At 37.4% G+C, this 59,337-nt stretch overlaps 1 protein-coding gene across 2 annotated transcripts; it reads left to right on the forward strand.

The window, feature by feature from the left end:
* The first annotated feature begins 9,870 nt into the window (after positions 1 to 9,870).
* Positions 9,871 to 57,227, forward strand: LOC140768665 (protein arginine methyltransferase NDUFAF7 homolog, mitochondrial). 2 transcript variants are annotated; one of them, XM_073109021.1, is made up of 15 exons: positions 9,871 to 10,009; positions 10,092 to 10,168; positions 10,253 to 10,364; positions 24,285 to 24,367; positions 25,962 to 26,027; positions 27,246 to 27,346; positions 29,640 to 29,758; positions 41,351 to 41,391; positions 42,042 to 42,130; positions 50,158 to 50,335; positions 50,449 to 50,565; positions 55,092 to 55,136; positions 56,053 to 56,184; positions 56,535 to 56,699; positions 56,807 to 57,227. In XM_073109021.1, the coding sequence occupies exons 1-14, from the start codon at positions 9,982 to 9,984 to the stop codon at positions 56,667 to 56,669; spliced, it is 1,323 nt and encodes a 440-aa protein (XP_072965122.1). In that variant the 5' UTR covers positions 9,871 to 9,981; the 3' UTR covers positions 56,670 to 56,699; positions 56,807 to 57,227. The 2 variants fall into 2 exon arrangements, with proteins under 2 accessions (XP_072965122.1, XP_072965123.1); XM_073109022.1 differs by lacking the exons at positions 9,871 to 10,009; positions 10,092 to 10,168; positions 10,253 to 10,364 and adding an exon at positions 24,087 to 24,157.
* Positions 57,228 to 59,337: the final 2,110 nt, after the last annotated feature.

The raw sequence follows: 59,337 nt of genomic DNA on the forward strand, positions 1-59,337 counted from the left end.
GTGCGCGGAATATGTTATTCATCAACCCATGAAAGGTTGCTGATGCATTCGTCAACCCAAATAGCATTATCTACAACTCGTAGTGTCCGTCGTGAATTCGAAATGTCATTTTGTGAACATCCTCCGCTTGCACACGAATTTGATGATAGTTGATGCAGAGGTCGAGCTTGCTGAAATATGACGCTCCTGTCAACTCATTCAGCAACTCCTCTATGATGAGTATCGGGTACTAGTCCTTGATGGTGATAGCATTCAACACGCAATAGTCTACACAAAAATGCCAACTCCCGTCCTTCTTCCGCACCAGCAGCACCGGTGATGAATAAGAACTCCAACTAGGCTAGGTAATAACCTACTCCAGCATCTCAGCAACCAATCTCGATATGTCCTCTTTCTAGATGTGAGGATAACGGTAGAGCTGAACGTCGGTCGATTCTGCCCCTGTAATGATCTCAATCCTATGCTCAATGTGTCTCACGGGTGGTAGTCCCCATGGAACCTCAAATAAGGTAGCAAAATTAGTCAACACAAGCTCTAAATCATCACTTGTACCTAAGCTAGGAAGGGCCTTAGGTTTGGTTGGTGCAATCTGGAGGTAGTACAATGGCTTGTTAGCTCGGGGAGCTCCAATCAATGGCTAAAGAGTGGGGCTTAGTTGCATCTGAACCCCGTCAAGCCATATGATGCGTTCGTCTTGCCGAAAAGTGAGCCGCATTTGTGAAAAATCAAAGGTCACTAGGCCAAGGCTCTACAGCCATTGGGTACCCAAGACCACATCCGTTCCTCGAAGAGCCAATGGATGCAAGTCCACAATAAAGTTGTGGCTTTGCATCCAGATGGAGACACTCCTGCATATATTGTCAGCCCGGAATTTGGTGTCATCGCCGATAGTCACCTCGAAGCTGACGGTGGGTTCCACCTCAAGTCTAATTCTCCGCAGAAGTTGCTCATCTAAAAAATTATGCATGCTTCCCACGTCAATGAGGAGAGACACGCACTATTTCTTGACTAGCCTATCCACCCATATGGTCTTCAAGGCTCTCGTGCCAGAATATGTGTGCATGGATATTTCGGCTAGTACCTCTTCCTCTAGCTTCTTGTATACCTCCTCCCTAGTCTCTTTAGTCACCAAGGCATCACCATCAACCACCACCGTGTCCTCCTCAAGCCCATCGATCAACATAACGCTGCCCGTTGCCTTTAGCGCAATGATGGCCCTGAGTGAACCTCTCGTTGCATTTGAAACATAATTCCTTGGCTTGTTGCTCTTCCACCTATGCAGGTGTAAAAGTACAGCCCCCGATGGGTGCTCCACCTCCTCATACTCCTGGTACAATCCTTAGAGCGGCCCTCAACCCTATTGTGGTCGTTGGTGCTCTCGTAGCCGTACTCGGCACGCCAATCGCCCCGATTGCCCATGGCATAAATTTGTTGTTCCAGCTAAGCTTGGTAGCATTCCTCAAGGCTTGATGCTTCTGGTCCATCCTAGTTGTGTCTTCAAAAGCCTCGCTCAAGGTCCTAGGTTGTAGAGAAAGTACAGCTCGGATCTCCTTGAGCAACTCATAAATAAAAGTGCTTATTAGAATTTCTTGTGGCCATTGTGGTCGGCACCGACTACTAATTCACTCAAATTCCTTCTAGTAGGCAGCAATCGACATCTTTTGGACAAGCTTTGATGAGGTGACGTTATAATCCTCAAAGCCTGTAGTTCCAAAGTCCTAAATAGGGCGTTTACGAATGCCAGTCATCCATCGAACACCTAATGGGCGCTCATAGATTGATACTAATATAATGTCGCACTCTCCAAATGGAAGCTCGCCAATAACACTTTGGTGTCTTTCATTGTTCCTTGATACATAAAAAATTGTTCAGCACAAAAAATCCAATCCAAAGGATTACCTCCTTGGAACCTAGAGTGTAATAATCCAAAAAAATAAAATAAATAATAATAATTATTATTATTATAATTATAATTATAATAATAACCTAGAATAATAATAATAATAATAATGTATAAATTTTAAAAAAAAATTTCTTTGCATGGGCACAACGTAGCTAGCCAAAGTGTGGCCAGCCTCATGCCCATGCAACGCGGCAGCGTGAGGGAGGTGCCACGCACCCCCCTCGCGTCGCCGCAGCCAACCGGCTGCGGCCAGCTGGCTTCGGCGGGCCCCAGCGCCGCCGCAGCCACCGCCAACCCCCCCACCACCTTCCCTCTCTCTCTTTAAATCTCTCTCTCTCTTTCTCGTTCGGTCTCTCGCTCTCCCTCACTCTCTCTTTCTCTCACTGTCGAACCGCCGCCGCTATCGTCGTGCTGCCGCAGGTGAGCCTCCTTCTCCTTCTCTCTCTTTATCACTATCTCTCTCTCTCTCTTTCTCTTTTTCTTTCTTTAGGCTCGGGCTCGACGGAGCCGAGCCACCGGCGAGAGGCCGGCAGCTGGCTGGCCACCAGCTGCCGGTGCCCTCCTCACCGGCCGGGCCCGCACCTCCCTTCCCTCCTCCCTTCTTCTTCTTTTTTACTATAGCAGGCAGTGCTAGGCCGAGCCCAGCACTGATGGCAGTGTTTTAATTAATTAATTAATTATTTGATGTTATTTATTTGGGTTTACTTCTTAATTAATGTAAATAGATTATTTAGACATTAATTATTTTAATAATAATATATATTCTTCAATATGATTAGTATTAATTGTAATTTGTATAATCAATGATTAATTAGGTATAAATATAAGTAATACCCATATTTATATATTTATATCTCTATTAGATTAATATATAGATTAATATTATCAAATTTATATACTAATATTTTTACCAGATACATTTTAAATAATTCTAATAATTTATTATACATTATTATTTTGTAATAAGTAAGATAATGACTACATAGTCCCTAATTAATCAAGATATAATTTAATTATAATTAGGTTTTTATCTATATTTATATTTTATTTATAATTAAGAATCTAGTCAATTATAAAAAATAAGTAGAAATTCTAAAATCTAATAAATCCTCATATTTTACTCGAACGGATTATAATGGGATAAACAACTAACTTTATGTTACTTAAACATTTTCGGATCCCAAACCCCTTACTTGAGACCCCGTAGACCTTGCTAGCGATAAGTGTCACTCGGTTAATTGATGGACGTGAGAGATGCGTGGTTTGTATCTTCTGATCAGACGGTGAGTAGTCTTACCCCTTAAACGTCTTTATCAAATTAGGATATATTATATATTATGTAAATGCATGTTTTGGCCTCCGACATGATTATATGACTTTATCTAGAGATGATTTCAGTCAAACATATTTTATCATGCATTTGATTAGGCTGATCTGAGATATGAATACATTGGTGATATATAAAGATGATGAGAGATAATTGTACTATTGTAAGGTTATGTCCAGTTGATCTATAGCATGGGTATACATATAATAGATTAGCATGAGTATGCATGTGTTGACTATATAGTTGGAGACTGCATTGCATCATTTTTCTCTTAATTCCTATTCTACTTAAATTCCTGTTATGCATTGACTTGTTATCGTACTGGATATATGCATATGATCTATCATTTAGAAGGAAAGCATAAAATGTGATTGATAGGATAGTTGATAGAAAGCGTAAGGATACCCGAGTTGGTGCGAGGGTTAGGGCGTGCTTGGAGATGATTGATCGCTCGACATAGTCACGATCATGTTGGCCTTATGTCTGAGGTCGTTAGTCTGTGTGCGCAACAGATATTTGGACGCATGCCGTTCGCTAGGGCATATGTGGCGAGTTATCCTCACGAGGTTTCTATAAACTATGTGGGTGCCTAGTCTGGATGCATGTTGATACCCTAGCGGGTGGTAGGGTATAATTGTATTAGAGATACTCTTGCGGGTGGCGGAGTATGCTTTAAGCCTTCGGACATGATGTTGAGACTAGGTACCGGATGTTGACTGTGCATAGTGGTCTAGTATGATGATGACATATAGAGTTGACATTGATGACTGAGATGTTGAGAAATGCATATGATTTCATTATCATCTGATTGCCTGATTATTGAATAGTTAATATACATCATATTTGGTTGCATTTGATATCATAGCATGATCATGGTCGGCATGCATCATGTGTCATATTTGAGAGAGAGTTATGATGATCATATGACATGGAGATTTGTTTATTTATTGTCGATGATTATATACTTTTATCAGTTATGACATATTATTTATCTTTCATTTATGTATTATTGAGGACACATTCATATAGTTATTCATGACATGATGCTCTTTCTGATTCATATTATCGAGTACATGATTTACTCTCTGTTTGGCATCATTGATTCGAGATAAGGTCTATTCACTGAGTCTTTTGCTCATGACTCTTTTTATTTCTTTTCTAACCCTTTCAGATATGTGATACGTGATAGAGACTTGAGATATCTTAAGGAGATATTATAGAGCGAGGATGAGGTGAGCTATAGATGAGATATGGTATAGAAGATAGTTTAATCAGATATTGAGTTGTACTATTATTTGATATTTATACTTTATTGTATCATATGATAATTTGTATAGTCCATGTCAGATTATAGTGCACTCGTGTAACAGTTATTTAATTATATCTTGATGGTTTGTTGTAGCCTGTGTGGGTCTTGTCAGATTAGGTAATGGTCTAATATATATCATTGTGGACTTGGATATTCATATTTTAACAGATTTGTTTGGTTGATAATATGATATATTTGGTATTGGATTATGTGAGTATGAATGTGTCAGTAGATATTATTTGATGATGTCATGATTGTATGTGCACAGAATTGTATCTGTGCGTGACGGGCCCCGCCCGTCCTGTCGCGTGCGCCGCGTGTGCTATATGGGCGCGTGGGCGTGCACATGCCTATGCCGGGCGGGGGCGTTACATAGGGAACTCAAGTCTCGTCATTCTTCCACGCATAGGATTATCATTCCCCATATCACACATGAGTTCAAGTCCAATGGTATGATGATGTAGGATCAATACATCGTGTTCTCAGTGCCTCTAGTCATCTCTCTCGTGGTGTAAACTGGGGTCATTATGATTTGGCCAACTCACGGCTACCTTAGTGCGGTTGGGATCTAGATCTAGATGCGCCCCTTACGCACCTCTTGGTAGATCTTAGAGGGCTTGGTAAGGTCCTCTAGGACCGATAGGTGGTGGTAGCAAAGGTTCGTTTTGGACAAGGGTTGCCCTAGCTCTCGGTTAAGGCAACACTGTCATAGTTCGATTTTCTAGCGCTGGAATTTCTGGCATGCGCATGATGGCTGCGAGGTTCCACAACTCTTTCCTCATGCCTCTTTATCTCCTCCTACTGTATTCGTTGTTGATCCATCATTTTTTGGAAGAGGTAGCCCAAGGTTGGATCCACATTAGGCATTGAACTAGTCGAAGTTGTGCTCGTGCTCGCATCCATTCTACTCGCCAATGTCAAGGGCATATTAGGCTCGGTTTCCATGGTACCTCCATGGCTATGCATCGATTGGTCATTGCTCTTGTGCTAGTCATGGGTCTGAAAACCGGTGGCTCTGATACTACTAATGTGATCTTGGTTTCAGCGGAGAATATTTGGATGTAAGGGAGAGTAAAAGAAGAGGAAGAAGAGGGCCTTCCCTAAGGGTCTAGGGATATAAGTCAATCAAGAAGATTAGAGGCAGCGTAACCATGGTAGGAGAGAACGAGAGAGAAGAGAAGAAGATTTGGGGAAGAAACTCAATTCATTTAATAATAATTATAATGTTACCTTTCACATATTTAGAGGCTAACCTAACGAGAAAAATAGTCAAAAGATAGCCCTAGAAATAGTACAGATTCGCCGATCGCGTTCGAACACACTAAATACATTCTCCGTATTTGCGAATGTATGCATGCATTCGAACGAGGGCGTTCGAACATGACATTGAACACGCTAAACATGTTCTCTGTATTTGCGAACGTATGCAAGTGTTCGAACAGGGCGTTCAAATGTGACTTCCCTACATTCGAACGCAATAGTAAAAAAAATTATTCCATAAAGAACAAAAGAAACTCAATTAGAGATAACTAGGCCTAATCCTAGTTATATCAATTCACCATGCTTTCACCACCTTGTCCTCAAAGTGTGAAATTAGGAAAATGATCAATTTTGTCCAACTCAAGCTCCCATGTAGACTTGTCAGACGGTCTGCCAAGCCACTCTATCAGGATCTCTGTCTCTAGTCATCCTGCTCGCCGTCTTCTATGCCTGGCCAGCACACAAACTGGCTTTAGAACTCTCATCTCTTCAATTGGCTCTAGTGTATCCAACCCCACAATCTGTTTGACGCTTACTCAACCTTCGACATAATGGCCATAGGATCGTGAATATATCAAGCGATCAATCATCCACCAAATGCATCCTAAGTCTCGCACCCACTCGTGTATCATCACGCTTTATTCTATCAATTAGATTTCATGCTTTTTATCTAAATGACAGATCATATATGTTTATCTAGTACTATAATAGATTGCACAACTTAGAAATTTATGTGATAAGAAAGTCAAAATAAATATGATGTGATGTAGTCTCTAATCATATATCTTTCACATGCATAATCACGCTAGTCTATTACATGCATACTCATGTTAGAGATCATCTCCATGTAAAATCATAATAGTATAGTCATCTATAATCATCTCCATATATCAACAACATATTCATATCCAAGATCAGTCTAATTAGATTAATGATAAAATATGCTCAACTGTAATTATCTTTATATAGGATCATATAATCATGATAAAGGAGAAAATATGCATTTTGATATATTAATACTATAATTGATATTTATTTCATAAGAATCTTAGTTTGCTAATTATAGAGTAAGTATATAATAATTTATCTGGTTTTGTATACAACAAACAACTATATATATATATGATTTAGAAAAATATAATTATAAGCATAGTCTTATTAGTAATTAATTTGTGATTCTTACTCTTGTTTAATTAATTGTTAAGTGTATGTAAAATAGTCATTTTCTAATTATATAATAATAATATGTAAACTTAATACTTCATAAAAAAAGTAAACAATAATAAGATGCTAAAAATAATTATAATTAATAAATTATTATGTTAAATGTACTTAGCTAATAATTATACTAGTATGTGTAAATTATCAAAATAATTAACTATTGAAATAAACTAATTTACCTTAACATTAGAAAATAAATTATATAATGAAAAAAAAAGCAATCCCCTTTGCTATAGTGTTAGGCCAAGTCCAACACTGTTGTAGAAAGAGGAGCAGGAAGAAGTGAGGAAGAAGAAGAAGAAGAAGAAAGAAAGAAATGAGAATAAGAAGAGAAGAGAAGAAGGAAAGGGAAGGAGGGGGTCGGTCCAGCGAGGAGGGGCTTACTAAGCCGAGAGGAGGAGGAAGAAAGAGAGAAGAGAAGGCGGGAGCCACTTTGGTCGCCATGGCGGCGCCAAGAGTGAGAGAGAAAGATAGAGATCGAGAGAGAGAGGGGGAGGAGAGTGGAAGAGAAAGAGAGAGAGACTGAGAGGGAGGGACTTAGGGAGAGAGGGAGAGATGGTGGGAAGCATGTGGTGTGGTGCCCTCATGTAGCACCAAGCTGCATGGGTATGAGGCAGACCACATTATATTTTTAGGGTTGTTTCTCTTTTTTTATATATATTTAATTAATTTTTAATTTATAAATTAAGAGATTAATTAGAGATAGTGGTAAGATAATTTTGATTAGTTAAATAACAAAAAGCATGACTGTATATAAATATTATTTGTTTCTATATAAATTTTAATGGTGAAGTATCTAAATTTCTCTCTATAGAAAAAGCAATGAAAATTGTTAAAAATCCATAAAAATTGTTATTATATTTGCAAAAGTGTTAATATATTTGTTTCTTCTTCTCTTTTCTATTATGTCTTCTTCTTCTTGTATCCCTTAATCCTGTTATCTTTTTTCATATACAAATTTATCTGATCGCTCTTTAATTAATTAAGTAAAAGATTAATTAGAAATAGTGATGAGATAATTATGATTAGTTAAATAATCAAAAGAACAAATTTGAATGATTATTATTTATTTCGATATAAATTGTAATAGTGAAGTATCTAAATATTTTACAATTTATAAAATAAAAACAAAACTATAAAAAAAATCTATGAATTTTGTTATATATTTATGAAAGTTGTTAATACATATTTTCTTATTCTACTTCTTTTGTATTATTGCTTTTTTATTCTTCTTCTTCTATCTCTTAATCATTCTCTTTTTTATTCTATACAAGTCTATAATCACTATTTAATTAATAAAGTATGAGCTTATTAGAGATAATGGTGAGATAATTAGGATTAGTTAAATAGCCAAAAATATAACTTTGCATTACTATTATTTGTTTCTATGTAAATTAATTGTAATGATGAAATATGTAAACTCTGCGGTGTATAGGAAAAATAACAAGAGTTATTAAAAGACAACGAAAGTTATTAATATTCGCAAACATTGTTAATTCATTTTTTTCTTCTTATTTCATTACTTAATCATTCTTCCTTTTCCTATACATGTTGTTAACAATTATTTCATCACTATCTTTGATAGATCTTTTACTTTATTAATTAAAAGGTATTAGATAGACTTGTATAGAAAAAAAAAGAAAACGCTTAAGGGATAGAACAAGAATAAGAAGAAAAAGAAAAAACAACAACAGAAAAGAATAAGAAGAAACAAAAGAAAATAAAGAAGAAAAAAATATATTAACAGCTTTTGTAAATATAATAATAACTTTCATTATTTGTTAACAAATTTCATTATTTTTTTCATATATACTTTCTTTGCACTGTAGAATTTACATATTTTATTATTATCATTTACATTGAAATAAATAATAATGATGCAAAGTCATATTTTTGCTTATTTAACGAATTATAATTATCTCATCACTATTTCTAGTTAATTTCTCTTGTACATAAAAAGAAGAAAAATTTAGAGATAGAAAATAACATAGCAAGAACAACAACAGAAGAAGAACATAGAAGAAGAAGAAGAAGAAGAAGAAGAAGAAGAAGAAGAAGAAGAAGAAGAAGAATTAGCAGCAGCATATAAAGTAAAAAATAAAGAAGATGAAGCAGAAGAAGACAGAGCCATTTTTTTTTTAATATATATATATATATATATGTATATGCTAAATCACTTAATAAGACCTCTTAATATTATTATTTTTTAATAAAAAATATATGTTTATAAAACTCTCATCGATATCTTTATAATAAGACTAATATTTAATAGTTTCACACATAATTTTAAATTACTATTTTTTTAATTAAAAACATCAAAATTATATTACATAAATAAAAATAAAATATTTAAAACAACTTAAATAATTTAATATTAGACTCATTTTAAAGATCTCGATGAGATCATTCTAATGGTACTATTTTTGTTAAAAATTGATTAGCAAAATTAATTATTAATTATATATTCAGTTTAATTAATTAGATTATTTAATAAAGGATACGGACGGAATTTAAACTTTTAAATAAAACTTTTATAGGGCAAAATTGGTATTTCTAAAAGTTGAATAGTATTGGAGTTGAGCTTCAAATTTTTAGATGGAGCTCCAAATTTGGAGCCCCATTTGGAGCCAGTTTGGAGCCCGGTTGGAAATGTTCCTAGGCATCCTACTCAACCAAACTATCCTATTTGGTGATACTTTAAAACCATTATTTATAAAAATAATATTAAATTAAGAAATATCATAATAAATCGTAGGAGAATGGAGGTGTGTCATGAGTCATGGCTCATATGAAGGATAGATAGTTTGGCATGGGCCTCTGTTATTACTTGGGCCTGACCTAGGCGAACTCGGGCCCGTTAGATTGCGATAAACCGACCTAATATGATCCCGACCTCTCGCCGACCTCTCGCCGGTAGCCTTCTGCGCACCGCACCCTCACAGAGCTAAACACTTCGTACGAATGGCGTTACGCTTCCGAGCAGTCAAACGTACAGACCTCAATCTTCTCTCGCTACCTCTCCACATCTCTTTATCTCTAGTTTATTTTCTATAACATTTTTCTTTGCATAGTACTCCATTGGGAGCACTCGAGGTGGATTCCTCTAAGCTTCTTCTCCACGGACATTGTGGGCGATAAGCCAATTCTTGTGAGTTTTTAACTCTAGCACTCGTCGTGTATACCTGGCTGTGAGCGCAATCTTTGCTTATATCGAATCTTTGATCTATTGCAGGTTCGTGACTTTATTCGTTCTGCATTATACGATCCAAATCATGGTTACTTCTCGAAGTTGTCAGGACCCGTAGGGATGCTTGAGAGAAGCATCCGGTTCAATCAGCTCGAAGGTGCAAACCTTTTTCTTGATCCTTGTAGCTTTTGTGCTCATATAGTTAGATCTTCAAAAGTATGAGTCTAGACTACCATTAGGTTTACCTGGTTTTCATAACATGCATTATTCATTATATTTGTTTCCTCACCTTTACTAATCCTTGCAAGAATAGACACTTGCTGCATTTTCTGCCCTCAATTTGCTTAATGTTCATGCAAAGGACTTCGGATTTCTTGTTTTGAAAGCTTAGGCCAGCAGAGGACGGTCTGTTATATATCTTATATGCTAACACTCTGGTTCATTGCTTATAACATTTTGAACATTTTGATAAGCCGAAGAAATAGACTTAAATAGGTAGTTTTTAAAATATTGCTACAGTAAAAAATATTTCCTAAAGTACGTCACTGTTTAAACTATTTTCCAAATTGGTACAACAGTGAAATTGCTGTCTTAGACAGTGATTTTAGTGGATTAATTAAGTTTTTAATATACTGAAAAATTGTTAGAAAAATTATTGCCTCAGACAACGAATTTTTTTTTACTATTGTTTCTATATAAACCACTTTTAGGCGATTTATAAATTATTATATAACAAATTTGAAATTGAAACTTGGAAGAGTAATGATCTTTTATTTTGTGATTTTGAGCACAGCTGGTTGACAAGAATCACTATGTCATTCTATGTTTTATATGTATATTTTTAAATGACAAAAGGGCTAGTAGGATTCGAATTTATGAATTTTGCTCTAATACTATGTTAACTCACCAATAAATTTAGATACTTAAGCTGTTATAGAACAGTGATTTTTATATTTTATATTCTAACACATATCAACTTGTCTTTATATGAAAATATAGAATAGCATGTTCCCCGTGATTGTATAGTTTTTTCAAGTTTGGAGATAAGAACATTATATATATGTACAATAATATAATTTAAATTTTGTCATTAGTTTAGTGATTAGTACTGATTGGCTCAATATGTTGCAGTAGGATATGTGCAAAAGAACACCACATGGTTGATGATTGAATCACATAGATTCATACAACACAAAAAGAAACTATAGGAACAATATAGTGTTAGAAGGAGCATGTTTTTGAGTTTTGGCCAAAACCGAATGGATTGGTTTTTGTCATGAAAAGTCAAAAACCAACCTGAAAATCGCAAGCTGCCAATCAGCCAATTTCAGTGGGTTCAATCATGGTTTCAGCAGCTTCACTTTCTGATTTTAGTGGTTTTGGTGGCCAATTTTATGCTGAAACTGTTAAAAGTAGCAAAATACAGTAATTCCAGATCCAATTTATGTTATAAGGTTGGATTTTTAATTTTGAGGTATCTATTTCATAATCAAATTAGATATAGATGAAAAATTATTTATATATGACTAGAATTTGGCTAAAAAAGGTAACGTCAAGTGGACAGTGAACTACAATGTATCAAATTATTCTTGCAATTTCTTTTTGGCATCAACCTCTAGTTTTGGCTAAAAAGGTAAAGTCAAGTGGGTTGTGAGCTACAATTTATTTAATTATTCTTGCAATTTCTTTTTGGTATCAACCTCTAGTTTTGCATGATATGCTGAAAGTTTTATTTAATTTGAGTGGTACTTCATTATTCTAAATGATAATATCTATACTGATAACTTTTGTTAATCTTTCAAAATTACTTTCTACTTTCTACCTTTTCCTTTTTTTTTAATTTTTTATTTATTTTCATATCTTAAAAAGAGGCTGAAGCTGAAACTGTCAAAATTAGAGCCAAACCTGCCAAAACACCGAGTTTCATTTTTTTCAACAACTGAAACAAAAACCAAAACTGAAACTTCAAACCTTTAGAAGGAGAAAAGAAAATGTAGAAATATATGATATGCCTCATCTATTAGCTTCAATAAGTATATAAATTATCATAGCTTTCAAGGAAAAAGAGAAAGGGGTTTGTAGAAGCATCATATTTGTATGGTATTTTGTTTGTAGTATGGAGAATATGTTGATATAATTATGGATGGCCGTACCGACTAGCACGGTGTCGGTCAGCACTTGCTGTGCCGGCAGCGTATCGACAAGTGGCATGAGGGGTACCGCATGACACCCCTCCTAATAGTTTCGCTTTTTACCATCGATCTTGTCGTTGAGCTACCCTTTGTCGATCGCCGCTTGCCGTTGCCGTCACTTCATCGAATGCCCTAGCCTGAGAGAGAAGAGAAACCAGATCCGAATCTGAATCCGCAACTTAAGTTTTAACCCCTTCCTCTCTCTCTCTCTCTATATCTCTTCTCTCTCGTGCTAGGGCAATCGACGAAGCGACGGTGAGCGGTGATCGGCGAGCAATGACGACGGCGACTGCAAAGGTGAAGGTGAGTATCTCTTATCTTTTTCTTTCCTTATCTTACGGCACGATCGGTGGTTGGCACGGTCTGTGCTTATGGCACGACTATCGTTAGATATAATCAAGTTTCTCTAGAACCAAATGTTCTTTCGTCTTAAATTGTGGATTCTAATTTACAACTATAGCAAGAATAATAAAAAGCATGTTGAAACTTAACTTCAAAACACTTGTGAATATTATGAAATTGTTTCTATAAAACTCGTGTTTTTTCTATTTTATTTGTTGAAGTGAATTTTTTGGGATAGCCAACTCACAGAAAAGCTTAAGCTTAAGTAATGGACCAAAAATGCATAGCTAATCTTAACATGCCTCTTGGTTTTGCCCCTTTTATTCTACAATTGGATAGATGATAGATAACATAATGTGCAACCCTTAGATGTTAAGTCCAATGTGTTAAATAGTGTTTGCTATATGATGGCTAGTGTGGTTTACCTTTGTGCTCGGCAGATGATGCCCAGCATAGCAGATGACTTGGGCATAAAGCGTGCTTTTAAAATCTACAGTATTCATATTATAGGCACTATATTTTCGAAAGATATGAAAGAATATAGTACAAGCAGGAAAATACCAATAGTTTAAGAAAGAATAATCTTTCACAAAAATAATATCCATCGTAGGCTTTAAGAGAAGCAAAAATAATCTATAAATATAAGATGTACCAACCCTCTAAATACCGTAAGATACATACCATAGTTTAAACTTTAAAGAACTACTAGTAGTTGATTTGGCTTGGTACGACACCCATGAACTTGGACAAAGTAGATGTACCAACCCTCTAGATGCCATATAGGGTACATGCCATAGTTTAAAGAACTATAATAGTAGTTAATTTTGGCTTAGTATGACACCCAAAATGAACTTGGACAAAGTAGATGTACCAACCCTCTAAATACCATATAAGGTACATGGCGTTTAAAGAACTATAATACTAGTTGATTTTGGCTTAGTATGCCATCCAAAATGAACTTGTACATCTTCCAAAGGTGGCCATAATACATAGCATAGTGGAGAGGACCTAAATCACTAGAGACAAACTACCAACTTAGGGAGTTGGGGGCCATGATCCCTTTTCGTAATAGTTGTCAAGCACCATATTAGGTAACGGTTCAAACAAATGTTCAGAAATCTATGTTGGGAAGCTTATTGCTTTGTGGTCGCATCAAAGGCTGAGCATTAATGAGTGGATTATGAGTGTAGGTTATCAAAAATCAAAATTATGCATAATGTTATATGGTTTTGGTGTAATGGTCTTCGAAGTTTATGATGGATTGTGTTTGATACGATTCGGACTTCACCGATGTCGTCTCGAACACGGATACACTTTAGGGGTGTTTTTGTTTCTTGTTTTAATGTTTAATTTCTAAGAAAAAAAGTTTTTTGTAAGTCGCGTTCGAATGCGGGTGGAGTGCGTTCGAATGCGGGTGGAGTGCGTTTGAATGCGGTTGTGAACGCCTGCATTACGTTCGCATATCTAGAGAATATGAATTGTGCGTTCGAATGCGCTGTGAACGCTTGCATCGCGTTCGCAAATCCAGAGAAGTGGAAAACAGGTGCGTTTGGATGCGCGTTCGAACGCTTGCATCTCGTTCACAAATCCAGAGAGGAGAGAAATAGGTGCGTTCGAACGCGGTCCGCGAAAATATACTGTTTAGGGTTATTTTTGAATTGTTTGGTTAGCCTCTAAAGGATGTGGATGGCAACTATAGAGTCATTATTAATAAATTGAGTTTTTTCCTTGCCTCCTTCGTCTTCTTCGCTCTCGTTCTCTCGATCCCCGGTGACGCCGCTTCTAACCTCCCTCGACCGACTAATCACCCTAGTCTCTTAGGGGTGGCCCTCTCCTCTCCCTTTTTCCAATCTATCTAACACTTGTCCTAACTCTTCCATCAATCATAACCCTTCCACCACCAATTTTCATCGGTGCCACTCCATTAACGCTGGTCCACTTCCAACCATCATCATCTAGGATTTCGTGCCTCTATCCACGGATCCTGATCAGACCTCCTGACGTTCGTCTACTAATCGGATGATATCTGGAGATCCCCACATCCGATTAGCCTAAAACTTGATTTGTTGGAAAGCTCTTTTCTGGGGCTACAATATATCCAAATTTCACGTTGATCCGACGGCGGCATCTTTCGGGATCTATTCACAAAGTTCCGTGCCAGATTAAGTCCAGATCAGAGAATCGGAAGAGATCGAATTTTAGCCTAAAGGGAGATCGTATCAAGCTGGTATTAGAGCCTTCGTTCCTCAGACACGCGCTTCCTATGACGACAACCAGAGCTATGACTGCACGACGAGATGATGAAGAAGAGATTCTCCCAATAGAGGAGGGAAAAACGGTTGTTGGGACTTCCACCCGCGGAATCGCCCGATCTAATCGGAATACGGAAGAACCTAGTGTTCAAGCCGTGTTGGGGTCTCTTTTCGAACAAATGGCCATCAACAACTAGATGATGATGGAGATGATGCGAGAATTACGGGCGACGAGGGAAGCCATGGCAAACGGGAACGCACCATCGACCCCACGACGTGAGTCCACTCCCATGAACCCACTGCCACCGGTTCAGAATTTGCAACCACAAGAGTCGCTGCTGCCACCACCCTATGGGTAGAGGCAAGCAAGGATGGTTCCACCAGGCCCAGTTGCAGGTGAACCCATCCGACGAGCGAACCACTATGGAGATCAAGATCCGTGGGCGGGGCAATACAACTTGGAACCACGATGAGTTATTCAAAACCGAAGGAGGGATTATCAACCATTCATGGTGCATCCTTCTCCGGTTAGACAAGGACTTGGATATGATCTGGAACGAGATAACGGCATTCGTGGACAAATTGTGCGTCTCGAATTTCCCAAATTCAAAGGTGGCGATCCGATCGATTGGTTGTATAGGGCGGAGCAATTCTTCACATACCAAGGTACGACGGAAGAATACAAGGTGACGCTTGTGAGCTTCCACCTTAAGGATGCGGCGCTTCATTGGTTTCGAGCCGCCAATGCCAATGAGGCTATTAAAACTTGGATTGAATTTTGTATTGATATCACGCGATGATTTGGAGCGTCGGAGTGTGAAGACTGATGCTCTCCTCTCAAAGACGGTGCAAAAGACCACGGTTGGGACATACCAAGAAGAATTTGAGAGGATAAGTAGCAGATGTCATCCCTCATGGACGGATTAGCAACTTCGCAGCACCTTCATCTCCGGGTTATGGGGAGACATACAAGCCGACATGAGGACTTTAAGGCTTAGAACCTTAAAGAAGGCCTTCGAAGATGCGGTGCTCATGGAAGATAAACATAGGTCCATGAAGTTATACTTGAAACAGAATTGGAGGAGCCAAGGAAGCCGCAATCAAACTCAACCAACCATAGCGGCGGGAAATATTACTGGAGTACCAAGAATCATTGCTGTAATGGTGCCTCCTCGAGCACCCTTGAAACCATCCCAAGATGTGAAGTACGCACCTAGATGTTCGGGACGAGTACTCACACTTACTCAAGTGGAGGAACGAAGAGCCAAAGGCCTATGCTTTCGTTGTGATGAGAAGTTTGTACCCGGGCATCGCTGCGCTAAACCAATGGGATCGGTGATGCTAATAGATGGAATGAAGGATGTGGAGGATGAGTTTACAGCTGAAAATGAAGGTGTGGCTGGACATCAAGGAGGAGTAGTTAAGGAACAACCCGTGGAGGATATGATAGCTGAAATCTCCCTCCACACCTATTTAGGGACAGCCGCGCCAAAGACTTTGCGGGTGAACGGCGTAGTCAAGAAAACCACAGTGAGAATCTTGATCGACACCGGGTATACCCACAACTTCATTGACAAGAGGCTCCTTAGGAAGATCGGGCTCGAGTCGGAACCCATAGAAGAGTTTGATGTGACGATTGAAGATGGCACCACATTGCGAGCGGATTTTATTTGTGGAGGTGTGGAATTGAAGATGTAAGGCCAAACTTTTACATTGGATCTTTATCCGTTAGCCTTGCGAGGTGCCGACATTGTCTTGGAGACCCAATGGCTTCAAAGCTTGGGGCTCGTAACATATGATTTCTCAAACCTCACACTAACATTTCAGAGGAATGGTTGAAGGGTGTTGCTGGAAATCAACCGCAGCAAGGGCCGACATTGCAACCACTTGCGGGCTTTCCTTGTGCAGGGGACCGAGCTCTACTATTGCAAATGGCTGTTGCTGAACCAGAACAACCGCCACCAAGGAAAATAGCTGCTGACATGCAAGAGCTGCTGCAGGAGTTCAAGGATCTCTTCGAGGAACCCCAAGGACTGCTGTCGACCTATCAGCACGACCATCGCATCCAGATCATTCCAGGAGCTGAATCAGCAAATGTCCGCCCCTATCGGTATCCGCATATCCAAAAGGAAGAGATCAGTAAATTGGTGGTGGAAATGCTCGAGTAAGGGATTATTCAACCGCCTACTCATCGCCGGTGTTGCTGGTTCGGAAGAAAGACGGGAGTTGGCGATTTTGCGTCGACTATTGAGCCTTGAATGCGATTACCGTTAAAGACCGGTATCCAATACCGGTGATCGAGGAGTTGTTGGATGAACTCATAGGGTCGGTTTACTTCAGCAAACTTGACTTAAAAGTGGGGTACCATTTAATCCGCGTCGACCCGAAAGATGTGCACAAAACGGCGTTCCAAACTCACGATGGCCACTATGAGTTCCGAGTCATGTTATTTGGGCTCACCAATGCACTGGCCACCTTCCAAAGGCTGATGAATGACCTTTGCCGCCCGCTCTTGCGTCGGTACGTGCTCGTCTTCTTTGACGATATTCTAGTATATCGCAGGAATTGGGGCGAGCACTTGCGGCATGTGCGTGAGGTGTTAAATATCTTGTGACAAAATCAATTAAAAGTCAAGATGAGCAAGTGTTTTTGGGGAGAGCCACGAGTGGAGTACTTGGGACATATAATCTCAGCAAGAGGAGTGAAAGCCGATCCAAGCAAGATCAAGAATATGGTGGACTGGCCAATTCCTACTAATCAGCGGGAATTGAGGGGATTCCTTAGGTTGACGGGGTATTACCGGCGATTCGTTGCCAACTACGGCAAAATTGTTGCCCCGCTGACCTCCTTACTCAGAAAAGATGGGTTTCAATGGACAGGTAAGGCGACGAAGGCCTTCGAAGCCTTGAAGACAGCTATGTCTAACGCTCGGTTCTAGCACTACCGGATTTCAGCAAGCCCTTTGTGGTGGAATGCGACGCTTCGGGTGAGGGCATTGGAGCAGTTTTGATGCAAGAGGGCAGACCCGTGGTATATATGAGCAAGGCATTGTCAAACCAGTTGCGACAACTATCCACCTACGAGCGTAAAATGCTAGCGATTCTACACGCCATCACCAAATGACGACCCTACTTGATTGGCCAACGGTTTACTATCCGCACGGACCAGCGTAGCTTACCCTACTTCATGGAGCAACGTGTGCACACCTTAGCCCAGCAACGGTGGGTCACGAAATTCCTTGGGTATGATTAAGAATTAGTCTACAAAAAAGGGGTCGAGAATCGAGCGGCCGATGCCCTTTTGCGCCAACCGGACACAAGTGAGCTTGCCTCTTTTTTAGCATCAACCTTTCCTCTATTTTCAGATATGTGGGGAACTAATGCAGAAGATCAAATCATGGAGGAGCTTGAGTTAGAGTTCAAAGATCGCTTCCTAAATTTCAAACCTTGAGGACAAGGTTGCGGAAACGTGGTGGATTGATACGATTCGGATTTCACCGATGTCGTCTCGAACATGGATACACTTTAGGGGTGTCTTTGTTTCTTGTTTTAATGTTTAATTTCTAAGAAAAAAGTTTTCTGTAAGTCGCGTTCGAACGTGGATGGAGTGCGTTCGAACGCGGTTGTGAACGCTTGCATCACGTTCGCATATCCAGAGAGTATGAATTATGCGTTCGAACATCGCGTTCGAACGCACTGTGAACGTTTGCATCGCGTTCGCAAATCCAGAGAAGTGGAAAACAGGTGCGTTCGGACGCGCGTTCGAACGCTTGCATCTCGTTCGCAAATCCAGAGAGGAGAGAAATAGGTGCGTTCGAACGCGATCGGGTGCGTTCGAACGCGGTCGGCAAAAATGTACTGTTTATGGTTATTTTTGAATTGTTTGGTTAGCCTCTAAAGGATGTGGATGGCAACTATAGAGTCATTATTGATAAATTGAGTTTTTTCCTTGTCTCCTTTGTCTTCTTCGCTCTCGTTCTCTCGATCCCCGGTGACGCCGCTTCTAACCTCCCTCGACCGACTAATCACCCTAGTCTCTTAGGGGTGGCCCTCTCCTCTCCCTTTTTTCAACCTATCCAACACTTGTCCTAACTCTTCCATCAATCATAACCCTTCCATCACCACTTTTCACCGGTGCCACACCATTAACGTCGGTCCACCTCCAACTACCATCATCTAGGATCTCGTGCCTTGTTAAGGGCTTAACTTGTAAATATCTGTGGATGGCTTGTGGATTGTCCAAGAAACTATGTAGTATCTTGGTTTAGTTTTAGGGATGAGACTCATCTTCTTATGGCTTGATACTTTTGTGGTGCAAAGATAGCAAAGTTCTTGATTGCAAAGTACTTTTGGGTAGATCTTTTCTAACAAGATGAATCCTCTAGTTTTCTGGCTGACTATGTTATAGGATTTGATAGTGGACATTGGGCGGGGTGACTAAGAGGATTTCATGGAAGTGTTGAGAGACAAACAACAACATATGGCTATTTATGTTATTCAGTTGTATCATTGAGGCTTGTCTTAGGTCTGATAGCTTCCCTTGAGACATTGCATGAGATTTTGTTAGAAATATTCCCCAAGGCATTGAAGCAAGATATTTATAAGATCTTGAGTTTGAACCTATCCAATCTCTTTACTAAGATAGTAAGACCTATTTACTTTGTTTGTTCTAGTTTGACGTACAAGGGCCATATAGTTTGTTGTTTCTCAGTTGTTTATACATAGTCCTGGAGGGCCACATAGAGAACATTTCTTATGAACATCTAGCCATTTTATTACTATTCTATTGGTTCGCCTAATTTGGAAACTAAACACAGATAAAGGTCCCTTAATACTTACTATCAAAGTGGTAAGGAGTAGTGCTGCAAATAAGAAGTTACTACTAAAACTTTTTTTATCCCAATAATTACCATTAAACTCTATATAGGGTCTTCCTCATGGTTTGAAGTTTCACCCGAGATGGAATAGTAATGGTCGAAATTTAATGAAAACTAAAGTTGAAATTCATTGGTTAAGGCTGAAACTATCAAAATTTCTACTTTTAACATTTATTTTGGATCACAATAGGCTAAAACCACTCCGTTTTGACCCATGCCAAATTGTATTGATTCGTGTCGATCCAGTGTTCACCTGTATAGACCTATTTTGACAATATGCCTAAGAAAGTATTTGGCATAGGGTGTGCCTCCCCGTGCCTCCCCGTGCCTCCCCGTGCCTCCCATATTGTCATGTATTGTGTCGATGGCTAACAATTGCTGTACCATCAACACAACATTCTCTAGAATCAAGTACATATCCCTTATAAAAGCTGAGAAGGGCACTGTCACGATCCGTAATAGGAATCATGACCGGCCATGCATCTTAATATACTTGAGATACACGAAGCCTTATCAATACTTTCTACGTGTACGATAGCAAAATAAATAAATAAATAAATAAATAAAATGAAAATCTGCTTTATTTTTATTTAAAACTAATTGCAATAAACGTAAAACAATGTTAATGTTTTATTGTCTCTAAACTAAATAAATAAAACTTCTATTCTATAGCATAAAATCTAATAGAGTGGAAAAGTAAATAGGTGAATCCTAAGTAGAGGTGGAGTCCGGATACATCTCGCTTAGTCGTTCCGAAGACTATTACCTGAAATAGATAAACAAATACAAAAAAAAATAGAATCCATAAGCCAACAACTATAGCTTAGTGAGTGGAATTCACTTGAAAACCAAATAAATTTTAAATCATATTAATGCTGAATAAATTAAACTAAGAGCAATAATATCCATAACAATATGCAATAGGCATGCTCTCTAAATAATAACAATGATAACAATAGAGAGATGTCACAACTTATAACCTTGCACGTTTTCAACATATTAACATTTTTTTAATATTTATACTGTCATATGTCTCAATGGGTCTAAACCCTGTGGATCCACATCAACTAGAAGTCACCTCGAGATGACGTTCGGGATTTTTCTTCATAGCTGATCCGGTTAGGGTCATCAGATGGTATCACTATGTGATCAACACACTCTGTCTTTTTCTCTAACCGTTGAGAGAAGTTAGAGTCACCTAGGAAATTTCTCATTCATCCTAGGATTATTTCCTAACCCCACCAGAGTCACCTAAGAAAGTCACCGCAGTGATTTAATTTAGGATTTTCTCTTGGACTTCTAGATAGACTTGAGTCACTACGGAAAATCGCAAGCGATTTATACCGGGACTGTTCTCTAAGTCGTACCAATATTAGTCTCGTTTTTCTTTTCACAAATTTCAATATTTGCACGAAGTATGGTGATGCACTGAGTATAATGATTAAATGCACACAGAAAATATAAAAATTAAATTTTTGCACATACGGATAAAATAAATAGATTTGTACACAGGAATTGTAACAATTAAATTTTTGCACGTAAGGGTGAAATAAATAATTTGCACACAGAAAATTTACATGGTCTGACAAAGGTACGAAATATAATAAATTAAATATGTGAGTGAATCCACTCACCTGAGTCTAGGCAAGACAACCGAAATCTCAATCTCTAGTTCACGTACTAAAAATCACCACCTTAAATAATAAATAACAACAACATTTTTAATTAAAAAAAGGGATTTTTACAAATCACACCCTACATTTTGCCTATTTTATAATTCGCACCCGTCTTTGGGGATTTTATAACGCGATCTCTCATTTTTCCTATAATATTCATTTAACACCCTAACGTTACTTTAGCTAACTAACATTAACCATGTTATATGGTCTATGTGACTCTAGTTCAAAAATTACTAAAATACCCTTAAGAAATCATCTTTAAACCCTAAAATCCCAAAATGGGGTTGAGTTGTCTTTAAACCCTAAAACCCCAAAATGGTATTCAACCAAAAATGATTACAGAAACTAACTCCAAAATCCCAACTTAGGAGGAGTGATGTAGGTTTGGAGAAGCTCTTGTCGTTTGGGCAACTTCGGAAGGCAACCTCCTTCAACCTTCGACTGCTTGGTGTTTTGGTGATGTAGGCTTTGGGAAACTCTAATTCCAAGCTGCAACCTTCCGACTACAAGCTCCTTCAACTCCGATGGCTTGGTGTTTGGGGAGCTACTGCTTGGGGTTTGGAAGCTTTGAGGTCAGCTTGGCATTTAGGGATGTTCTTCATAGTTTGGGGAGCTATGAGATAATAAATTATAGAGGTTTAAGTTATGAATAAAATTAGAGATGAGTACAAGGATAATTTAGGAATATTATAAATTATATAATAGATTATAACAGAATATTCTCTTTCTGGTATCGTTCTGTTTGATTATAGTTAGGTTAAGTTAACTCAGGGTGTTAAAAGAACATTACTATAAAAAGGAAGGGTCGCGTTATAAAATCCCCAAAGACGGGGTGCGAATCACAAAATAGGCAAAATGTAGGGTGTGATTTATAAAAATCCTTTAAAAAAATATATTAAAACTTTTCTATAATTTAATTCAAAAATTACGAATTTTGGGCCAAAATAAGCCCAAATCAGTTGGGTTGGGCTGCAGTTGGCCCGCAGCCCACCCAACTAACACCTAAATGGGTTGGGCCCAATCCAATTAACCAATGGAATCGGGTCGGGTTCCTTGGATTCAGATCCAACCCGACCCGAATCCAAAAAAATAAAGGGAGAAGACCAGACTCGGTTGCCTGAGTCTATCTTCCCCAAAACGAAGAGAGAGAGAGAGAGAGAGAAACGCCGGCGGCCACTGCGGCGACGGTTCGTCGGTCGTGGCACCCTCAACTCCCCAACACCCACATGGTGCCGCCGTCCTCGTAAGGTGGAGAACCCTCGAACGATGACCGACGGCGACCGGAGCCACGAGGGCTCCAACGGTGAATGCCCACGGCACGAGGCCAACAGCAAGATGCTTCTAGACGGAGCGGCTGTGACCCAAAGCCGCCGGCCGGCCAGATTTGCCGATGAAGCCGAAGAACCCCCAAATTAGGTATTTTCGCTAAACCCTATTAATCTTTAATTAAACTTGAAGGGTGGGAGAAGGCTTACTAAGAAGTCACGTGGTGATCTCTGATGGCTCTGGCGGCGCTCTGGCAGGCCGATTCCACGGCGTGACTCCGACGGTAAGGAAGAAGAAAGCAAAAGAGGGGAGGAAGAAGATAAAGAAGGGAGGGGGGGGGGGGGGGGGGGCTGGGATGGTTTAGTAAAGGAAATAATTTTTAGGGTTTTAATTTATAGATTATAAGAAGATCAACTCTAATCCGATTTGGATTAGAGAAAATCTTCTCTGCGCCTCGTCGCGTGTCAGAGAGGGAGAGGGGAGGGGCTACACGTGTAGAGCACGTGCACCCTCCTCCCTCAACCCCTAATTTATTTTATTTTATTTTTATTATTATTATTTTTTTCTGGTTCTTATAGGCACCAACTGCTAGTGCCTGGATCTATGATAGTAGAAGATTAAATGAAGATTCTGTTCAAGAAATAGAGAAGATGGAAGTTGAAGCAATCAAAGTGGGTGGTGTTTGCTGGATCTACAAATAGGAAAAGTATTTATATTTCATATATTGCTATCTTGGTACCATGAGAACTAGGAGAATTATTTGCCTTGCATGAAGCCTTCACATACTATGTCGCACATGGTAAATAGTGCTTGTTCCCCCAATAGTTTCCTGTTGGACAAATCGCTAGCTTAATTGGACATGTCAAAATTTTGGTCTTCTCATTTAGATAAATGTTGATTGCTATGTTGTGTTGTGTACTATCAGGCCTTGCGCTCTGTTGGTTCATTTATTTCTGGTTTATACTTACAATATTATTAACTTATAATCATGAAGTTGTAATCTCCCTTAGCTGTTGATAAATATCATGAGAGAGTCTAGAAGTTCCTAGTTAGGTTTACAATATTTGGCTATATAGTATAAAGACTGATATATTTTCCGTTTGAGTGAATTTCAGTTCTTCTAGATACTTAATTGGCGGAACTAAGTTAGACCCTTATTTTCAGATTGTTTTACCTTTACTCTTAAGATAAATGATTCTTTTTCATCATAACTCAATCTTTTTCCTCTTTGCTGTTTGTATGGACTTTTGATATGTTCTCTTCGTTTTACACAGAAAGATCTTTTTGACTGTACAGAAATTATGTCTCTTTCATGTGCAACAAGCTTAAGTTGCAAGGAAAATGTAATATATCTTGTCTTTTGTAAATATTTTTGGAAGCTACAAGCTTAAATTTATCAGACACTAAGACCTTTCACATTATGAGTCTGATGACTTCCCTTTTACTTATGTGGACATTCTCGTCATACAGGGAGGAATGCCTACATGCAATATCTTGATAAGCTGTACAAGAAGCATGATATTGCTTGGTTCACTCCAGTGGAGCTTTTTAAGGTATGCTCTTTGTATGTTGTTTAGTGGAAAGATTTTGTTCTTCTTATGACTTGGACATTATTGGTACCCATTTTTTGTTTGGTAACTAGTCGATGTTGATGATTCTTTATTAATGATCCAATGGAGAGGAGGAAGCGAGTTTTGCCAATGCGCCGCAGTAGGATGCTATGGAATAGAAAAAGAGAAGAATACAATATAGAATAATGGTGAAAAAGTAGGGTATATTGTAATACTTTATATGTTTGCTTCCAAAGTAATATAAGAAACTTAAGAAACCCAAGAGAGCACAACATAGTCTTATGGAATTGTCCATATCACGACCTTTGAAGAAAAAAGTCAGCGAATATCCTGATGTGGAGAGTAGTTGAAACTAGAGATGACCATCCAAGACCTGAGCTGAATTATTGAGCTAGTTTTGGGCCTCAGCTTTGCCCATTACCATGCCCAACTACAAGTCAGGCAGGGTGTGCTTGCGCTGGACCTGACTAGCAAAGCCGTGACTGATTATCTTTGGTCTGAATCAACCAATTCTCTGACCCAAACTCCTATAATTCAGCCTGCTCCACTACGACCGATGCTATTCCTAGCCAAGGGGCTATAGATTGCTGAAGGGAAAGGGAGGAGGGGGAGAGAAGAGGCTAAGGGGATTGAGAGTAGGAGGTAGAGAGGAGGCTGAGGCGGTTGGATGGGAGGAGAGAGGTGGTGGAGGAGCAGGAAAAGGGAGGAGCCAGGAGGGGAATGAGAGGTGGGTAGGGACATGATTTGTTTCTTCTTGTTGTTTGTGCGGTGAGGTGGCATTAGGGTAGGAAGGTTGAGGGGGGAGAAGGGAAGAAGAGACAAGAAAAGAAAAAAAATGAAAGGAAAAAAGGATGAAAGGGGAGAGAAAGGGCTGCATGAATGAATTTTGGTGAAAATGGTTTTCTCTCCATTCTAGCTAGTTTTAGTATTTGTGCTCATTATTGTTCTAGTAAGGTTCACTCTTGTGGATGGAAGAACTTTACTTAATACCATGCAGGTTATACTTGTGTCAGTTTGTCTCATGGCAGCTGTGTCTTCCTCATTAACACTTGATACATGGGTTGAACCTTCTGATCGTAAAGCTTATATACTTATTTCAAGACATGCTAACTTGTGGTGGTTTGGCTTCTCTGTTAAGGTTAAATCTATGCTGGTCAAAATTTATTGTTTTGTGAGCTTACAAGGGCATGTCACAATAAGGAAATCCTTGATAATAACATCCATGATAAAGTTCTTAACATAGCACTAGTAATAAGATTAACATTAGCTCTTCTCGCACTTTGCCAAGATTGGAACTGTGGTGCAACCTAGCTGTTACAGGAGAAAGTGATTAAGGAGAGCTCTGAAATTTCAGGTCTTACCACTTGGATTAAATCTGCATGTTAGGTTTCATTCATTCTATTATATTTTTCAGTTCTCGAACTTGGAAGTACTTTACGTCCACAGATGTTATGCTTAATTATGTTTGTAATAACTGAAATAGTCCTTTTTTACCTTTCGAAATCTTGTAAAAGACTTACCCTTCTGAGGGTAAGGTGCTAAAATATGTAGCTAATTTCTGACATTTTCTTCATAGCCATGGTATGCTTATGCTATAGCAGAAGCAATAATGCGGACAGCCAACTTTTCAATCCCATTGAAGGTACAATCTCTTTTTGCTCTAGCACTATCATTACCACTGCAGTACCTATGAGCATGCCTCAACACGAACTTATCAAATAAAGTAATAAACTATTCATAGTGCTCATTATGAATCACTAAATGTTTAACTTCTGACTACATCGATTCTTGTGTCAAGTTGAGGATGAAGCATGGTACTAGTGAATAAGAGCTGTGTTACCAGATGTTGGATGAAGCATGGTACAGGTGATCTGCATAGTGCAACTTAGGGACAGCCATCGAGAGTGGAAATTAGCGATTACTTAGTTTAATTTTTTATAAATGTAAGCATAAGAATAACAATCTATGTGATATAACTTTTTAATGTAATGATATATTTCAATAGATAATCACCATAAGCTAAGTTGTGAAGGCATCATGGAAGGATTTCAGCAGTTTCTTTATATGTTGATCTAAGTTATTCCCAGGTTTTGGGAACTTGGATTTAGTTTCACTTTCTGTTTTTGTCCACAAGTATTTGATAGGTCCTTTTAATTATTGTATTATTACCTTAGGTCCACTAATACTTAAGCTTAAGCACTGTTATTCATTCACTTTTGAAGTAAATAGAAAAGGTATAGATTAGTTTGATACACTCATACTATTCAAACATCAAAATTTTCATGGAAGATCATGATATAATCTAGAGATATTTGTAGAACATTAAAATATCATCCAGTTAGTTGCAATTTTACAAAACTTTATGTGCTTTCATTTGACTAAGAAAGTTGAATATTGTAGGCAGGACCAAATTGGCACTTACATAACTTCTTATACAAGTGTTCATCAGAATAACCAAGGCCAACAAACTTATCCTGGTACTTTTATGTTGGGATAGGCAATTATCATTCAGACAGAAAATGTCTATTTCTCAGATATAATAGGACTGCATGATAATGCAGGTAAAGAGGCAATTTAACTATTCTAGTCCCTGACAAGATTCTATAATAAATGTAGTTGGGAATTTGGATTGAGAAGTTTGAATTTGGAGACAACATATGTTCTTGTTATTCATCCGTTCACTAATAAGTTGGTTGATTTAGCACCTTAATCCTTCCACTCTAAGGCTCAAATTGCTACTTGGGTTTGTTTCACTCATTTCTTTTTTTTCTAAATTTTCATAGTAGTTTATTCTATTTATATATTCTACTCTACCTTTACTTTCTAACAACCATATAAATTTTTATATATGTTGGATCAGATATATGAAATTGGGGGTGGTTCGGGAACATGTGCAAAGTGTATTCTAGATTACATGATGTTGAATGCACCACCGAAAGTCTACAATAATATGATTTACATGTAAGTACCATACTTATTTGCTTTAATGTTCTTTTGGTATACTACCATTTCACTCATGTCTGTTTTTAAGGTGCTTTACACATTTGTTCAGTCTTGATGAGGGAAACTGTAAGATAAAATAATTAGCTAAAGAGCTGATGTAAAATGTGAATGATAAATATGAATCTACTTAGTGATGATGGTGTTATATGCTAATGTTTTGGTTCTTATTATTATTTCTTACTCTTTATGATACTCATTACACTATAGTACTATGTATAATGTGGGTATTTTGTTCCCATTACTTTTGTGATGTTGAAAACTTTTCACTTTTTCAGATAAATGTGGAATCCTCCACAATAATATTATTTCTCAAATATTCATCATTTTTTCTTCTTTTCTTCAGAAGTCCCATCACTTTTATATATAGAGATGAGGAGATTATATCAAATCACAAATTGATCCTGTTCAAATTTTTTATAATCTGATATATAACTAAACTAAGAGTTTTTTAACGTAAAAAACAATCAAATATTAACAAACTTATCTTTAGATAAACTAATAATTAATACTCCTAGATTTTAAGTAGTTTTAATAAAATTGGACATTTTAAAATTAAATCTAATTTTTTAGATAAAAATACATTCAAAATTAAAAAATAAATAAAAATATAATTCCTATCATTCGCTTCCGTTGCGCAAATCTTGTCTCGAGATTATCTTCATAATCTATATCTTTAGAACTTTCTTCATAAGATAATTCGATCATTTTGCGTTCGGTCTTGATATTTGAAAACTAAATTTTCTTTATGATTGAATGTGTCGGATCTAAACTTGCTTCGAGAGTGATTGCCTATTTATGAATTATGTGACAATATGAAGCGAGGTTTAGTAAACATTATCAAATATTATTTTATTCTCAGAAGGCGAAAGCCCTATTCCAATTTGTGAAATTTCACAAATGTACCCTTTATCATCAGTATTCTTTTGTGAGTTTTTGACTATTTTAAGTCTGCCCCTATTTTTTTTTTTTACACATCTAATTTATTTCAAAACTTAAATATGAGATTAGTTGTGTTTGGAAACCGTTGAACCACTCAACGACTTCCAAATATAAGTCATTGACTAGGCCAGCGATTTATATGAAAATTTCAAATTCTTTAAAAAATTTGCTATTTTTAGAAAGAAATTTCTATATAACTTGCTTTCCGGTTCAGTGAATTCCAAATACTATATAGAAATACTCCTTTACACTTGGCAATTATTTTAGAGGACTCGAAATTTTCATATATTGGAAGTCGCTGATTGAGTCAGCGGTTTCTAAACACACCTAATCTCATATTTAAGTTTAGAAGTGTATTAAACACGTAAAATAAATATTTAGGAGGGCCAGCTTAGTTGAAATCTCTTCTTTTGTCCATACTTTCTTTTTTGTTTACGCAAAGGCAGATTAAATTGGAAGAAGCCACAAAGAATACAATATCATCAATGGAACACAAAACAGTTTTTTTTCCCAAAATCCCTATTTAGCAAGTGTTGCTAAAAATTTATATAATACACTCCATTATAAGGTTTTTGATGCATTTAGCAGTACTGTCTTGCTAGAAGATCAAGGCTTACTAACTAGATATCAACACTGTCTGAACAATGTGTGACACACCCACACCCCCTCATGCCAAATGATATATTATCAATTTGGCATGGGAGGCTAGAAAGTCAATTCACTGTTGATACAAAGCGGGAAAATTTGGGAATCGTCAAAATGGAGAATAATAAGACAATACCCCGACTTCTCAACAACACCAGTAAGTATTGAGCTCACCTAGCCCTTGCATGTGCAAGTCTATTAAAATCCTTAACGTGCAAAACTTTCGCTGCAATTACTGAGCTGGCTTGATTTGACTCGAGATGACTCACTTCCAAAGGATTCCTTATAATTTTAAGATAATAGTTTAAGAGTTTTACAAAGCCAAGATCAAAATAGGCTGAGCACAAGCGGCTTGTGAGCCAGATTGACACCCCTACATATTGTTTGCAAATTTATCATAACAAATCCTTAATAGTGATTGGCTTCCTTTTAGAAGTTAAAATTCGAGGCATGGTGCCCTTTGTCCTGGTAGAGCAGTTTTATAAATATGCAACAATCTTTACTTTTGACCTACAGACCTAGATGACTAAATTATCTCAAAACAACACAAATAATTACATAAATAGAGGGGTTGGTAGAAGACTTAAAATGAAATTTCTTTTTAAAGCTATTTCCTTTCCCTCCCTGAAGAATGTGTCCTAAAGTTTTATTCACCCTAACTTATTAGCTCTGTAGAAATCAGTCCATCACTTGCCCAGAAGCAGCTAGAAACTGTTGGTGAAGTGCAGAGTCATTTGTCAAGATTTAAAGTGGAATGCCGTGATGCAACTCATAAAAGTGGATGGGGTAAGCCAATAAAAATTTATTGCACTGCTAGCTTGTTATGTTTTAAGTTATCTTAGTCACAGATTATTTTGATTTGTTCTGCTTTATGTGTTAATCATTTTTTTGTTCAATTTGTTAACTTCAATAACAATTTATGAGTTGCTATCAATTTTTGTGCGAACTTTTATCATTATATGTTATCTTACTGTGGTTATGCTTGTGAGAATTTTAGCAGTTAACTAGTTCTGTTTATTTATCACTCTTTTAGTCCATTTCATTTTTGATCTTTTCTTTTTTGCAAAACATTTATAGTATCAAAAGAATGTAATTCTTTGCTATTTACAAATATCTGGAAAGAACTACCCTTCCTCTCATGTACAGTGAAGTTGATTGCTTCATTGGTAGCTCTTTCATTTTATCTGGTGCTTGAGGTGTGTTTCAAATGCTTCATTTCACTATGGCTTGTAGTTTTCATTTCTTGGAGATCTCTAGCTACAAGAAAGCTAGTCTTGACAAGTGTTTTGAAAGGTGCCGAAGGTGAAGGGAGTAGGTCTTGATCATCCTCTATCTCATCACTAGTAAAAAGAAAAGAGTGATGAGATATGATGGGACAAGAGAGAGCAAGAGGGAACAACTTCTATTTTACACACTGTACTATGTAATGTTCATTTTTGATAACCCAGTACTAATATCCTTGAAGAGCATATTAATATATTAACATATTGTTACACGGTATGGTTGTGTTATGATTGTGAATTGTGATCATATTATTTGGTATTTGGTGTAGTGCATCATTATAAAATTTATATATATTATAGTAGTATATATTATATTATATATGGTTATTTTAAATCTTTTATATGTTAAAACTGGTAGACCTCTTTGACTAGGCACTATGTGGTGGAGTGCCTGTTGCAACACGGGCTGCCTTTCAAAACACTAGTCTTGATCATAGACTCAACTACTTTAGCCTTGCCATCAACCATGACTAGTTCATTCATGGCAAATATTTTCCATAATTTATAGGCCTTGTTTTTCAATCTGGTTGTAAATCAGTAATGGTGTGACATCCTGATAGGTTACAGAACGATTCCTTCAAGATCTAAATTTATTGTAGGAAGCAGTTCGTGCAATCAAGAGAAAATATTCACCAAATATTCTCCCGTAGTCAGAAAATCATGAAACTAAGTGGAATCGATCTGTAACTTCCTGATCTGCTTTTCGTATTTATGCCCTTCGCAGATTCGCACTTCAATAGGAACGAAATTACGCTTTAGTGCGGATGATGATGGTGGTGACGCGTGGAGTGGATGTTTGGGTTATGAATGGTAATGGAGATGAAGGTGGAGGGTTGATATTATTTAATTGATAAAAACGAAGGGGAAGAAGTGTCACGACCCAAAATAGGAATCATGACCGGCCATGCATCTCAATATGCTTGAGATGCACGAAGTCTTAATAATACTCTCTACGTATACGATGACAAGATAATAAATAAAATGAGAATGTGCTTTATTAAAATTTTATTACTAAATGCAATTGAAATAAAATAAACAATGTTAATGTTTTTGAGTCTCTAAACTAAACTAAAATAAAATAAAATCTTCTAATCTAAAGCACAAAATCTAAAAGAGCGGAAAGGTAAATAGGTGAATCCTAAGTGGAGGTGGAATCCGGGTACATCACGCTCAGTCGCCCCGCTGACTATTACCTGAAATAAATAAACAAATACAAAAACAAACAATAGAACTCGTGAGCCAACAACTATAGCTCAGTGAGTGGAATCCACTCGAACCAAATAAATTTAAAACATATTAATGCTGAATAAATTAACTAAAAGCAACAATATCTATCATAGTATGCAGTAGGCATGCTCTCTACATAATAACAATGGTAACAATAGAGAAATGTCACAACTTGTAACCTTGCACGTTTTCCAACATATTACATCTTTTTGATATTTATACTGTCATATGTCTCAATGGGTCTAAACCCTGTGGATCCACATCAACTAGAAGTCACCTCGAGATGACGCTCGGGACTTTTCTTCATAGCTGATCCGGTTAGGGTCATCAGAGGGTATCACCCTGTGATCAATACACTCTGTCTTTTCCTCTAACCGTTGAGAGAAATTAGAGTCACCTAGAAAGTTTTCTCATTTTTCCTAGGACTGTTCCCTAACCCCGCCAGAGTCACCTAAGAAAGTCACCGCAGTGATCTAACTTAGGACTTTCCCATGGACTTCCAGATAGACTTGAGTCACCACGGAAAATCGCAACGATTTATACCGGGACTGTTCTCTAAGTCATATTGATACTAATCTCATTTTTCTTTTCACAAATTTCAATATTAGCACGAAGTATAGTGATGCACTGAATATAATAATAAAATGCACACAGAAAATAAAACAATTAAATTTTCGCACGTACGGATGAAATAAATAGACTTGCACACAGAAATTGCAATAAGTTAATTTTTACACATGAGAGTGAAATAAATAATTTGCATATAGAAAATTTACATGGTCTGAAAAAAAAAAACGAAATACAATAAAATAAACACGTGAGTGAACCCACTCACCTGAGTCTAGGCAAGACAACCAAAATCTCAAATCTCTAGCCTACGTACTAAAAATCACCACCTTAAACAATAAATAACAATATCATTTTTTTTTAATCAAAATAATTATTAAAATGTTTAAACAATTTAACCTAAGAATAATTAATTTGGGCTAAAATAAGCCCAAATCAATTGGGCTGGGCTGCAGTTGGCCCGCAGCCCACCCAAAACAATTTCATAAATGGATTGGGCCAAGGCCCAATCCAATTAGATAATGGAATCGGGTCGGGTTCCTTGGATTCGGATCCAACCCGACCCGAATCCATCACTAACGGGAGAAGATCAGACTCGGGCAACCCGAGTCTGTCTTCCCCAAACCGAAGAGAGAGAGAGACAAAAAAAGAGGAAAGAAGGAAGAAGAAGAAGAAGAAGAAGGCGACGCCGGCGGCCGCCACTGCGGAGGTTCGCCGGCGCACCCTCAGTTCCTGACGGGATCCGGAGGTAGCGGCCGCGACTCGAAGCCGCCGGCCGGCCCGATTTGCCGACGAGGCCGAAAACCCCCAAATCAGGTAATTTCGAATTTTCTCATTTAAAATTTAATTAAATTAGAGGGGTGGGAGAGGGCTTACGGGGGAGTCGTGTGGTGGTCTCTGCTGGCTCCGGCGACGCTCTGGCTGGCCGATTCCACGGCGACAACTCCGTCGGTGAAGGAGGAAGAAAAGAGAGAGAGAGAGAGAGAGAGAGAGAGAGAGAGAGAGAGAGAGAGAGATAATTAAGCCTAATTTATAGATTAGAGAGAAAATCTAGACCTAATCCGATCCGGATTAGGCGTGATTTTCTCTCTCTCTGCGCCACGATGCGTGCTGGAGAGGGAGAGGGGAGGGCTGCACGTGCACCCTCCTCTCTCAACCTCCCCCCCCCTCCCCCCCCCCCCTTTTTTTTTTTTTTTTTTTTTAATATTCTGGTTCTGACAAGAAGTGATCGAGATCTCAAAGAAGAGGGAGAACTCGACAGACGACGGAGATTAGAAGTTAGGAGAGATCTTGTCAACGGTAGAGATGGTAGATTGGTGAAGAGGGAGGAAGGAAATTAGGATAGAGAGAATAGAGAGAAGATAAGAAGCAAGAAATCAATAATCCAATAGCTTAATGATTTTGGTTGTCATCCACGCCTTTATAGAGGCTTGCCAATAAGCAAAAATACAATTATTAATCCTAATTCTAGAAGATTCCTGCCGATCATATTCGAACGTGCTTGATCGCGTTCGAACGCACAAAAGACGTTCTCTGTATGTGCAAACGCGATGCAAGCGCTCGAACGCGCCTGACCGTGTTCGAATGCGCATTTTTCATTCTCTGTTTTTGCGAACCTGATGTAGGCTCGTAAGGGCGTTTGAACGCGATTTACAGGAATTTTATTTTAATGAAAATAAACAACTAATACAATAAGAAAATACCCTAACTAAATGTATCAGCCCACCACACTTCCCCCACCTTGTCCTCAAGGTGAAAAATCAAGGAAACTCCAAAATATTAGTCTCCAACTCTCATGTCGCCTCATCAGATGGCTTGCCAAGCCACTCCACTAGAATCTCCATCTCTAATCTGGTATTATGTCGTCGTCGGCGTCTAGCAAGTATATGAATTGGCTCTATGATCTCTGTCTCCAATGGCTCTGGTAAAGCTGATCTAACGACCTCATGATCTCCAATTCGCTCCCTCAGTAATGAAACATAGAAGACAAGATGCACTCTCGACCCCTCCGGCAGCTCTAAATGATATGTAATCGGACCAATATGCTCTAACGCCCAAAACGGACCGAAGTAATGTTGTGCTAACTTCTGGTTTCACATTGGACGTAAGGTCACTCGTCGATACGGTTGCACCCTCACAAATACCCAACTGTTTATGTCGAACTCCTATTCTCTATAGCTACGATCGTAAACTTGCTTGATGTGGTTTTGAGCAAGTTTAAGATGGGCATGCAATCTCTTTAATGTGGCGTCTCTATCCATCAAAGCTAAGTCCACCTTCGTCCGATCTACAGATGCCATTGGATCATAAGTGTGTAATATCGGAGTCGTGCGTCCATACACCATCTCAAATGGAGTCATGTCAATGCTGCTATAGTAGGCGGTGTTGTAAGACCACTCCGCCCACGGTAAGAACTCTAACCATCGTCTCGGCATCTCTCCAAAAAAGCACCTCAAATACTGCTCAATTTTTTGATTAATTACCTCGGTTTGGCTGTCCGTCTGTGGATGGTAGGCCGAACTGAAGTTTAATCTAGTCCCTTGCAATCTAAAAAACTCCATTCAAAAGTCGCTCATAAATACACGATCACGATCCGAGACAATCATGCGTGGCATATCATGTAACTGAGCAACATCTTACAAAAATTTCAGCCATGACTTAACTGAAAATGGATGTGATAATACCAAAAAGTGCGCATACTTGCTCAATTTGTCAATGACTATAAAAAGAACTGAATAGCCATGTACCAACGAGAGACTCTATGAAATCCATAAAAATATCTTCCTAAACACGGCATGGTATAGGTAAAGGCTGTAGTAATTCGACTGGTTTCAATGTGGTTGCCTTAGCACGGACAAAACTCCTTACATCCCGCCTCAATCTTGGCTACGTGTAACTCTGAAATATCCTCTTATAAGTCCTCAAGACACCCTCATGATCAGCTTCTGGAGTTTGGTGGAAATGCTCCAATAAGTTTCGTCGCAATCTCCATTATTTGTGGGCACCCGAATTCATCCACGGTCCGGCAGCAAACCGTCTCGATTCTCTAACTCTAGATGGTGCTCTGGATCATCCATCACCTCCTGTAACAATCTCAAAATATCTGGGTCAGATGTACATGTATACCTTAGCTCATTAAGAAAAGGAAAAGTGAGAGAAGAATAGACTGTAAGCTCAGCGGTATCGGGTTGGCGTGATAATGCATCTGCCGCTCAATTTTTCGTTTCCTTCTTGTATTAAATTTTATAATCATACCCCAGCAATTTGTGACCCATCTCTGCTATGCCGGAGTGTAAATATGCTGTCCCATAAAGTATAGAAGGTTCCTTTTATCGGTTTGGATAATAAATTGTCTACCGATCAAATAAGGCCTCCACTTTATCACTGCATGTAGAATTGCCAACATCTCTTTCTCGTAAGTCGATAATTGCTAAGATTTTTGTGATAAAGCCTTACTAAGAAAGGCTATGGGACGTCCTCCTTGCATTAGTACAGCTCCTATGCCAACTTCCAACGCATCACATTTCACAATGAACTCTTTAGTGAAGTTCGGTAGTGCTAAAACGGACGCTGTCATTATTGCTGTTTTCAGTTTTTCAAAAGCTGTAGTGGCTTCATCCGTTCATTTTAAGCTTCGTGCCGTCTTCAATAGCAATGTCAAACCCTGTGGTCGGTTCAGTATCCAAGCCTAATCTTCTCACTAACCTCTCGTCTAGAAAACTGTGTATACTCCCGGGATCAATGAGGATGTGCATACAATGCTTTCCAACGAGTCCGTCTACTCATAACTCTCTCGGCGCGAAAGTAACCAAATATGCATACATCGATATTTCAGTTTAGATATCTTTCTCCGCGCCCTCCTCAACGGCCTCCTAATGGACCTCCTCTGAACACTCTCTATCATCAACAATCTCATCATCCTCTTCGAGACCGTCGATGGGGGGGTGAAACGTTCATCGCATCGAAAGCAAAAGCCATTCGCTCTTCGCTCTTCGCTTCTCCACCTGGGCAGGCGTGAGAGTTTGAATGGGGGGGTCTTGTGCTTCCTCTAATATCGGAAGGTCTCTAAGGTGATCGTGGTCTAGTACTCACAGTCGTTGTTTTTGAACCCGCAGAATTTTCAACCGACGTTCTATGCGCAAACCGCCCATCTCGGTTGTCCCAACTTGTTTTTGCTGCCATCTTGAGAGCCTTATGTTTTTGCTCTATCCTCACGGCCTTCTCAAAGGCCTCTTCAAGAGTGGTAGGACAAAGCACGAACATTCACCTATATCTCATCCCGCAGCCCTAAAATGAATGTGCTCATTAATGTCGGTTCGGGCCTAGGTGGCTCACAACGACTACTAACTCTTTCAAATTCAGCTTGGTACTTAATACGGTCGTCCTTTGAATCATCTTGCTTAATGTGACAGCAAAATCTTCATATGTCATTGTCCTAAATCTATGTGTAATCCTTCTGCAAAAGTCAGCCCAATCGGTAAATCCTCCACCACGAATAACCGATCTATACCAATGCAATGCCATTTCTTAGAAGTGAAAGCTTGCCATCTGGACATTTGCGTCCTCCGTTCCTTGACAATCAAAATATTGTTCAACTTGAAACACCCAATCCGTTAGATCACTGCTTTAGAATTTTGGAAAGTCTAATCGTGCGGTTCTCCCTCGAATAGCATTGTCGGGTTCGCGAAAGATCCTTGATTCAGATCTGAACCTTTGTGCGTGTTGATCTCCTTCTCTAAATCCTCGAGCACGTCCATCACCATCTTCGAAGGGATCAACCTCATCCTCAAAGTGCCAATCCTTCTCGTCGACGAAGCGCACTGGTGTCGCTCGCCTCTCGGGTTTCATCACCGTTGGTCTTGGGTTTTGTAACGGAGGTGGGGGGTGATGTGTAGGCATAGGTAAAAGAGGATCATTGACACTAATACGTCGCACCTGGACTTGTGGGGTATCGGTTCGGTGTGGTCCCATCGCTAGTCTTTTTTGAGGCACCAATTGTCATCGAGGAGATGACAAAGCAGATCGGTTCATAACATATTCCTTTAAAACATGCAGATCGTTCTGCATTGCGTCAACTCTATACGACAATGTTTGGAATATGCCTCTAAGTTCATCCGCTAAGCCTATATTCACATCTATGGACGTTGGTTGACTCGGTTATGCCATGGTCGTTCCAAAGGAATCGGCCTTACGGTTAGGGTTATCGTGGGTTGAGTCTTCCCTTGTCGGTGTGCTCTCCATTAGTTTTCTTGTCGATGTCATCTTTCTTGTTTCAACTATTAATGGAGGTCTGAGGTTCACCTGGCTTTGATACCAATGATAGGTTACAGAACGATTCCTTCAAGATCTGAATTTATTCCAGGAAGCAGTCTGCGCAATCGAGGAAAAATATTCATCAAATATTCTCCCGTAGTCAGAAAATTACGAAACTAAGTGGAACTGATCCGTAACTTTCTGATTTACATTTTTCGTATTTACACCCTTTGTAGATTCGCACTTCAACAGGAACAAAATTACGCTTTAGTGCGGATGATGATGGTAATGACGGGTAGAGTGGATGTTAGGGTTATGGATAGTAATGGAACAAAGGTGGAGGGTTGATGTTATTTAAGTGATAAAGACGAAGGGAAAGAAGTGGTTGAGATCCCAAAGAAGAGGGAGGACTCAACAGACGAAGGAGATTAGAAGTTATGAGAGACTTTGCCAACGGTAGAGGTGATAGATTGGTGAAGAGGAAGGAAATTAGGATAGAGAGAATAGAGAGAAGATAGGAGGCAAGAAATCAATAATCCAATAGTATAATAATTTTGGCTGCCATCCACACATTTATAAAGGCTAGCCAACAAGCCAAAATACAATTATTAACCCTAATTCTAGAAGATTCCCGTCGATCACGTTCAAACGCACAAAAGGCGTTCTTTGTGTGTGTAAATGCGATGCAGGCGTTCGAATGCGTCCGACCACCTTCAAATACATATTTTTTGTTTTCTGTTTTTGTGAACCTGATGCAACCATTCGCAAGGGCGTTTGAACGCAACTTCATCCGCATTCGTACGGTTGTGTTCGAACGCAACTTACAGAAATTTTATTTTAGTGAAAATAAACAACTAATGTAATAAGAAAAGATCCTAACTAAATGTATCACATCCTAAGGTATCACCCTGGAATTTTTTGTACTTCTTGCATACTAGAAAGCATTTCCCATTGAAACACCTTTATTTGATATTACAATCTTGTCTAATTGTATCACCCTTCTAAGTCCTGCTTTTTTTACTCATGTCCAGAAACTAAATGTGGTTAGAATAGACATGCAGTTAGCTCCAGCTACCCACCAGTCAATTTCCTTGGAATCATGAGATGCAATTTTGTAGCTAGTAATCTTCTCTAATATTTTAACTAATATTTATCTTCAATTTTGTAGCTAATAATTGTCTTCATGGAATTTAGCAACCCTAAACAATGTATCAGACAATATCAGTTACACTTGATCAATTCATTAAGCAAAATTAGGCCTGTCAAAAAAATCCGTGGGCTCGTGAGGCTGGCGGGCTCAGCTCGAGCTCTAAATAAGTTGAGCCGAGCCAAGATTTTAGGCACAAAAGAATTATCAAGCCAAGCCGAGCTAGCACTAGCTCGCTCAGGCTTGGCTCGATTAGGCTCGCTTAGCTTTAATATATATATATATATAGTTTGAGTTATTAAGAGCCATTGGAACTTAGATCCAACTAATTTCTAAAATCCTACACCTGTCGCACTCCAAAAACCTATCTCGCCGCTCTCATTAACACGGACTCGCCCCCAAATCCCCTCGTCGCCATCGCCATCGTTATCTTGCCTTCTGGCGTACTAGGTGTTGCCCCACATCCAAGGACTCCACGAGGGTGACACGTGTCTTGTGGGTAAGGCTGTGAAGCTGTTCTTCCTCTCGATTAGCTTTTTGCCCTTGTCGAGCTTATCAAAGATGTGCTTGTTGGCAAGGAATTGGTTGAGAGAGTTACAGTCGAGGCTGAAGAAGTACTGGGGTAGGTGGTCATACTCAGTGTGCACGGCAGTGAAAGCGTCTTGGATCTCTTTGGCTTCATTTTTCTGTAGTGTTCTCTGCTACATCTTTGCCACTATCTTCTACCTTCTCCTTTGTACTGCCAACTACAATTTCTTCCTTCAAAATTTCAGAAATTACAAAAGATGAAGACAAATTAATGTCAAGGACTCTGACTTCTCTAAGACAATAGCTGAGTTCCTTACCAGAGAGGGGCAAAGAAGCATATTCTTTGAGACCTCAAGATTGTTTGGTTGGTCTACCAACATTAGTTGGGGATCACAATTATTTCGATAATGGTAGCAGAACTAAGGTGAGACTGATCTCCTCTTTTGCAGGCTCAGATTCTAATTGAGATCATCCTCTTTCTCAATTAGGTCTTGTAATTCTCCTCCAAGAAGATGCACTATGTCACCTTCTTACATGTCGCTTCCTGGACTTTGGCCAACATGTTTTGGACCATGGGCTCCAACAAGCTCCAGATGCAATCGGCGACGAACATCATGGCGTGATTGGGTACATGGAGGAGCCTAGCTCGATCAAGCTCATGACTTATCAAGCTATCGAGCTGGACATGAGCCGACCCGAGCTTGAGCTGAGAAAATAATGCTATCGAGCCAAGCCGTGCTGGGCTTAGCTTGCTCAAGCTTGGCTTGTTTACACCCCTAAGCCTCACCTTCTAGGTCTGAATCTATGATCTCACAAAGGACAAAAGACTTTGCCATTAGTGTGTATTTACCTTGCAATCTTCCATCAAATCTGTAAAGATATAGAATTAAGAAATCATCCATGCATAAACAAATAATAATTACACTATCATTTGAGAACTTGTGGCATGCACAAGAGTCAACCTTAAGACTTCGTGGAGTCAAATAAGAAAATTGCCTTGTCAAAAAATTTTGATCTTCCTACTGGAGTGACTTGACTTCATCTCTTGATCTCAATAGATAAATATAGCTATATCTTAAGAGTTGAGAAATCATTTACACTGCAAAGTATCTCTTTCCATCTCTCGCTTCAAAGCCATCATAGACATCTGAATGAACTAGCTGCAACAACTTGAGCTATCTATGCACTTCTTTAAGGCTTCTTGGCTGATTTTACCAGTAGAGAGAAACCAACTGGACTCCTTACCCCCACAATTTGGATTAATTCTTGATTACCCATTTTCATTAATTTATAGAAGTTAACGTGGCCTAGTTGATGTACCAAAAACTCTGAAGCGTACAGTGACAATGAGCCAACTTCATCAACAAAGGGTTTTTGTACGTTTACAGATTACAAGTGAAAGCTTAAGCATGCCTTATTAGATATTACAATATATTTGTTTCTTTCACCGTTCTTACTCCTTGCTTTATCCAGTCTATCTCCAGAAACCAAATTCTTCTTGTTGAACATATAAGATATCATTCAAGGTGATAGATCTGGCAAAGGAGAAGTGCACCACGACATTTTCCTTTCCAACCACTGCTTTTTGTCACATCCATTCTGTTAATTTCCTTGTAAGAGCTGAAGAGATTGAGGTTAGAACAGGCATTGCAGGTAGCTCCAGTATTTACCACCAGACAATTTCCCTAGTATCATGAGACAATTTCTTAGATCGTAATTTTCTCCATTTTTTTAGCTAATAATATTATTCAATTTTGTATCTAGCACTCATCTTCATGGACTTTAGCAACCCCGAACAATGTATCTGACGATATCAGTTCCACTTGATCAGTTCATTAAACAAAGTGCAGTAAAGCCTCGCCTTCTAGGTCTGAACCTACGATCTCACAGGTGTGTATTTACTAAAGTCCCTTGTTCTGAAAAAGAGGAGAGGTTGGCATGCATTTAGTCCATAATCATGGAATTCCACATGAGGCTTTATTTAATGGCCTCCAGTTTCCAATACTTAATGTTTCCAAATAAAAGTTATCTGAGTTAGAAACTGGATTGCAATTTTATTTATCTTTTTCAGTCCTATTTGAAGCATATAAGCTTTTTTGTGCATTTGCATGTTCTTTATTATGCATATATGTGTGGTTTCTTATGTATTTTTTCTTGATGTGAATCAAACCTTTATCACTTATAAATATTACAGCATTACAATCTATGTATATACATATCTTTTTTTGTTTATATATATTTAGTTGAAACATTTATACTATTGGATTTCACAGTACTACTATGTGTGTGTAAAGCAGTATTTTCTATCTGCTGACTGTACAATTAACCCTTAAATTTAAACTGTAGTCTGGTTTCCCTTTTCTGTTGAAACAGGGCATGGAGACCCTCAACCATGTTGGGTAATAATGCTTGAGGTACTCATTTTCCTTGAATTAAAGTAAATGCAAAGTTTTTGAGTTTTACTTATTTTTACCTGATATATTTTCTTGATTTGTTAAATTTTAGTAGTCATTAGATTGTTTAATTGATGCAGTTAATTCAGACAAGAAGATGACAAATTTGGTTGCACAATATAGTGATTTTATTATCATTTTGGCCAGAAAGGAATCCATCAAATCAAATGAATCTTTTCTATATCTGGCAGTTTTAGTAATGGCTTTTTTGTTATAAAGTTGGTTTAATATAATGGATATGACATATGTTATTTGAATAGGACCGCAAATTTAGGAACTTGACAAAATTTAGTGAATTAGTTCAAAACAGTATTAGAAACTAAATTATCATTCTGAACAATGATTGACAATTACTTAAGAAGGCTCTCTAAGTTTGTAACTTCTGTAGACACTAGATAGCAAATTTCAATGTTGAACTTCTTTATTTATGAGATATAAAATGTGAAGTATTCTCTACCTAAGTTTTATCTTGCATGTACACGTCCTTGTGTTGTATACATGTTCTTTCATCTCTTATGTCAAAAACTGCATGGCTTAGATTCTCAGATTATTTTGGGTGAGCTATATTGCTTATTTGCTTGCATTTTTGTCTGACTGACTTTATATTATAGGTACTTGACAATCTTCCGCATGATCTTGTCTATTCGCCAAACCAGGTTTCTCCATTGATGGAGGTTTGGCTAGAGAAAGCCAATGACAGGTTTGTGCCTTTTATAAGTTAATCTAGTGCATCTTAAAATTAGAACTTTTTTTTTATTGCACTCTTTGTTAAAATGTGTTTGTACTTTGTACCGCTATTAAAGATCTCCGTTTCATTATACTGAAGGTATGACAGTGTTTCTTTTTTCAAGCTCTTAATGGTTTTCACTATGTGCTACATTATTATTATAGTTGCAAGTTGCAACTGAACCTATTCACTAGTGGTGCTAGTTGCCTTCTTTAGTGGTTTTGTCAGCTTTAGCTGGAATCCCAGAAATATCTGAATTTGTAATTTGTTGCCTGATTTGGTTGAACTTCATATTTTCTCTTTTCAACTGAATCCGAATGGAATTCAAATGAAAAGTCTCATACGTATCTTAGTTCTCTATATCTCCCTACTTTAATCATCCACAGATATTAATTTCTAGCTCAATGTGTATGATATCAATTTGTTTTGTTTTGAACTAAGGAGGCATGTGAGAATGTCGCGTGTGCTGACAATTGAGATTGCAAGCTGTTGTTAAAAATGATCTGCTTCTTTGTTTGTTTAATCGGGATTGGTATTGGTGAGGAATATTTATGTACTCTAGGAATTGACCAGAAAATAGTAAGAATTGAGCTATAAATGTCACAATTTGCCAGGAGATATGAGAAGCTGAGCAACCCGAGAAATAATCCCAAGAGAGATGAAGCCTTTTGATATTAATATTTTATCACAAACTTAAATAAAGAGGACTATTTTGTTAAAATAAAAATCAACTTACATTAACCATAATAACAACATGTATGTTTGACAAACCACTAATCTAACAATAATAAGAAAAGGTAAATTTATAATCTAGACTAATTCATATATTCCTATATGGAAAATCTAAATCTTGGGTGTGGTCTCCAGAGTCTGAACTCTAAATTATCCTGTTCTGGTCCTAAAAAGTAAAATTTTAATGAGCTTGATGGTCATCAAGTAATCTCAATATATCTATGAATGTTTAAAGACAGAAAAATTAGCAAGTGATGTATACAACATAATATATGATGAGAAAAATTCGCAATTGCTTTGGCGATGCTCCAACATCTCAGATCTGGCAAACAACAGCTTCAACGAGGAAGAAAAAAAAGGGAAAGAGAGATAATGCATGGGGCGAGGGGGAGGGGAGAGGAGAGAAGAGCTAGGGCTTTTATAGATAGGGATTTTTCTAGGGTTTGTTGATTTGGAAGGGTCGCAATCTCAGCGGAGACTCGCGCCCACCTCCCTTGTTGCGCAATGACCACGAGGGAGTAGGCAAAGATGTCATGTGCAATGCATTTGACTCTTTTCTTCTTCTAATTATTACTATAACAACAAAAAATTTAAAAAATAAATATATAAGCAATTAGAGATAATTATTTAGATAAAGAGAGATTTAGTTTAATCCTTATACTTTAGGATTTGGATTAAATCAAATTAATATTATATTACGTTTATAATTAAGAAAAGAGATTAAAATCTCTATCCTATTAGGACTCATATCTTTGATCTATAAAAGGGAGGCTTAGAAAAAAAAACCCTAAAATGAAAGTTTTTGGCAGCGGCATTGTAGCAGCGCTACAATACAAATAAAAAAAAAAAATCTAAGTTTTGTGGGGTGGCACTGTAGCAATGCTACAACGAGATGAGGAGGCCGTTATCTCCTATTTCCTCATCTAAATTTTTTTGTTACATCCTTATCTTATTGGAGCTACCATTGTTAGAGTTGGTCATCTAGAAGTCGTTGGATTACGAATAACACCAAACAAATCGCATATGAAGAGTTTTTACTTGGGTTATTGAATTGAGCTATTCCATATGGTTCTTAGGTGAGTGAATTCACTCATATAATTATCGTCTTGTATTTCATATTATGATTCATTTGTATTATTATTCGTATAGTATTATACTTCATACATTATCATCTTTTTATGTTTTGTGTCATACTCTACTTTGTGCAATGAAATGTTGATCCTCGTGCATTACTATTCTTCGTGCAAATAGTAAATTTGGTTACAGGTTAGTAGAACTTTCAGAATAGACATAAGCTAGATATTCTTCGTGCATCTTCCTGTGGTGACTCAAGTCTATTTTGAAATCTACATGACAGACCTATTCCTGATCAGTACTTAATTCATTTAGTTGACTCTTGTTGAGTTTACCACATAGTGCCACTTATTTCTGATTAGTACATGAACCGTTTAGTTGACTCAAGTCTACCTTGAAGTCTAGGCGATAGACCTATTCCTAGATCGGAAATCTCCCTAATGTGACTCTAATATCTCTCTATAATTAGTGGAAAAGACAAGTTGTGTTTATCATATAGTAACACTTCTTGGTGATCCTAATCAGATCAACTATGAGTAAAAGACTCGAGCGCATTTTGAAGTGACTTCTAGTTAATGTGGGTCTATTGACATAGTCCCAAGTTGAAACAGTTAGCACTATTGAGATTGAGGAGGTTTGCGTAATATAATAGAGCATGATATTAGCTTGCTAATTGCATCTTTGTGACTTATACTCATTATTTATATTATGAGCTTGTTGGCTATTCTTATTAATTATTGAGCTTTGGTTAATATATCATATTAGATAAAGAACGATTCTCTAGTCTTTGGGTAGATTCACTCACTGAGCTAAAATTATTAGCTCATTAAACTCTTTTAGTATTTCAGATGATGGTCAGTGTGGCGAATGAATATAGGCAACGAAAACCTACCTGCACTTAGGATATTGGCCTTCACAATTTTAACTATAATAGTGGTTCTTAGTTTTAAATTGAAAATTGAAATATAGTCTTAATATTGTTTAGAAAACATTGATTGTAGAATTTAAATATTTTGTCTTTGAAGGTTTATGAATTGGAGTTATTAAATAAATTTTGAGTTTTATTATGTTATGGATAATTAGTTATGTACCTCAAGTGAAACACCCAAACCTCCAAATACACGTGTAAACCGCGTGGGTAAATCCTCCCACGCGGTACATCACATGACCTGTCAGTACAAGGATTTCACAAGGCACACAACAGCACAATTTCACCATAAATAACTCAACTAAAGGAGTCCGGATACAAGTTCCACAGGCCACAACAAGCCTTCCAAATATACATCCAAAATACTATGTTAAAGTCCAAAAAAATACAACGTCATCATCATACCCTCGCAGGGGCTTAATACAACTAACATACGTACTAAAAAGAAAGAAAACAGCTACTCCTCGCTACCCGCACCTGCGTCCCCTAGCTCTGAAATAATACCACCACGAGGGGTGAGCTTACAGCCCAGCGAGTAGGATTCATAGAATCTAAAATAATGACATCACATGTATATATCCAATATATGCCTATATTTGCTAATGATAACGACATGCTTATTGAAATGACTTACCACAATTTACTAAGTCAATGCAATTGATAAAGATTACCAATCACTATCCTGGAATCTGCTAGTTCCTAAACATATTATGATAAGTTCACACAGATATAAAGCTTGAGACAATCTCTTATTCGTGCACATCTCAATCATAGGTTTTACATGTTATGCATAGCAATAAAATAGCAGTTTAGTCATCTCATGTCTACCAAAGCAATAATCATACTTATCATCGCTCACCGAGCTATTCACCACACAGGGTAAATACTCTTACGAAACAATCATTCATCATCACATACATCGAGGGGGGATATATACACATCTAGCGGTAATGTCACCTACACGTGTATGGCGACACTACATGTGACCGGTTGTCTGTGGCCATCAGACTCAGGACCCCGGTCGTAAGCCCATATCTCACTCTCTCTAAATCATCACCGCCCTCGGCGGGAGAATCGGGAGCCCTCGGCTCATCAACAGACACCCTAACCCTGCGTCGTCGGGTACCGCTAGAGTTATATCCCCGCCTCATAATCATGTTCTTCTATCATCATAATCTAGTTCTAACTATGCAGTATAACTACCTGAACGCCACACAGGCTTCTCGACCTCAGGTGTAGGCCGCTAATAGTATAGACATATATGATACACTCTACCTTTAACCCTGGGCTGAGTGAGTAAGGGTACTGCCTAGTCAGAATTCGACTACTAATGATAGGTGGAAGTGGTGCAGTGTTTATGCGTGTATAAAGCATGTTATAGTCATCATGATCATTACATTCCATATTCACAGTAATCATACATCTATGCAACGGTATACCATACAGGACACATGTAAAGCATTATCATACACATTAACATCCTCATGATACTATGATGAACAGGTTATAAATAACTACATATGCAAAAGATATAACAGGGAGTACCAACTGCATGCATTAATACTGACATTTCCTACCGTATCATGACAGGTATAATGACTGTAATTATGTTATTCTAGATTTGTATAACTCTACTCGCCTGGGGGTCTCCACGGTATGGTAAAACTCGTCAGCTAGTCCGGAATCCCAAAATCTTCCTCACGCGGTGTCAATCCTATTAATTCACGCAAGTAAGCCATTAGCGAACTAATATAATTAATTATCTTATTAGCATATTTATGTTTGGTACGAGTCAATGGTATCCTAGGAATCTTATGTTATCCCAAAATTAAGGATCATGCTAATCAAATCAGGTGAAAAAGATAAACAGAGTTATAGGGTTCAAATGGCCCCAAATGGGCTAGGCTAGAGGCAATGGGTAGGCCCAAACCCAACCCACGAAGCAATAGGGCTTTGGTGGGCTGGGGGCCCAGCCATAGCCCACCAAGGTGGGAATAGTGGGCTGCAGACTGCAGCCCACTCCACAATGGGCTAATGGGCTGCAGCCTGCAGCCCACCCGGATCCAAGGCTAGGTGGGCTGCAGCCTGCAGCCCACCCAAGTCTAGGTGGGCTACGGCCCGCAGCCCACCCAGACCGGGTTGATGGGCTACGGTCTGCAGCCCACCCCAACAGATTAGTGGGCTGCAGACCACTGCAGCCCACTAAGGGGGAAATGGGTGGGGGTTTAACCCCCACCCCTCCACCCCATCTCCTTCCACTCCCGATGGAAGGAGGGTGAGGCGGAGAGAAGAGCCCACGAGGCTGCGGCGGCACGGCACGAGGCCAACGGCGCGGCACGAGGCCGGTGGCGCAGCGCGGGGACGGCGACGGCATGGGTCCAGCACAGCACGAGGCCGAGGAGGGGAAGGAAGAAGGGAAGAAAGGAAGGAGGGGAAGGAAAGCTTACCGGAGGGGGAGGGGGGGGGGGTCGGCGAGCTTGGCGGCTTCGGCGGCTGGCGGCAACCACGAGGGAGAGAGAGGAGAACGGAGGGGCTACGGTGAGGGAAAGAAGAGATGAGGGAGATGGGGGGAGGATGGCGTGCACGGCAAAGGAAGGGAAGAAGAAGAAGAAAAGGGAGTGGCAGGGTGGCAGGCTCGGCACGTGCGTCAGTCAGGGTTTTTTTTTATTTATTTATTTTTTTTTTTTAAATTGGGGTGTTACATCAAGCTTATTAGATTACATGACTGATCATGATTCCTATTTTGGGTCGTGACAAAGTTGATATCAGAGCTAGATTTTAGTCACCCTAAGTCAATCCTTTAGAGTTGGTGGAGGTTCGGTTGCACAAGCTCAAGTTCGCTACGAAATTAATTTGTTGTATTTAATATTTTGGAAATTGATTGATCATGATTATTTATTAATTTTAAGTATTATTTATTGAGGTTTTGAAGTTTTAAGGACGAAACTTATTTTAAGGAGGGTCAAATGTAGCAACCCAAAATTTAAAAATTAAATATATAAATAATAAATTAGAGATAATTATTTAGATAATGAGAGACTTAGTTTAATCCTTGATGCTTTAGGATTTGGATTAAATCAAATTAATATTTATATTAAGAAAAGAGATTAGAGTCCCTATCCTATTAAGACTCATATATCTTTGATCTATAAAAGGGGGTCTTAGAAAAAAAAAACTCCAAAAAGAAAGTTTTTGGCGGCGGTACTGTAGCAGTGCTACAGTCAAGATGATGAGGTCGTCATCTCCTACTTCCTCATTTAAAATTTTTTGTTACATACTTACCTTGTTGAAGCTATCATTGTCAGAGTCGGTCATCAAAGAGTTACCAAAGTAAGTGAATAATACCAAACAAATCGCAGATGAAGAGTTTTTTACTTGGGTTATTGAATTGATGGGTGAGTGAATTCACTCACATAATTGTCATCTCGTGTCTCATACTATGACTTTTTGTATTATTATTTGTACGGTATTATACTCCGCCATTATCATCCTTTTATATTTTGTGTTATACTTTACTTCGTGCAATATAGTTTATAAAATGTTGATCCTCTAGGCATTACTATTTTTCATGCAAACAATAAAATAGTGTTTACGAGTTGGTAAAACTTTGAGAACAGACACATACTAGATATTCTTCGTGCATCTCCCTATGCTAACTTAAGTCTACTTTGAAATCCAAGGGACAAATATATTTCTAATCATTACATGATTCATTTAGGTGACTAGCACAGTTAAAAGACAATACTAGACTAAACAAGAAAATTTTCTTGAGGTGACTCTAATCTCTTTCTATGGTTAGTGAAAAAGATAGATTACGTTTATTATATAGTAATACCTCTTGGTGACCCTGACCGAATCATTTATGAGTAAAACACTCAAGTGCATCTCGAGATTACTTCTAGTTGATGTGGATCCATTGACATAGTCCCAACTTGAGATAGTTGGCATTATTGAGATTGAGGAGGTTTGCATAATGAAATAAAGTATGATATTAACTTGCTAATTGTATCTTTGTGGCTTATTCTTATTATTCATATGAGCTAGCTAGCTATTGCTGTTAATTATTGAGCTTTGGGTAATATATTAAATTAGATAAAGAATGATTCTCTAGCTTTTAGATGGATTCACTCACTGAGCTAAAGTTAGCTCATTAGACTCTTTTAATGTTTCAGATGCTGGTCAGTGTGGCAAATGAACATTGGGCATCAGGATTACCTCCACTTAGGATATAAGCCCACAGTTTTAAATATAATAGTGGTTTTTAGTTTCCAATTGAAAAACTAAATGTTGCCTTAATAATGTTTAGGAGACATTGATATAATTTAATATTTTATGTCTTTGAAGGTTTTTGAGTTGGAGTTATTAAAGAATTTTGAGTTTCATTATATTATGGATAATTATTATGATTTCGTGTATCTCAAGCCTATTGAGATACATGGCCGGTCATAATTTCTATATCAGATTGTGACTATTACACTTGCAGTCATGTATCAATCTATCATCCATCTGCTGATGTATGCCAGAATAGTAAGGCAGCAGTCATGTATCAATCCATCTTGCATCTACTGATGTATGCTAGAAAGTAAGGCATCCTAAGTTATGCATGCTCACCATTGTTCAAGTTCATTATTATCTTGTCATAATGCACTTGTACTAGGAAAATACATAATGTAAAGGATAGCCATATTTCCTGTACCTTTACTTTGGATCATGTTTTTGTCCAAGATTATGTTGCTGTCAGTATTGCAAAATGCACGAGTCTATGACTATTATCTTTTGTCAACAAATGGAGCATAAATGAAGGATTACCATACTAGTGGCATGGAACGTTGGTTAGCCATCGGTATGGGCATGGAGTAAGATGCCCCCTTACTAGATAGTGTTTGATATTCAACATATTGTTGGCACTGTCCAACATAGATTGACATAGTGGGCACCAGTGAGCATGAGGATTATTGAGATACTTCCCCTCTATCAATGCGGGAAATGTGCTACACTATATGTAATGACCAGAGCCTAGTGAGTCAATTGACAAGTAATCGGTGATTTATTTAATTTTGTCTTCTAGGATCATATCTCAATACAAACACAACATCCTTGTTTTTATTTAGTTTTCAGTCGACATCTGTTTGCAATTTTACTTTCAATGTATTGGTTATTGAATAGATATCTTCACTATCATTTTTATGGATGAGCGTTAATCAACGAATGAAGTGAATCTTAGTGATGTTACCTTATATCTGCACTTTGTTGTTTCTCAAGAAAGCTTTCAAGTGTCTGAGGTCTACAAGCAAATGCAAGATCCATTGATTGCTCAGTGTGTGAAGATAATCGGCATGGATAAAGACCATAGTGCTGGGCAAAAGTTATTTTCTGCAGCGAGAAATGTTTGGTCAAAAGCTTTTCCAAAGCCTCAAAGAGCTTGGTTACCAACTGGATGCTTGGTAGGTGGTAAGCTCATAATATCATATCAGTTATTTATACCTAAAGTTGTTCCTTGTTCATTAAACTATTATATGCATAACATGAGTTACTATCTTGAATACTGAATTTGCAGCAACTCCTGGAGGTTCTGCATTCGGCTGTACCAAATATGTCACTTATTGCATCTGACTTCAGCTATCTTCCTGATGTTAGTGTATCTGGTGATAGAGCTCCCTTAGTTTCCACTAAGGTAACCTTTCTAAGTGGTAGTTACTTTATTATTTATTGTTGTACTTGTTAATTTCATGTTGTTCGGAAATGCCCGTCTTCGACAAAATATTAGCATGTTAGTATTATGGTTGACTTCTTTAAAAAATTTGTGGAAGAGGGAGGATCTGCCTTCTTTTACTTTTACATCTAGAATCCGAACTGTATCATTGATAAAAATAGGAACTTAACATTATGGCTAAAAAGAGTCCGATCAGTAGGGGGAGCAAACAGCAGAAATTAGAATAAAATATCATTTGATTCGTTGATCCTCTAAAAAAAAAAAGTTTCCTAGTTTAGTGAAAAATGGGAAATTCATGGGAAATTGCAATCCGCACCACTTAATAGTGCAATGTGAAGAAAGTAACCTGAGAATGTATAGTATGTTACATTATCTCAGTAAAATGTTTTTCGTGAGGTTATTGTGGGCAAATAAAGAATGATTTTTGTATATACAATTAAACATCAACAGATAAAGGACAGAGAACAATTATTGCTACAAGCAAGGATACTTCTTTATGTATCTGATTTTTTGAAATAAAAAAAAAAAACTGATATTCTCAAATTTTTCTAAGTTACTTTTGAGAGTTCAAATTAAAGATCAAGAAGGTTTTATTTGCAACAAAGTTGACCCTAGATGTTAGTTATTATGTATGATTTGTCAATTTGATTTTGAAGGAAATCGATGTTGGGATTTCATGCCAAATATGCATAATTAATGCTTTATAGACCAATATACTTTTATGTTAATATAAGCGTCCAACAATTTGCTATAAATTATTAGCTTTGTTGATGAATAAGTTAATGATGTGCTTAAGTATATACTATCTCAACTCATATTAGTAGTAATAATAATGTTAGCTCAATATAATACAAGTTTATATATATATATATATACATACATGTATACATATATGTATTATGTAAGGATGTGCCGTGGCTACTCATCTTCACTTCATTGCTAGTCGTCGCCGCTTGTTGCTCGTTGCTCGCTATCAAGCCGCAACTTAAGTTTTTAATCAATCGACCCGACCCGATCCTCTCTCTCTCTCTCGACCTTTTTTCCTCCTTGGGTTTGGGCACCCGACGGGGGTGCAAGCAACGGCAATTGGCTACAGCAAGCTAGATGATGAGGTCGATGGTGAGCGGCGAAGCTACTAAAAGGGGTGCCCTGTAGCATCTTCGTGCCACATGCCAATATGCTGTCGACATAGTCATCGTCGGTATTGTGTATATATATACATCCTAAGCTCCTAAGTATACTTTAGCATATTGTATCATCGTTGTTTTTTAAGATTTTATATATTAGTGTATTCGTATAATGTCGTACCATAAATTTTATTTGATTAATCTATTTTAGGCACTTCTGTTAGTTTCTTTGAAAGCTGTCCCATTCAGGATGTTGAGGGTATGAATACTCATTCAAGACGTATGCCATTTGTTTAAAATATTTATTGGAAAGATTATATATTACAAGGATCATTTTCTTTTAGAATAATTTTCTTGTGTTATAAAATAGGTGAAACTACCATGGCTAAAATATTAGGATTAAGGAGATTATATATTACAAGGATCATTTTCTTTTAGAATAATTTTCTTGTGTTATAAAATAGGTGAAACTACCATGGCTAAAATATTAGGATTAAGGAGATAGAATTCCTAGTTTAAGTAGATTTGGAGATATGGAAGGTAAAAGACCAAACCAAAAGTTAAAAGTCAAAAATTTAAGACCAAATTCAAATTGGTTTAGAAATCCAAATCCTATTAGGTTTGGAGAAACCGAATAAAAATCGAACTTGAAAATCGAAACTGAGTAAGAGATGAAAATCTGAATACTACTATATTAATAAAAAACAAACTCAAGTTGAAAATTGAAAAGCAAGTGAGAATAGGAAACATAAAGCCAAGAACAAATAGGAAAAGTAAAAGCACTGCAAAAACATGATCACGATTTTTTATACATGGAATATGTCGAGAGAGAAAAACCACAGGTCCATCCAAACCAAATCAATCTATATCATATTGTTCATAGAAACAAAAAGTACTTACAATCGTCCTAGGACAGTTCGTCGTCTAAGTTTTAAAGTCTGCGTCTTTTGCTCGAAGTTCGTCTCGATTAACAATTCTATGATTAGATTGCCTTCGCATCTTGTTCGCAATACGCCGCTACAGATAACTCCTCAAAGCTCTTTGTTGGTTGGTGATGGTTGCCGATGTAGATGACTCGTTTCAGCTCTTCTGCTGCTTCAGTAATTAATAGTAGATCTCTAAGCAATGGACAAAAGAAAGCTCTCCTCAACTTGTGTAGAAAATAAGTTCCTTGAGGAAATTAGAACTATAAAACTCTTGAACCTTTATCTCCTTTGAGTTTAGGCTTAATCTGACCTCTAGCAATCTTTTATAAGTGTATTAGAATGTCCTTGATTTGTTTTAGGAGAATCCCAAAAGGAAATACTAAGCGTGAAAGTGATTCAAAACTGTTCCTAAGCTGTCAGCTTATCAAGTGCACACCTGACTAATCAAGTGTGCACCAAAATTCAGTTCCAAAAAGATTTCTGCTCAAATTGTGCTGTGGCGTGCACCTGGTATTATAGCAATGTCTATTTTACTGTAGCAATGGTTGAGTTTTGCCTTTGACTCAAATTGATTCCATTTTCAATTCTCTTTGCAAGTACACTTTTTCCACAAGTAGTGTAACTTTATTATACATTATTTTTATATTTTACATCATTTTTAAAGTGTTTTGTATCCACAAACTTTCCATTACATAAAATTGCACTAATACCAATTTATTGTTGTTTACTCACGTCTTATTTTCTTCAAGTGTTCTATCGCTAAAATTGTGCCACGATTCGAACCAACTAGAAAACCATTCTTGCAGGATTGCTGAAATTTGCTTCTTTGACACTTGTTTCTTTGATTTTTCTGCATGTACAAATTTTATAGAAGTAACGTGACTTGATTATACATAAAATTCTAGATTGTATAACATAATTACTTGTGTTTTATGTCCACGAATATTTCATTACATAAAAATTGCACCAACATTTGCCACATCGCAGGTGCCTTGTGTGTGACTTGCTAGTACAGTCTTCAGATTTGAGCCATACTCTATAGAATAATGCATGATATAGTCCTACAGTAGTTTACATCCTGATGCATGTGCTCTAGAAACCCTGTGGGTCTTGTGGCCTTTTGTCGGTCAAAGGATATATAACAATTCTTGAGGACAATTCATACTCAAATTTTCTTTTATTTAGATGGGCTCTTGTTAAACACTGTTTAAGATAGACATATGACTACATTTATAATATTATTATTTATTATTCTCTATTTTTTACGGAAGTCTTATAGTTCTATATTAGTTGTACATTATTATGTTTGCCTGAAATTTTGGGGTGAGGGAGACACTACACTACTTAGGCACTCTAGATATGGAAAACAATCAATCATGAAGACCAACAATTTTTTAAAGTGAAAAGATGTTTTGATAGTGGAAAAACCAGAAATCTGATAACACACGGATCAATATTGCAGTAAATATTGGTCACAAGAAAACTTACAATCCCCATTGCCAGACATCCTGAGCTATTGATTGAAAAAAAATGTGTGCGCTAAACTGCACAATGCACTGCTCCCAGGAAAGTAGATTGACTCTGGTTGGCGTCGTTCAACTAGGATCACCAACGTTGTACTGTGTTGCTAGACGCTGAACATATTGCAACAAAAGTAGTCGTTGAAGCCCATCCGAGATGCTAATTTTAAGCGCTGAAGTAGAAGCGATCTCAGACTTTGATCTGCTCACAAGGTATTCCTTAGAGAATCGTCATTCTTTAGATCTGAGAGATATCTTGAGAATTCTGCTGAAATTATTAAATAGGTGAGGAATAACATTACCAGTTCAGGCTAGTGAAATCAGCAAAGAAAAATCCTGTCTGAAACTGAAACAGCAGCTTTCCAAAACTGATGCTGCCCATCATTCGAAGGCCCACTAATTCGTTTGAATGGTCCTTAAATGGACTTCAAGTTTCTTATGCCGGCGTTCAAATGCACCCTGTTACAGTTAGAACGATGTATTGAAATCTTTATTGTTTTGCTATACGATGTTCAAATGCTCTTCGAACACAGAGACCCCTACAGTCTCAAAAAACTGTTTGAAGGTCGTACAATCGTCGTTTAGACATTATAAAACCAATAGAAGATCCAGCATTCGAATGTTGCCTGATACATATACATGGCTGAACTGGCTTGTTTTACTCCTTTATTTTAGTCTTCTTTGTTTAAATCAGTCTGCTGTTAGTATTGTGCCTTGATCGTATACATGATCCAAGATTGTACAACTCAATACAAGTATTTTTCTACATGAGTTTGCTATCAATACATAATTGCAATAACAACGCCAAAGAATTTTGCCATATTTTATGCATCTTCATATTTGGTTTTCCCTTACAATCAGTTGGCTTCTAAACACTTACATAAACTTCATCTCTTTGCTATTTGATGCTGTAGAAACATGGGAACAGCTTGGATCATTGCAACTACCTTGATGCAAAGGTATGCAAATGTAAATGTAATTTAAACTTTGCCCTATTTTATTTAAATTAGTGCTTTTAAGCATGTATCTATCAAACTCTAGATGGGATAGATAGGTGAAATATTTTCCATCAGTATTCTCTTATTAATCTATTACAATGTGGATCGAGTTCATAAGTTGTATTTCCTTATGTTATATCTATGTTATATCTCTACCTTAATTTTTTCTACCTGCAAATTACTTCTGCTGCGTTTTTGTAAACAACTAAAAATGAGTTCTGTAGGCATATATTTTATTTCTGTTTCGACAGAAGCTTTACTAAATAAGAACTTGTATAGTGCATATATGTGAAAATTCCTTTTAAGTGACCTGGTAGCTATGCATAAACTTTAGACTTCCTTGCATATTCTATTTTTGTACTTATAGATTTAAATTTGTCTGCTTCTCACAACAGAAAGCAATCATTTCACTGTTCTTATGCTTCAAAATGGAATTCCATAACTAGAGAGTGCAAATGTTGTGCACAAAATGTCTATTCACATGGATGAAGTTCTTAGGACTCAATTATTTTTGTTTGTAATATATTGGTAATATCTACACTATATCATCATTGATAGACAATGTTCTTGTTGTTGGAGAAATTAGGTTAGCACTTCCTCTAAATTGAGAAATTTTGTTACCCTCTTTTAATTCACTTCCTATGTCAATGTTAATCAGATAGCAATTTGTTGTCTATAAGATGCATCTTATATTATTAAGCTGTATATCCATATGACATCAGCAACTTATCGTAAGTTGTGAGATAAGTTATTGGGGAGCTGTATCTATGTCTTGTAGAGTTGCTAGATGTGATGATATATGTATGTTTTAAATTTTCCCTATCTTGCCTATGAAATCTTGATATCTAACCTATAAGAGGTGTTTTCTTGCTTGTAGGGTGAGACGGATATATTCTTTCCTACAGATTTCTGGCTTTTGGAGCGTATTGACCATAGCTGCTCTGGTTGGTCAAATGAGCAGGCAAAGACACGATCACTTAAACCAGTGAAGAAAAGACGGACAATCACGGTAATTCATTTTTGTTTTGTTGATTATTCTTTTTTATTAAATGTTGTTTGTAACATCCTGTTGTGGCAAGAAATAAAAACCTAATTTCTCCCTTGAGAAGTAGTACTTCCAATCCAATTCTTCATCCTCCACAAAAGACTAATTTATGTTTCAAAACACTATAGATTTGTACCGCAACCCATGCTCTTCCCCATGAGACATGAAAATATTTTGTTTCACTATTTATAAATCCTTCTATTCAACGTTAACAACATATTGCATCAACAATTATGTATCTTCCTTTTAAACTTTTGAGAATTGATTGCTTATGAAGTTATGATATGTTCTTTCTGAATTCTTGTTCAATTTAGCTTGAAGCAGCTGCCTTCATGGAAGAATTTGGTTTGCCATTGAAGACAAGGACCAAAGACGGATATAATCCCTTACTTGATGATTTCAAGAACACGAAATTCTATTTAAGTGTTCCTACACATAACACTAAGTAACCAATCTGTCTTATCCTTAAAAACAATCAGGTAACTAGTTTTCATTTTCTATGATGCACAAAGTTTTAATCTTATTCTGGAACAAAGGAGCCACTAGTTGGCTTAAGTTGAGCTAACATTTCTTTCTTTTGCTGCAGTTTCATACTTAGAAAGGAATAAATTTTTTTGCTAAAGCCACAAGCAATGCTTATGGGGCCATCCACAACTACGGATGTGTTTATATTTTTCTGTTCAACTAGTCTTGTGGATTTTGTAATTTACCTACTTTACACAACTATGCAATATTGCCCTTTGCTATATACTTTTTGGCAAGTCCAATTCCTAGATCTGACTCTTATTATATCTTCTATAGCCTCCATAGGTTCATAGTCTAGACAGTTCTCTCTCCTTCGCTAGCATTGCATTTCTTGGCCACGGGTCTATGTCATCAATCAGTTATAGAGACCTTTTTTGTATTTAAATGTAGAATATACTTTTAAACTTGTATTTGTGCTATTGCATTCTGAAACTTACAAAGAGTTGCACATATATATGTTTATTAGTTCTTTAATTAAGGGATAATTGCACCTATAACCCTTGAACTGTTATCTATTTTCACATAGACGTTTGGTTATATTTTGACATTAAGTCTCGTAATTATGCAAAATGCCTCTTTCACTTATTGTCCGTTAGATTTTATTTTGTAAAAATGCTGTGACAGTCCATGATCAATTTTAGATCCTCTAAGAAATATTTTGTCTTTCATTAACACCCTCTAGTGTGAGAGTTTTTAAGTTTAAAGAGTTAATCTGTACCCAGAAAAAGTAGGGTGTGCATCTGGAAATACCTTTTACTTAAGTTCTTGTGGCCAATTCTAAAAAGTTATTTTAATTTTTTATATTAGAAAAAGAGAGCTAATATTGTAGGTACAAGCTATTCTAATATTTAATTGTATACTAACATAAGGAGCAGTAATTATATTTGATGTATTAATAGTGAGATTGTATGGAGAAATTGGTGTTTTTTTATACTAAATGATCAAAATACTCCTTAGCCTCTTTATTCATGTAGAATAAGGATGGAATAGGCATAAATATTCTAATTCTTAATATTAGAAGAAGAGAGCTAATATTAATATGAATTATTGTAATGTTTAGTTCAATACTAGTATAAAGAGTAATAATTATATTTGATGTGACATAAAGTTGATATTAAAGTATTGAAGAATAATGAATTTGTATTGGTAAGTGGTGAAGTTTTGTATCAAATAACAAAAATACTCTTAATTTACTTATTGTAGTAGTAGTATATATTTATCTAAAATTTTAATATTTTTTATTATAATTGTGGACTTGAAATGCTTTATATATCCACGAAAAAATATTGCACTGTCGGTAATATAGGCCATAAGCTAGCATTGTAAAGAAAGAACCTCGTGCTCTATGCAAAATAATCATGCATTTTGATGAAATAACCATATTACGGAATAATATAGGGTTATAAGTTTGCACTGTGAAAAAAATAAGCTCACACCAGGGTTATAATTTTTTATTACAACTGCAATCTTATTGAACTTTATGTACTCATAATTATTGTATTTAATAAGCACTTCCTCGCATTTCTGGGATCAAAATATTTTTTTTACTCTTGCCTCCTACGTAAAAAATAAAATTTACAACCACCCATTGAACAAGCTCTACTTCTTTACATTGCTAGTGAATAGTCACAGTTTCTTTTGCACTAGTAAATATCCATGCATTTTGTCATGCTGCTAAATCGGCATTGTATCCAAAGGACACCAAATATTTAGTACTGAGCACTATATCAAATAAGTTTGCACTGCATGTTGTTATTGCTAGATACTAAGCACTACATAAAATAAGTCTTCACTATGGGGAAATGTAAGTCTGCACTAACTACCCAAAAATTCATGCATGCATACTTATAAATCATAAAATAAGTCTGCACTGTCGGGAAATATAAGCCTGCATTAACTACCAAAAAATTTATGCATGCATACCTATAAATTATAAAATAAGTCCGCACTAGATATTATTAGTAATAAATACTAAGCACTACATAAAATAAATCTGCACTAACTACCTAAAAAATTATGCGAGCATAGTTATAAATCCACACCATAGTATAAATCCACATTCGCATAAAAGAAATTCACACCAAAACATATCACTTTAAATGATAGAAATATATCTCAAAGAAAAATGTGAACTAATAATAGATATATATATATATATATATATAGCAGTATTCTTGTGGAAATAATTGAACTCCTCTTCCTCCTAAATCTATGCATATATATATATATATATAAGACTAGATTTTTCATAATAAAACTAGTACTACATAGAGTGGTAGGTAGGTAGCTATAGAGCTAGTTAGAGGTGCTGCACCTACAACATCTTGCTAACATTGCTAGCACTAAAGGCCTTGTGGACTATGGCAAACTTGTAGGGGTCATCAGAAGGGAAGAAGGGGGGCAAAGATGCAATCTTTGGTGCATCGCCTACCGAGTAGCTTGTAGGAGGCGCATGGCAAGAGCCTCCCTCTTGTTGGTTGATCAAAGAGATGGGAGAAGTGTACTCTTACAAGAATAGTGCTTTGTTGGAGGGACTTACAGTGCTTTGTCGGAGGAGAGGTGTGAGGAGGTTAAGAGAGCTCAGCGTTGGGC

The sequence above is a fragment of the Typha angustifolia genome, chromosome 10 (genome assembly GCF_048772165.1).
Source record: "Typha angustifolia cultivar Huaian chromosome 10, ASM4877216v1, whole genome shotgun sequence".
Classification (NCBI taxonomy): Eukaryota; Viridiplantae; Streptophyta; class Magnoliopsida; order Poales; family Typhaceae; genus Typha; species Typha angustifolia.

Coding starts and splice junctions, on each gene's coding strand:
- LOC140768665 (XM_073109021.1), top strand. CDS start 9,982: ATGGCGTTACGCTTCCGAGCAGTCAAAC. Junction 10,365..24,284: donor CCGGTTCAATCAGCTCGAAG/GTGCAAACCTTT, acceptor CTCGTCATACAG/GGAGGAATGCCTACATGCAA. Junction 26,028..27,245: donor ACTTTTCAATCCCATTGAAG/GTACAATCTCTT, acceptor ATGTTGGATCAG/ATATATGAAATTGGGGGTGG.